At 37.8% G+C, this 64,823-nt stretch overlaps 2 protein-coding genes and 1 long non-coding RNA gene across 14 annotated transcripts; 2 read left to right on the top strand and 1 right to left on the bottom strand.

Moving 5' to 3' along the window:
- Positions 1 to 4,530: 4,530 nt before the first annotated feature.
- LOC110776159 (mediator of RNA polymerase II transcription subunit 30) lies at positions 4,531 to 33,019 on the bottom strand. 7 transcript variants are annotated; one of them, XM_021980712.2, is made up of 5 exons: positions 32,803 to 33,019; positions 32,039 to 32,129; positions 12,538 to 12,910; positions 11,799 to 11,885; positions 4,531 to 4,857 (listed from the first exon to the last, which is right to left on the bottom strand). In XM_021980712.2, the coding sequence occupies exons 3-5, from the start codon at positions 12,787 to 12,789 to the stop codon at positions 4,753 to 4,755; spliced, it is 444 nt and encodes a 147-aa protein (XP_021836404.2). In that variant the 5' UTR covers positions 12,790 to 12,910; positions 32,039 to 32,129; positions 32,803 to 33,019; the 3' UTR covers positions 4,531 to 4,752. The 7 variants fall into 7 exon arrangements, with proteins under 7 accessions (XP_021836404.2, XP_056696790.1, XP_056696791.1 ...); XM_056840812.1 differs by lacking the exon at positions 32,039 to 32,129 and adding an exon at positions 23,699 to 24,062; XM_021980709.2 differs by having other exon boundaries at positions 4,532 to 4,857; positions 12,538 to 12,996.
- Positions 15,736 to 16,590, top strand: LOC130470089 (uncharacterized). The gene is made up of 2 exons (XM_056839669.1): positions 15,736 to 15,898; positions 16,313 to 16,590. The coding sequence occupies exons 1-2, from the start codon at positions 15,736 to 15,738 to the stop codon at positions 16,588 to 16,590; spliced, it is 441 nt and encodes a 146-aa protein (XP_056695647.1).
- LOC130459086 (uncharacterized) lies at positions 17,052 to 23,128 on the top strand. Of its 6 annotated transcripts, XR_008931097.1 has the most exons (9): positions 17,058 to 17,397; positions 17,514 to 17,636; positions 18,888 to 19,243; positions 20,184 to 20,244; positions 20,332 to 20,447; positions 20,531 to 20,593; positions 20,770 to 20,980; positions 22,240 to 22,293; positions 22,610 to 23,128. It is a non-coding gene; the product is annotated as an uncharacterized lncRNA (long non-coding RNA). The 6 variants fall into 6 exon arrangements; XR_008931098.1 differs by having other exon boundaries at positions 17,052 to 17,397; positions 20,770 to 22,293; positions 22,381 to 23,128; XR_008931096.1 differs by having other exon boundaries at positions 17,053 to 17,397; positions 20,770 to 22,293.
- Positions 33,020 to 64,823: the final 31,804 nt, after the last annotated feature.

The following is a 64,823-nucleotide window of genomic DNA, read 5'->3' as shown; positions in this document are numbered from 1 at the left end:
TGGTTAAAGAATAATAAAATTCTCAAAGCTTGGCCGATTTAACAAAATATGGGCCATCACATAGTTTGTACATTGGAGAAAAGTTTTTTCTTAGCGTTTTTTGCGTTTTCTTCTGTTAGTTGTGACTTCATATCTGATATGTGTTTATGGGTGCATCTGCAGGGGATGGCTTTTATATGTTATTGCTTCACAACCTATATTTATAGCCATGTTTATGTTTCTGACACTATGGCTCAGTCAAGGTCGACATGTTGTAGAGGTGAAGGTCATAACCCACCACCAAAGAAGGCTATGTAGCAGCTTTTAGCTGTCCAGAACGCAATTTCTCAAGCTGAGAGTTCATCCAATTCAGAAATATTATTCTTCTCAAGCTGCATGCCTTGTTGTTATCCATTTCTCCTCAGGTGTTGATCTCTTCCCATTGTTTCTCAGTTCATTTAAGGTTATTTTTGTTGCCTGACGAGACTGCTTATATATATTCAGCTAGCCTTTGTCTCTCGCTCTCTTGCTGTATTTTACTCGCATACTTCTTTTGTTGTATAACTTTTGAGTTGTTCATCTCATGATGGCAATGGTAACGCAGATAGTAAGATGTTTCTTTTGTTCATTACTGCATCCAGTTTCAGGTGCATGTTGGTTACTTTTGCTACATAAATGTAGTTTCATACTTTCATGTACTCTTAGTGTATGAGTTTTGTCATACCATGGTTATTTGTTCAGAAATGTTGTTGAACCTCGATAAAGTTATGATATAATTTATGATCCATCATTTGGAAGATACAAAGAGTTGGTGTCTGTTACTTCTCTTCCTCATAGAAGAAACAATCTAAACTCTATAGTGTTGGCAGAATACATGATGGGAATAACTGACTCCAGGAGTCCAGGGTACATAGATATAGAAATGTGATGGACTAATGTCATGATCAGCTAGCTAGGCTATAAGAATTATGAAATTTCATTTTGCAGACATTCTTACTAAACGCAGTTTAATCTAGATGCCCATTTCTCAAAAGTCTATCCACATTATCCGATATGTTCTACTGCGTGCAACTAGGAGCAAAATAAGCCCTTTTTTATTATTATTATTATTATTATTATTATTATTATTATTATTATTATTATTATTATTATTATTATTATTATTATTATTATATGTTCTAGCTCCGGGTTATGAATGTATGGCGTATGTAAGATGTGCAAACTTGAACCCTGTAGATGTACTCTTTCGATGTGCATCTGCATGCGGTAGCACAAAATTGTTACTTCTGTTTGTTTGGTGGTACCTAGGATGAACATAAATAAATTTTTTGGACCTCTTTTACTGGATTGTGTAATGCAAGATTATATGAGTGTTGATGTTGTTTCTGTATCCCGAATTTCTCATGTTTTCACTAGTTTAAATTTGCAGACAACAATCCATTACCTCACTCTTTTCTGCTATTGATGATTTGGGGTGAAGTACAAATGCGACTTGCTGTAAAGGAATGTGGATTACTTTGAACCCATGTGTTCCCTTACTATATGATCTGCAGATATTTGATCATCAGAAGATACAAAGCTACGATAATAATGATAGTTGATAGCGCGTGTTTGAAGGATGTCTCTGATTTGGCAGCCATTACAAATACTTTCACTCCATTTTCAATGTGGTTACACATAAATAAGTCTAATTTGGATGATGCGTCCTTGTTGATCGACAAAATTGTGTGTATATTACTTAGATTATCAGTGGTTTGTACCATCTGTTAATCTGTTAGGAGCAAAGTTTTACTTTTTTATTTTTTCAAATGATTGTCATATTATCGAATTTTAGATTTACAATTATATACTATTTAATTTAATTATCTATATAATTGGATACTTTTTAGTGATATATAAAGGTTAACTAGTGTCGTGGTTGAATTGCATAATATATGTAGCAGGAAAATCATTTATATAACAAATTCCTAGATCAAGTGCGACTCATTTATATATTAAGTGCGGCTCATTTTTATGTTTGTGCTGCCATTTCTATGTCAAGTGCGGGCTCATTTCCAAAATTGGCAGCACCAAATTTGCCAAGTGCGGACTCATTTTTAAAATTGCCAGCACCAAATTTGTCAAGTGCGGGCTCATTTTCAAAATTGGCAGCACAAAATTTGTCAAGTGCGGGCTCATTTTCTAAATTGGCAGCACTTGAGAAACATCAAGTGCGGGCATGTCATGTGCTGTACATGTAAAAGCCCGCACTTAACCCCTTAAAATGAGTCCGCACTTGAGCCTTTTTCTTCTAGTGAATAAAGTAATAAAACAAGTGGGGTTGAGTAGATATTTTAATAAGTAAAACAAGTAGGTACCATGTGATTTTAGGGAGTGGGGGGTGGGGGTGGGGTGTAGATATAATTTTTAATTAGATGATGGGGTTGATAAGTTACTTAAAATGGCAAGTGTATCTCTTAAATAAATACGGCCGGTAAAGACAAGTATATCTCTTAAATAAATACAGAGGGAGTATATATGTTATTAGAAGCGTTTTTTCTAATATGTTACTCCTTCGGTTCCACAGAGTGTTTACCGTTGGAGTCTTGACACTACTCAAAATTAAAGAGAATTTTCTAAATTCTTTATAATATATAACAAAAACATAGTCATTGGATATTGTGTGATTCGTTCAATAAGTACTTTTAACAATTACTTACATGTAGTTAGAGATATTAACGATACAAAATATGCAATGAAAAATGTGCCTAAGAAAAATGGGAAAACTTTTAGGAACGAAAGGAGTAGTATAGGTTACTTGTATTCTCTTTGTTTCTTGTTGTTTCATTATTTGTCCCATTTACTTTTTTGTGCAGTTTTAACAACAGATATTAATAGCTTCTACCACTTATCATTAAAAGTTTTGGAATAATATTTTTAAACTATATATCGAGACGAATCTAACAAGATCCGACACAAATCAAACTAAGATACAAAGTGACCTAGCTATTAATCTACGAAACCGTACTATTTTGAAAGATAATCTTTGATGTCTCATACTCCGTGGCTCCGTGCAACAAGTTACCCAACTCCAACAAAATTTATACCCCCTGAGTCCCTGACAAATGAATTGACGCACGCCCGGACCTAACAATCTAACATCATTGACTTGAGCTATAGATGGGCTTTTCTCCAAAATGGGCTGGTATGTGGGCCTGTTCATCATTATTTTATTCCTGCGATGTAAATTATCACTTCCATTTTGTCTTGGTTGCATTATTAAGGGCTCTTTTGGTGTGTATCGGTTTTCAGTGTATGATTTTGTATGAAAGATTGGTCATAATACATGTAGTAATTTATTGATTTTGAAAACTAACCAAAAAAAAAAAAAACTGGAATGAAATCTACTTTTTGTCTCATATTTTAAAAGATCTTGTATGTACAAGGTGTACAATAAATTTATTGTGCACCAACATAACTTTTACCTAATTTTCTCTAACTTTTATATTATTAAAAAAAAGTTAATAAATAAACATTTTAAAGTGTTAAATGGTTAATTTTATACATTATTAGTGTTTCTGAAGATTTTTTTTACTAAAATAAAAATTTTAATTACTAAAAAGTAGATATTTTTTACATATATATTGGTAACTTTTAAACATTTCACGTCAACTTTAACTTCGTTGTACAATTTTTATCGTACATCCCATGTAAATAAGAATTTGTGTTCATATTTTAGTTTTTTATTTTGTAAAAAAAAAAAAAAAAAAATTATGTAAAAAAATACCGAACATTTTATTTCGTTTGCTTCTGCCAATTTGCATTTTATATCAACTACGGAGCTCTCCGTTTTTTCTTGGCTGTGTGACAACTTTCACTTTGATGAAGTGACAAGAGTTCAACGAGCAGGGTGAATTTAGTTTTACGGCAGAAGGTAATTTCCCTCAATTTCAACGGTATAGAATAACGTATCTTTGTGTACTAAATTTTATTTTATTGGAGTACTGCTGATTTAGCATTGAGGGTGATAACTCAAGATTATTAATACGGGGTGTTTTGCATGGTAAAACACAATATCCGAAAAATCCAGTTGGTAATGAATGATGTCTAGCATTTGCTGACTCGTTTTGAAAAACTTACATCTCACATGTGTATCGTAAAGCTAATCATACACAAACTCATCGAGATGTTAACCATTAGATAGTAAATTTTATTATTTCAGTTCTTTAGATAAGTTAGGAAATAGTCTTGGGTAAATACTATCCTATTTTTCATGTATATTTTCTTTCAAAAAAAAATAAAAATTACTTAGACTGGGTTTAACAGGTTAAGTTCCAGGCTAGTGTCAAATCACAAAATAATTAAAATGCAGTACGGAGTATAATGTAAGTTTTACTACTAGTACACTTTCTGATATAAGTAAGATGAAAAACCCTTCCGAGACGGAACACCTCTCCGATACCCCAAACCCGTTTTAGCGGGTCAGACACTTTAAAAGTGGGGGAGAATGGTAAGGAAAACCTCCAACATTTTGGTTGGAAATTGGAATCATTTCCAATAAGTCAAGAAATTGTTTGGTTTACTCCTAGTACATGACAAGGGGTTTCTTCAATCAAAATTATTGCTGACAAAACATAACAATATGAGTTGCAACATTCACAATTCCTGTCAATAAATGTTTCGAAGTTGACAGGAGTAGTCAATTTCCTCTAACTATTGCAAAGATTGTGATGGAAGCTCCCTTTTGACAAAAACAAGTACGGAACTTGCTGATGCATTTTGCTTCAAAACCAGCTATCTTGCAACAGAACAAGGACTTTGCCAAGTTGATATATCTGTAATAAGATCTCGTAACTGATCGATGAGATGCTTGAGGTGCTTGTTCTTATGTACAAGATCCTGCAATTACACACCAGAAAATTATATCAAAATCTTTTGTGTAAGACCGTCTTACGATTAGACCACTTTTTTGGTATTAACTAAACTAGTGTAAAACATAAGTAAAAGTAATAAAATCATAACTAATTGAATAACAAAATAGTTATTATTTTTTAACAAACTTATTATTAAATAATTGATCTCATTGCTTAACTAATTTATTTCATTGGTTAACTAATTGGTTCATTGCTTAACTAATCAATTATTGGAAAATTTGGTAATATTAATCCAACCTTTTGCCGATTTTCTTTTATTAAGCCCACCTATGGCATATTTCTTAATAATCCCACCTTTACTACCTAACGACTTTTATTACGCCTAACATGTCATAAACTTGTTGTAGACGGTAATATGTCTTTAAGTGGCAGTACTCTCTCTCGATATATTCAGTCATCATCATCACTTTATCACCACATTGTTGACTTTTTCACCTGTTATTGGTCAATTAAGCCCAATAAAAGTCGTCGGGTAGTAAAGATGGGATTATTAAAAAATATGTCGAATGTGGGATTAATAAAAGAAAATCGGCCAAAGGTTGGATTAATATTTCCAAATTTTCCTCAATTTTATTAGATGACAACAATTTTTTTTTTTTTTTGGTGCAATTGAGCCACAAGGGCGGAGATGAGAATCGATCCCAGGATTACCTGGAACCGGGATGGAAGCTCTAACTAAAATGATACAATCTTATACGGAGTTTCTTCAAACCAAATCGTTGGTAATAATGCAAAGCGTAGTATTTGGATTATTTATTGCGTGGAAAGTTCAGCTAAGCCCACAGCTGCACCGTGGCCAAAGATGCTTTGCCACGCATAAACCGCGGAGCTTGCTGGACAATTGTTGCTGCAAATTTCAATGGACTTATTAATTTCCAATTAATAAGGCACGTGACTCTTAACCAATTAGGAAGAAGATTTTGCAAGTATATCAAGTTATACATGCGGGTCCCACTTGGCTTATTTCCCTGTTTCAAGAATCTTTGTAGTCTCCTACTACTCTACGTATTATATGTAGAAGTATTTGATAATGATCAGCTACAAATAATATATACACGAGGTTACCCAGAATTCAATATATACAAAAAACCAAAAACACAAACCTTATTAGAGATCTGAGCAGTTCTTGAGCAGTTGCACCTTCTGAGTTCGGGTGCACGAATTTAGAGGAGGATTGTGTTAACCTTGGGGGGCGTTCGTCACTTGAGAGCATGTACCGGTAGTGGCGAAATTCTCTTCTAAGTCAGTGGCCTTCATACCACGGCGCAATCATTGTAATCCGGAGATTATCAATCACGTAAAGTTATTAAATTTCTCTTATTTATTTGATTTCAATAGCCTTTATTTCTTACAATTTAGAAGCGAAGTTTTACTATTGAAATCATGTCTGGATTACCGCAATCTCGTTTGATGTTGGATCTGTCAAAATTGGAACCGCTTAATGGAACTAATTAAAAGAGATGGTCTCAAAAATTGTTAATTTATTTTGAACAAGCTGATATTGATTATGTGTTGTTCAATGATCGTCCTATCCCTATAACCTCAACTGAAAAAACTATTACTGTTCTTGATACACCTGTTCAATCTGGAAAATCAACTAGTAGTACAACTGCTACGAGTAATGAGGAGTATGTTAAAAAGTATGACAAAGACAATAAGGTTGTTAGGGCTCACATGGTGTACCACATGACTATCCCAATTTTTGATCTTTGTATTAAAGAAAAATCGGCTAAGGCAATTTGGGAATCTCTTGAGAAGAAGTATGGTGCAGATGATGCTGGGAAGAAGAAGTATGTTACTGGAAATTGGCTTAATTTTAAGATGGTTGATACTAAGCCTGTCATGGAGCAAGTCCATGAATATGAGACCCTGGTTGCTGAAGTTCTTGCTGAAGGCATGAAGATGTGCGAAATTCTTCAGGCCAATGTATTGATTGAGAAATTGCCTGATTCCTGGTCTGACTACAGGAACCGTCTGAAACATAAGAAAAGGGATTTGACTCTTGTTGAGCTAGTGAGTCATATGAAGGTTGAAGAAGCAAACCGGCTCAAAGATACTCCACTGAAACCCAAGAATGAACTTGCTGTGAGAGCAAATCCTGTTGAAACTAATGTTAATTCTGATAAGAATGCAGGTTATGGTAACTTGAACAGGGGACAAAGTTCAGGAAATGCAAAGAAAGGCAAGTTTGTGCAGACAGGGAGAATTGAGAAGAAGTTCACAGGTGTGAGCTATGGCTGTGGAAAGGAGGGACATTACAAGTACCAATGTCGGAATAAGAAGAGCAACAACAAGGCTAAACCAAAGAGTGAGGCTCATATTGCAGAGACAGATGATGTGATAGCTGCTGTGATTTCTGAGGTGAACCTGGTGGAAAACATAACTAAGTGGATCGTTGACACAAGGGCTTCGAGGCACTTCTGTGCCAACAAAGACATGTTCGTGGAATTTGAGAAAGCTAAAGAGGGCAAACAAGTATACATGGGAAATTCAAGCAGCTCTGAGGTACTTGGCAAGGGCAAGGTGCTTCTCAAGCTCAATTCTGGCAAAACACTAGATTTACACAATGTACTGTATGTACCATCCCTTCGTAGGAATTTGATTTCTGGTGCTTTGTTAAACAAAGTAGGTGTTAAGTTAGTTTTTGAAGCTAACAAGCTTATTCTGACTCGCAATGGCGAATATTTAGGAAAGGGATACCTTAATGGGGGTTTGTTTGTTCTTGACTTTGTATTTGATTCTACATGAATAAGAATTCTTCTTCTGCTTATATTGTTGAGTCCATTGATCTGTGGTAGTAGACTGGGACATGTGGGGGTGAGCAAATTGAAACGTATGAAGAGCTTAAATCTTCTCCCCAATATGACAATTGATGAACACAATAAATGTGGTGTATGCATTGAGTCAAAGTTTGTGAAGAAATCGTATAAACCAGTCACAAAGAGAGAGACAACATTGTTAGAGTTAATTCACACTGACTTAGCAGATTTCAAGAACTTGGAAAGTAGAGGTGGAAAACGCTACTACATTACTTTCATTGATGATTTTTCAAGGTATAGCAAGGTTTACCTTTTAAGGTCTAAAGATGAAGCAGAATCCAAGTTCCTGGTGTATAAAGCAGAGGTAGAAAATCAGTTAGATCGAAAAATCAAAAGGGTACGGTCTGACAGAGGTGGAGAATATGGGTCTACATTCCTGAAGGAAGTGTGCGAGAAGGAAGGCATTATTCATGAGGTGACAGCTCCATACACCCCACAGCAGAATGGCATAGTAGAAAGAAATAATCGAACGTTGAAAGAAATGATGAATGCAATGCTTTTGAGTTCAAGTCTTCCTGATAACTTGTGGGGGGAAGCAGTGCTATCTGCAAACTTTGTATTGAGCAGGGTCACTCACAAAAAGCTGGACAAGACTCCGTATGAGTATTGGAAGGGTTATGCTCCTAACCTAAGCTACTTGAAGGTGTGGGGGTGTTTAGCAAAAGTAGGTTATCCATCTTTCAAACGGCCTACTGTAGGTTCGAGAACATTTGATACTGTGTTGGTAGTCTATGCGGAGAACAGTGCAGCATACAGGTTCATGAGACTTGATGATCACTCTATATGCTGAGTTCTTCGAGCAGGTATTTCCTTTGAAAGATAGCATTGCTGCTAATGATTCTTCCTTTGTTACCCCTCTTGCAGGACAGTCTTCTCAGGCTGGACCTTCTGCAGAACATATTAAAACTTTTCCTATGCCTGACAATCAAATGCAACCTAGGAGAAGTAAAAGGCAAAGGACAGAAACAAGTTTTGGACCTGACTTTCTCACAGCGTTCCTCGCGGAGATGGAAAGTATGGATAATTTGGATGAAATAATGGTGTGTCTACAAGTAGTAGATGATGACCTCAAAACCTATGAAGAAGTTATGAGGTCCGTTGATGCAAGTTTCTGGAAGGAAGCGATCAATAGTGAACTTGAATCTATCTTGACAAATCAAACCTGGGAGTTGGTGGAGCTCCCGAAAGGGAGTAGGGCCATAGGATGCAAGTGGATTTTCAAGAGGAAAAAGAAGATTGATGGTTCAGTTGAAAGGTTCAAGGCCAGGCTTGTGATTCGAGGATTCTCTCAGAAGTTTGGTGTTGACTATTTCTATACTTACTCTCCTGTGACAAAGATAGCTACTATTCGTATCTTATTTGCGTTAGCATCTGCGTTTAATTTGATTGTTCATCAGATGGATGTTAAAACAGCTTTCCTAAATGGAGATCTGGAGGAGGAAATCTACATGGAGCAACCCCCTGGCTTTGTAGTTCCTGGGATGGAGAATAAGGTATGCAGACTGAAAAAATCGTTATATGGTTTGAAGCAGGCACCGAAGCAATGGTATGAAAAATTTCATAACACTATTCTTAGTTTTGGCTTTGTGGTGAATGGCAGTGACGCGTGTGTCTACACAAAGATGTTTGGTACTGAATGTGTGATTATATGCTTATATGTTGATGATATGCTATTATTCAGTGCTATTTTAGATGCCATAAATGAAACTAAGAACTTCTTGTCCTCAAAATTTAAGATGAAAGACTTGGGTGAGGTTGATGTGATACTTGGTGTGAGATTCACTAAAATCGACAAGGGCTACATGTTGTCTCAAACACATTATGCGGAGAAGATCTTGAAGAAGTTTGATTGCTTTGATGTGGTGTCCGTGAGGACGCCGTGTGATCCGAACAAACATCTGTTCAAGAATAATGGAACTAGTGTTTCTCAGGAGGAATATGCCAAGGTGATTGGTAGTCTTATGTTCCTGATGAATTGCACAAGACCTGATATTGTTTTTGCAGTGAGTAGACTCAGTCGTTATACCCATGATCCAAGCGGGGAGCACTTGAGTGCCCTCAAACATCTATTGAGATACCTTAGAGGCACCATGGAATGGGGCTTAAACTTTACTGGTTTTCCATTGGTGCTCGAAGGGTATTGTGATGCGAACTGGGTGACAGACAGTGATGAGGTGAGCTCAACAAGTGGGTATGTTTTTACCTTGTGTGGAAGTGCAATTTCATGGAAGTCATCTAAGCAAACGTGCATAGCTCGGTCTACCATGGAGTCGGAGTTCATTGCTTTAGATCTTGCGACGCAGGAGGCCGATTGGTTGAGAAACTTGTTAGCAGACATTCCATTATGGGGTAAGCCAACTCCTTCTGTACCTATTCATTGTGATTCACAAGCTGCCATAGCTGTTGCGAAGAATAGTGCGTATAATGGCAAGAAGAGACACATTCGTGTCAGACATGAGTCTGTAAGACAGTTTATTGTGAATGGTGTGATTTCTCTGGAATATGTTAGAACGGAGAAGAACCTAGCGGATCCTTTTACAAAAGGGTTGGACAGAAGGAAGGTACTTGATTCATCAAGAGGTATGGGTTTGAGAGATACTAAAGCCGTGTGGTGAGCCATCCCGAAAGGGATGATGTATGTGAGTTAAAAGCTCTGGATGTATCTAGCCTCATAGACCGAGGTCACTTGTCTAAGTGGTGTCATGAGATGCTCTGTAGATACGGTACTTCTTTGCTTAGCCTCATAGACCGGGACCATTCGAGTTAATGGTGTCATGAGAAGATCTATATAACTAGCCTCACAGACATAGGCCACTCGAGCTAGTGGTGTCGTGAGATGACCGGTGAGTTGTATAGATGGAAGGTTGAACTTAAATGTTCTTAATGTTCGTGGAACACCTGCGGTGAATGTGAAGGGGTGGCCTCCTTCTATGAGTGATGGGATATCTCTCTAGAGCGTTCACTAAGAGTCCCAAGATGAGCGGCCGTGTTCTTATCGAGGAATTGCTCAAGCTTCTATGGCAAGGTATGTGTTGTCAGGTAACTTTAATAATCTAGGAGTTCAATCCTTTTGGATACTCTCTAGACCGTTAAACACCCCACTTCACTATGTGTTAGTTCAAACCTTTAGATACAAACATTTAAGTACTTAACCTACTTTTACTGCTCAGATTCTCTCAGTGTAATTTAGCTTTGTCTTAGTGGGGGATTGTTGGTAATAATGCAAAGCGTAGTATTTGGATTAGTTTTTGCGTGGAAAATTCAGCTAAGCCCACAGCTGCACCGTGGCCAAGGATGCTTTGCCACGCATAAACCGCGGAGCTTGCTGGACAATTGTTGCTGCAAATTGCAATGGACTTATTAATTTCCAATTAATAAGGCACGTGACTCTTAACCAATTAGGAAGAAGATTTTGCAAGTATATCAAGTTATACATGCGGGTCCCACTTAGCTTATTTTCCTGTTTCAAGAATCTTTGTAGTCTCCTACTACTCTACGTATTATATGTCGAAGTATTTGATAACGATCAGCTACAAATAATATATACACGAGGTTACCCAAAACTCAATATATACAAAAAACTAAAAACACAAACCCTATTAGAGATCTGAGTAGTTTTTGAGCAGTTCCACCTTCTGAGTTCGGGTGCACGAATTTAGAGGAGGATTGTGTTAACCTTGGGGGGCGTTCGTCACTTGAGAGCCTATACCGGTAGTGGCGAAATTCGCTTCTAAGTCAGTGGCCTTCATACCACGGCACAATCATTGTAATCCGGAGATTATCAATCAAGTAAAGTTATTAAATTTCTCTTATTTATTTGATTTCAATAGCCTTTATTTCTTACGCAAATAACTTAAAACATCCTTAAACAAATCCCATTCAATTAGTCACTAGCAATTAAACAACAATGACGAGGAAAATTTTGATCTTAAAGCTATTCTTTCCCGCACCATGATAAGCTCCGTGACCTCACAGAAGCACTCAACATCATGCTTCCATGAAATCAGAAATAGTTCACAGGAGCTGAACTTATGACGGTGAATTTTTCAGATAAAAATAACTAACAGTAATTAAGTTTTAACATTACCATATGCATCCTCAAACTAGATACTTGATCTTCTAACTTTTCGATTTCAGCTTCATCTTCCTTCGAGACAGAACCATCCACATCTTCCTGACCAAAAGGAAACAATTGCACAAGTCTGTCAGATGCCTGTAAACACAGCAGCAGCAACCCTAATGTTTGAAAATCTACTAATTGAATATTGTTGAAGGGGAAAACATAGAGAAAACAAGAAAACTATGATCATAGTCGACCCCTATGGCCAATGCACTACGGCCAATCGCCTATGGCCTATATTCTGGCTGTAAAGTAAATGCTGACAACAAAACCACTCCTTTAGGATGTATTTGGTTTAAGGGAGGAGAAAAGAAAGGTAAGGCACCCTTCTTCAAAGGAGGATTAGTCTTTTCCATCTTTGGAAACTGATTTTAACTTGCATTATTTCTGTGTTCAAAAACAAAAATGAGGGAAATTTGAGACTTGGTTTCCAAGGATTGTTTTTCCTTTCAACTAAAAATTAGCCATTTTCCTGTACAAAATAGAATGTTAATCTCGATGGAAATGATATGAGAAGCATGAGTTGGAATATCTTGAGGGATCCCTCTATAACTCTCATATCTTGAGAACACTTGATGTAAAATTTCTAAAGCCCTATGATTCTATTAAACAAATGTCATTCAATTTTAAGAAAGAACAATGTCAAAAAACTTCAATTATCTAGTTTACATTCTTGCAATAAAAAAAAGGAATTAGAGAAACTTACCTTGTGGTTCTGAAGCATGGCATTGAGAACAACACGAAGAGAAGCCACAGAAGATTTATAACGAAGACGAGCTTGTTCAAGAGTGCCACCACCCATATAAAATTGGTGGGTTGAATCTAATGAAACATCACCATTTGAACCCTCACTATGCCCATTACCGGTGATAGTAATGGGAGTACTAGTACCAGGAATGACAGAAGGATAAGAGGTAGTTGTAGACCACAAGGTTGGGCTGCAGAGCTCATCATTCATTGCATATAAGATCCGAAATGCGGCCTCAACTGTCTCTTCTAAATGCTTCTGACCTTCTGCTGCTAGCTCCTTTGTTCATTTTAGGGTTTCAATTGCCATTACCTTGTCCCCCAATGTTGTACTGCGGATGATTATGAAACAGAGTGTATCAAGATGTTCTGGGAATAAAAAAACCTAATACGACGTATGTAATATGCTATGGACTTCCTGTTAATTTACGAGGCAGTAAATTTTATTAGTCATTGATCAAAAGTCATAAGTCTCACAACCATATAGTTGTAAGTTGTAACTAGCAATCTCAAATGGGAGTAACATACTACCCATGAATTCAACAATAAATGTTTGTTCTGAGAACTATGCGCACAAGTGCAATCAAATAGAGTATGTATTATAAAAAACTTGTTGAGAGGGTTCGAAGAGGCGATCGGGCCTTCCTCGACACAATGGCAAGACCTCGAAAGCAAGCACAGAATTCAGGAAGAAGAAGAACACAAAACAAGTTCCTAAGAAGAAATCTAATACGCATGCACAAGCTAAATAACACACCACCCCAACAAGGGTGGAAATCGCCATTTCTGAAAAATTGAGTTCATACCTAGATGATGAATTTCTGATTGAGGACCAGATTCTCACCCCGAAATCTTCATTGAGGGAATTGCAACACCGAATGAATGTAGGAAATGACTTTAATGCCCGGATCAAAGGTCTCAGCCAGGGCAAGGATGTTCGAACCCACTTTCAATATTCTGGCGGGAGTTGTTTGAATGTTGATCACCCTTCGATTGCTAATATTGTGAATCATTTTGAAATGCATTATGTTCATCCTGATGTGAGAATTGCTAGTAATGTCATTAATAGTCCCCCCTGTCTAGATTGAACTAGACAACATTGTTGATGAGGTGAACAATTGGCAATCTTCTATCGTGTGTTATATCATTGGTGCAAACCCACCCCAACATGTTATTGATGGTTATGTTCATCGCATTTGGGGGAAGCTTGGGGTAGATAAGGTTTCTCTGATTGGGAAGGGGGTCTATTTGGTTCGTTTCTTGATAATGGAGAACAATGAGAAGGTTCTGCAGGGTAGTCCTCAATTTTTTCATTCAAGCACCTCATTATTAAACCCTGATCCCCTGATGTGAACTTTGCTAAAGAAGCTATCAAAACCCACCCCATTTGGATCAAACTCCCTAGTTTAGAGTATTGGGGGGAGAAGAGCCTCTACAAGATAGCAGGAAAGATTGGCAAACCAATCAACGTTGATCAAGCCACCTTGAAGAGGGATAAGTTGATGTGTGACAAGGTGTTGGTTGATGTGCATATGGATCAGCAATTTCCCACTACTATCCAGTTTTAGAATAAGAAGGGTGTGGTGGTGGATCAACAGGCTTCCCTTAACTTGCGTTGTGTCCAATGACACAATGTTGGTACCTGCACTCATAACAAAAAGAAAACTAGATACAAAAAGGCAAGGGTGATGAAACCATCTATTGTTGTTGTTGCTCCTGTTACTGGCCCACAGACTCATGCCCCCAACCCACCTGATGAAGAGGGGTTTGTGCTAGCTACTGGTTTCAGTAAGCAGAAGTGCCAGGAACTGAGGCAAATTCAAACAAGGAACAACTTCCAGATTCTAAATGAGGATGATGATATAGTGGCTTCCTTGTCACCAAAGGGTGATGGTTTTGATGATGTTGGTTCATTAGACAAGAGGTTGGAGTCCCCTGTGTCTAATGGATAATATAGCTTGCTGGAATGTGAGAGGACTGAACAAGAGAAACAAAAGAATAGGAAGTGAGGACAATTCTACTTTCTCACCGGATAAAATTGTTTAGTCTCGTTGAGAAAAAGGTAAAGGTTTCCAACATGGGAACACTTTTACCTTACGGTGTCCAGGTTGGTGCTTTACCACCAATCTTTGTCACAATACAAGTGGAAGAATTGTTCTAGGTTGGGATCAAGATGCTTTTGAGGTTGATATCAGATGTATGAGTTCCCAACTCATTCACTATCACATTGCTCCTTTGACCTAAAGTTCTTTGGGACATTCATATATGGCATGACTGATAAGAAGGAAAGATTGTTGTTGTGGGAAGATCTTGCTACTCTAGCTCGTAGAATCAATGGCCCTTGGTAAATAATGGGGGATTTTAATTCTATAATGGCTATGGAAGATAGAATTGAGGCCCCTGTTAGGTTCTCTGAAATCCAGCCTATGAGGAACGATATGACTGCGTCTAAGTTACGGAAGTTAAGACTGTTGGTAGACAGTTTATCTGGACTAAAAAACAAGGACAAGATGGTACAAACAGAGTGTTCTCAAGAATTGATAGGGTTTTAGCTAACTCTCTTTGGGAGGATGCTTTCCCAACTGCAGAAGCTACTTTTCTTCCCGAAGGTCACTATGATCATTGCCCCATGATTTTGAGCTGTTACAAGACCTCCCAACACAAGAAACCTTTTAGGTCTACAACATGTGGACCAATGCTGATGGGTTTCTACCACTGTCCAACACAATTGGGGCAAGTCCGTCCATGGTTGCCACATGTTTAAAGTCTTATAAAGGTATACGTGGATCGCGAACAACGGAACTGGTTTTACTTCAGTGGAGTCTACTAACTTCAAATACCACCATGATTTGTTATTGGCTCGAAAGAAGCTTCATGATGACCCTACTAATAGTGAACTAGCTACAGCTAAAAAGATTGCTAGTGAGAAATATAAAGAGGCTCATACCAACTATCTTTCCTTCCTAAACCAAACTGCTAAAATACAGTGGTTAGAGCTTGGTGATGAAATTCCAAACTGTTTCACATGAGTATGAAGCATAAAAGGAAGAAAAATAGAATTAATTCTATTCACAATGTTTCTGGTGAGTGGATTCAATCCACAAAAGGTGTGCAAGAGGCTTTCACTCAATTCTACTCTTCTCTTTTCTGTGAAACTATGGTGGGTAGATCTTCTGTAAAAACTGTCATTGTGGACCAAGGCCCTACGCTTACTGATGTCCACAGAGATATGCTTCAGTGCAATTTTCAAGAGAAAGATATTAAGAGTGTTTTGGATGCAATTCCAGTAACCAAAGCCCCTGAGCTTGATGGCTTTAATAGTATGTTCTTTAAAGCTTCTTGACCCATCATCAAAAAGGATTTCTGCTTAGCCATTGCTGATTTCTTTTTGACATGAAGGATTTTGAGAGAGATCAATGTTACATCTATATCTCTTGTTCCAAAAATCACTGTGCTAGCTTCTATCGGTGATTTTAGACCAATAGGATTTTAGACCAATAGCATGTTGTTCAGTTCACTACAAATGGATTTTGAGAGAGATCAATGTTACATCTATTTCTCTTGTTCCCAAAATCACTGTGCTAGCTTCTATCGGTGATTTTAGACCAATATCATGATTTTAGACCAATAGCATGTTGTTCAGTTCACTACAAATGTATCTCCAAACTCATGTGCAAGAAACTCTATCAACCCGACATTATCTCCCCTACTCAGGGGGCATTTTTTGCTGGCAGGTCTATTCTCCACATTACTCTGTCAAGACATCATTAAACAAGACATCATTAAACAGTATAATAGGGGGCAAGTCAGACCAAGTTGCATGATGAAACTAGATTTGAGGAAGGCATATGACACTGTAGATTGGAAATTTATTAAGAAAGTCATGCTTGAGTTAGGTTTTCCTGCTTCTTTTGTTCACTTAGTCATGACATGTCTTTCAACAACTCAATACTCAATTCTGATCAATGGACTTCCATCTCCTCTTATTCAACCTAGAAGAGGGGAGGGTTGAGACAGGGGGACCCTCTTTCTTCTCTCCTCTTTACCTTGTGTATGGAGCATTTTTCAAGATCCATGGAACTGGTGGCCACCCATACTCAGTTTAAGTTCATACTAGATGCAGATCTATGGCTCTTAATCTGTTGAGATATTACTTGGAATTGATTTCCTAATTAGTGCTTGGAATTGATTTCATACGTTAAGTGGTATTAGTGCTTCGAATTGAAGAATGCAAGTTAGTGGTAGTATTGATATATGACATTGATTTCTTACGTTACTTTACGTTAGCATCTTTGTATTGTTAACATCTTTGTATCTCTATTATATAAGGGAACAACTGAGGGTATTTTGGTAACTCAACTTTTCGTGTCCCCAAGCGAAAAGACGAAAATACCCCTCATTAGTTGTTTATCGGGGCTTGCTGAGCCTTCATTTCTAGGGCGAGGTTTCGTTTATCCCATCTCTCTCCTCTCACCTGCCTCTCTCCCCCTCTCACTTTTCTCGGTAATTTTGTTGAGGAGATCTGAGCCTCTCTCCCCGTCTCACTTTTCTCTCTCCTCTCACCTTCTTTTCTAGGTCTTCCTAGGTTACAATTCCTCGCCGTCGTCCCTCTTTAATGGCGACTATGAGGTCAATCGGAGGGAAATGCAGAGCTCTATTGGCGGCAGCAAATTCCTTCACCACCGCATCAACGACCGCAACTGGTGCTGCAAAAAGATCGAAGCCTCCTTTCTGCAAAAATAATAGAGGTATTTTGGTCTCTCTCGCTGCTCTCTCACCTTCAGCGACTTGGAACTACATCAAGCTTCACAATCTTCAGGTATTTTGATTAGATCTTTGGTTAAACTTATTTTTAGGGTTTTAGGTCATTTGCACTTGACGCATTTTGGTTAATTTGGTTAATTCTTCCTCTGATATGCACTTCAACATCACCAGGGAAGAAATGTACTACATTTACGGAAATTAGGGATCAATTCGCCAAATACGTGAAAAATACTCATAAGATCACCACCTGAAGAATAAGATCGAGCTCCTTAGCACACCGATGATGTCCTCAAGGTACCTTTCTCTCTCCTAGGGTTTTTATTTTTGTTTGGATTTTGTTGTTATTTTATGGAATTGTTTGCTTATCACTCCTAGAGTTTTTAATTTTGAATTTGATTTGAGGTTAATTTGTTTGATTTCAATGTAGATATGGTGGAACTTTCAATTTTTCCCAAAAAGTCGTAATTTTGAGGTTTCAAGTTCTTCTGGATTTTTCTTTTGAAAATTATGAACTTGGGTGTTCTAAATTTTTGGGGATTTGGATTTTTTTAGGGTTCAATTTAAGTTCTTTTATTTGAAATTGAAGGGTACTTAATTAATTTGTAATTTGCGCTTTGTGCATAATGAATGAAGGGTTACTGGGATAGGTGATTTTTTGCCATGATTTCTATGCTCCTGCTCTGTTTTCTGGTGCATCAGTGTAGGTTTTTGTTGATTTTTGTGTGTGTTCCCTTATTTTAGTCGAATTCCGATGGACTGAATCTCTTTTTATTTTGTAATTTAATTTTTTTGTTGATATAAGTGAACCTGATTCTTCCTTTCACGGGATAATTAAGTTGAGATTTCAATTGATAATTTGTTTTAAGTAAATTGGTGCATTGTGTTTTTGTAGTTACGACTTTCGACAAAGGTTTTTCTATTTGTTTAAAATATTTGATGTAATTTGCAACGCCAAGATTTGGTGCTAAATGAGATCATGTACCTAAAACTATTAGCTTTTGTTGCTATTTCTAGATAAATTCAAAATTTAAGAGTAACTGTTCTCATCAATTTTGCGGTTGAGGTTTCCGGATTGCGACGAGAAACTATTTTGACGAGTGAGTTGTTATTTTTGGTATAGAGGCATAGAGATCACCTACTTAGGTTTGTTGATAACATGGGTTTTGCTCTTCTGTTTTGATTAATTTTGGGAGTGTATGATTTGCTTAATGCTTCACATATTTCTCTCCGACTCCATAACTATATTGTTGTCATAAGTATAATTGTGCTTATGATGTGGTGACTTGGGTGACAGATCCATTAATTTATTTATTTTTGTAAAAGAAATTGGTTCACAAAAGTTTTCGCTTGACTAAAGCTTTCGCTTTGGCGGTCTGAGTTTTGTTGGTGATCCTCTTCACTATTTCATTTGGTAAAGAAAACACAATCCCTTCCCTATCAGAAGTGCATTGCTTATTCTTCTTCCCACTATTTACATAACTACACTACAATTAATAATTTAGCATTTATTAAAAGTATCTAATACATCATTGTGAGTCTTAGCAGGTTTAACACTTTCAAAAGAATCTGGAACTGAAACAAAGCCAGATCGGTGTAGCAGCCTCAATGACTGCAAATTAGAGGGTTGTCCACGTGTGAACGGAATCTGCCAGTGTCATTAAACCGGGGTGGCAGAAGAAGCTTATTCAAAGATACCAGCTCAACTAAATGACAATGCCAGACTTCAATGTTATGGAGACTGTAAATGCAAACAAACCGAAGTTGAAGTAGCCTATCAAACCCTAGATTTCCCGCCTCCAGTTGTTGTCTTCGCATCTTCTCCTTCCCGCTGCTCTTCTCCATCTCCGCGATCCCCTTTTCCCTCAATTGTCTGGATCTGACTTCGGAGACTCCTTATACAAGTATGAATTTATGCATCTTTTTTTGTTAATCTGATTTCAAAATCTCTATTATATAAAGGAACATCTGAGGGTAAATAAGTAAATACACTTTTCGTGTCCCCCTAGGAATAGACGATAATACCCTCACTAACCCATCTTTCCTTCCAAACCCTAGAGCTTCACTACCGGCACAATCTCTCCCTCCTCTCAACTCACGCCTTTTCTCTCTCCTCTCAACTCCATGGTAATTCAAACCTCCCTGTCTTCTTCCCCGATCACCATCGAAACCTTAGAAATTCAAACTCTGAAATGAAGAACCCTAACGAATTTCGAAGATCTGGATTCCTCATCGTGGAAAAACGATGTAGGCGCACAAAGTACGGATTGCAAATTAGGGTTCCAAATCAAGAGGACGCGATCAAGACAAAAGTTTGCAAGTAGAAAAATCTATCTACATTTCTCCACCTTCTCTCCGATCTTGGGCCACCCTCCCTCCAGGCCGCCACCCCTACGCCAACCCCCATCTTTCACACCTAAATTCCATGAAATTTCCCCCAATTATCTGAGCTTCTATACCAGTCTTTGATTTCTAGGGTTTCTCGCTCGATCTACTCATCTTCCTTCGCATCATTTTCTCTCATCACTTATGTCGCCTTAAACTTCAATTCCAAAAAATCGGAGGTAATTTTCGTGATTTTTGGTAATTATTTCCCAATATTCTGATATTTTTTTCTGGGTTAATAATGTTAATACCTCCGAGATATGAGTTTAGTGAGACACCCCCCTACCCTGCCTCTCAAATACCAAGCGATGAAGAAATCCTTGCTCTACCCTGCGGTTTTTTAACCTCTGTCACCCCCCTACCCTGCCTCTCAAATAATCCACCATTATTTCGGCATCATTTCGCATCTTCATTCACTTTGATGAATGTATTTCTTATACAATGGGAATTTTGCACCAGATCTGATTTTCGAAGCCAAATATGGAAGCCCAGCTTTATATAATTCTATGTTCATTTTCCGGTGAGTCAGGTTATGTGTTTCGTTGATTTTTGCTGGTAATTTGATATTTAGGTTAAAAATGACTAAAAATTCACTATTTTGTTGTAGAAATATGACAGAGATATTGTATTGATCGATATTAAGGTTCCCGGGTTGCCGTATGCTGTTGCTAAGTGTGTTGCATCATCTCTGTTGGTACATTGTCAATTACCGCGAAGCTTATGGTAATTTGTTAAATTTTGTTTATGGATTTTAAAATTATTGAGATTTTTGTTTGTTTGATTGATTGGCTTTTGTTTGTTCATAGGTCACATAGCAACAAGTGTGCTGCATCATCGTCGGTACACTGTCAATTACCGCGAAGCTTATGGTAATTTGTTAAATATTTTTTCTGGATTTTGAAAGTAATAATAATAACAATTCTCTTGATTTCAGTCATAAGATTATGTTGGATTGTAAGGGTCCTGATCCTGATATGGGTTTGTTACCAAAGATTTGGACTTTAGGATATGTAGCTAAGCCATTGATACATGTTTAAATCTACAGTTTGGTCCAAATTATCCTAATTGAAACAAAAACAAAATCAACCTGCCATGGAAGAACTGCAGATCTAGGGTTCCAGTGAATCAACTCTGCAACTTCAACTTCCTCTCTCCTAAAATCGCACTCTCTCTCCTCAACAATGGCACGAACGAAGAACACCGCTAAGAGTTCCACCGGATGAAAAGCCCCACCGTTTCCCTTTCTTTGAGATTATGTAAGTGTATTTTTCATAATCAATTTCACACTCAATTTGCAGATCTAGGGGTTCAGTTCCTTCGCATATACCGTAGGTCACGTTGTACTTTTGAAATTACTCATTTGATGCACGAAAAATTTGCATTTTAGTTATCTCTTGATAATTTTAGTTTGGATTTGTGGTACCTTAGTGTGTGGCATGCTTAGTTAAGAATTAAATTAGTTAAGGATTTCTCTTATTTAGTTATGTTTTTTTGTGTTTAGTTTTCACTATGAATTAGTGAATGCATTGTTACATTTAGTTATTATTTTTCTTTGTTTAGTTAAGCTTTGTGCCTGTCAATGTTCCATGGCTTCTTGCTCTTCATTACCTTGCCCTTGACTTCTTTTTTGCTTGATCTTTTGATTATCTGCTGGTAGAGAGACTGAGAAAAGTTACTGAGAGAATGCTAGGCCTTTTTTCGGCACATGATAGAGATATTATCTATAGTATTGTTTGGGATTTGCCTCATCAAAAACCCACAAAGATTCTATGGCTTTGCATAGTTGGATTCACAACCTATTTTTTTATGTGTTTTACTTATGACCTGTTTGAGCTTGATGAGACTATACAATTGAGAATAGAAAATGGCACAAAGCAAATGCCTTGAAAAAATAGTTTCCAATCATCTCTAATTTTCAAATATTGGCGTGAGTTCCTACAAGGAGGAAAGTGTTAATTATGTTCCAATCAACTCAACAAAATTAAACAATAAACAAAAGCAACATGGGTATTAATGTGGATATAGAAATATTAACGTACCCCTGCAGACTGGAACATGTTTTGTACAATAAGTCTTTCCCTCTTAGGATCCACAAGTGATTCCCTGAAAGCATGATTTCCTAAACATGACTTAAAAGACATGGTAGGCAAAGTACGAGAGAGTCAGGATTCAGACGTAGACTTGGGTAAAAGTGGGGTCAGAGCAAGTGGTTTACTGCCATTTTCAGAATACTTGCTTCTTTTAACATCTCATTTAAATTGACATCTATTTCCAAGCTTTGCATGCCTTCATTGACATCCTGGCATAACTTCTCCGAGGTAGAATAATTTATTTCTGGTTTCTAAAATTAATGGTTTGCTGGTTTTATGTAACCTGCTCTTTGTATGCAGCTTTTGGGATGCATGAAATCTACATAAACCCCTTTTGGGTTTGCTCTTTTCTGAATTGTATATGTTGGGTCGGATAATTTCAACACGGCATTGTTGTAAATTCTGCATTTACCCTTCCTCTTCAGGTTCCTGTGACAAACTTAGGTGACAGTGGTTTGGATACTCTCTCTAACTCAACGGTAAAGCATTTAAAGTCTTTTGAGTTTAGTACAAAGTTTCTGGATGTGACGAGTCTTATAGAGGAAGTATTATTTTGCAATTTGTAGGATCAGATTTGCCCTATTCACCAGTTATGCAGTACTCTGGAAAAGAAACTTGATAGTGTCATTGATGTTGAAACCTTTGTGAATCATGGATTATTAATTATGCTGCCTCTGATAGCAATTACAACTTGGTTGTCACGTTGAACATAAGATTCCTTATTGCGTATTATTCATTTTCATTTCTTTGCTTTCTATTCTCGAGTTTAATTTGTTCCTGTTGTTGTATGTTCAGCTGCCACACATGCTTTTCACAAGCAGCCAACAGCTCAACATATGCAGACTCGAGTAAAGCAGTTGCAGCTCAACAACTTTCTCAAATCCTCATACAAACAGCTGGGAAGTCAGCAGCTGAAAGGAAAGAGCCTAGAAGTTTCTGTAATGCAGTCGAAGATTGTTAGAAAGCTTTTCCTACTAATCAGAAGATTCATCTAGAGGCTGTTAGATCAAAATAACTGAAGTTTACAAGGGGATTTCACGAATTCACGCCGAGTACTATTTTGAACGGAATATGTTTTTTTGTTTTTCTTATACATTTTCGCATGTATAACGTGCATATAAGTTAAGTTTTTTGTGTAACAGATTAGGATTTTAAGGATTGTCAAATCCTAATTAGGACATATATTAAGTTTTGATATGGCAATAGATTTCCGTTATTACATGTTATGTTTTCTTGGGTTATATCAGCACGAAGTATTGCGTTATACATTTTTTAGTGATACAACAAATGTTTATTACAAATATGTTTCTTATATTCGCACGCATTCTCAATTGATTAGTGATACAAAAAGTCTTGCCTATTTATTTGTAGCGATTAGTTGCAATAACTCAATTTTACGATTTTTATATAATCCCGCACGCATCGCGTGCATATAAGACTAGTTATAAATATGAGAGGTCAATAATAATCTAAGGCAAGCTTTGAGTGTTCATATACTTTTTACATAATCACATTTGCTTTGCAGATGAACTATTAATGTTCTGCAATGGTGACACTCACTTGTTTCACCTTATGCTTGAAGGTTTCAGACTCGAGGCATAGAAGCTATTGTTTACCATGTGTGGAATGCCAGGAATGATGTTCTGTGGAACCAAAAACTTTTGACACAAGATAAATACTAATAAAGCACATCAAAGAGGACATTAAGTATAGGATTCTAAGTCTTATGACTCATAAACAAGCGGTTGAGATAGAGCTTGGTTTAAGTCTCTTTTTTGTAATTGGTCTTGCTGTAATTGTTTGTACATGTAAGAAAAGACATGTTTGGGTTTTGAATATATTTGCTACAGCTTAATTAAAAAACATTATAAAAACAAAACATACCTTCCCAAGGTCATGATAGGTAGTACCCACCGAATAAGGCACAGAACAATCAGGCAGAATACAACCATTGATCATTCGAAAGCCAACAGTACCACCAGGAATATCAGATGAAATTGACTCATCGGCACGAAAGTTCCACTTAGGCTCCAAGGGGTTGCTCACACTGAATTCAGAAAAATCTTTAAGGAGAGCAGGGGATCTTGACTGAGTCACTTTCGATACGTTTGCTTGAATGGTGAACACACTCAGAAGAATCCCCTTCCATGCGCTGAGAAACACCGAAGGTTCTATCTTTCAAATCCGGAGTAACATTGCCAGGAGAGCTAGAGGTATGCTGTTGCTGAACCTCTTTTTCCAGAGTGTGCTGAAATACAGGATGATCAGCAGAGTCAGAGCCATTACAACGGTTGTGTTTAGAAAACGGCTCCTCTTTGAACCGGAGGACGATGACCTAAAGTGTAAGACTTCGTAGCAATGGAAGGAGTAAGAATTCCACTATTAGTCCCACCGTGACTATTTTTTCCCCTATGTCGCTTAAAAATAGGTTTATCGACATTGTCACCATCCCTATCAGTGCAATTGTTAATCTCATAATTTCTCCCCGTGTTCTCACCGCTGAAAGCGCTATCACAAGTAACAAGATTTATGTTAGTCCCACCGTGACTATCTTTTTGCCTACATTGTTTAAAACGTTTAGCATCATTGTCACCATCCTCATTATTGTGATCGTTAATCTGAGAATTTCGGTTGGTGTTTTCAAAATGACAAAGCAATCACGAGTAACAGGATTCCTGCAATTCTCGAAATCAGCCCCACCCCTGCTTGCGGTGTTCTCACCGTTCCTTAAAAGCGTTATTAATATACTCATGTTCAGCATCATTGTCACCGACCCTATCATTGCTATCACTCATCTCGGGATTTATCATGTTGTCACCGTTGAAATCAACAGGATCCTTCCACCGTATCAGCATTATCCCCCTCGACATTCTCTTCATTTCTCTCCACAATATCATTGGCTATATGAACATCAGAATTACTCTTACTCGCAGTTCCAATAACCTCCCCTTGGACATTACTTTAGGTACCATTCTCACTACCCTTGTCACCTTTAGGAAACACTACTATTGGTACCACTCCCTCTACCAGTATTAACAACCTTATCATAGGCGGGTTTAGAAACACTTTGCTCCGTGTTTACATTATTATCTTTAGGTTCTGTTTCCCCCCAACATTAGAGTAGACAGTTAAAACTGTGTCTTCGTCTCTAGGTGATTCACTTTTAGAACTATTTTGCTCCATTTGTTCATTATTTATCTTTTTCCTGGAGCAGCAATTTTCTCATGGTAAGTACGTAAGTACGTTACACCTGGGAAGAGGTTCTTTCGGATTGATCGCTTTGAATTCCTTGTCAACACCCAAACATTTCAAGTCCAGCTTATCATAACCTGCCAGAAGAAAAAGGGGCATAGTTCAACAAAACATAAAAACACAAAAACAAAACTGAGAAATAAGGTGTAAACATATAGGGGAAGAACCATACCAGAACTATGAGTAGGGCACTAGCAGTGCCTATTCCCGAAAATATACGCAGGATTGGGGAGCCAATTACAAGGCTTCTTTTGATCATCTGCTGCAAACCATTGGAAAGCGACATCCTCTTTCTTAGCATCAACAACTCGAGTATGCACACCATCCATCCCACCGCCGCCGCGTTGCTTGCGGAAATTTCGAGGGATATTAAAGTCTTCTCCAACCTTCACCCAAAAGAAGTGTCCATTCCATTCCTTGACAGTTATAGGGATAAGAAGTTACAAGCTTATAACGGAAGCACAAATATAGCTCAACTTCACCCTGCTTCCGTTATAAGCTTGTAACTTATTATCCCAAGCTTGTAAATTTAAAGGAATGAATGAGCACTTCTTTTGGGTGAAGGTTCCAAAAGACTTTAATATCCCTAGAAATTTCCGCAAGGGTGGCGATGGGATGGATGGTGTGCATACCCGAATTGTTGATGTTGAGAAAGAGGAAGCCGCTTTCCAATGGTTTGCAACCATGGTATAACAACTCGTCCGAGTTAACTCGTATCGCCCGAGTTAACTCGTATTTTGAGCCTGCCGATATGAGATATGCCGATTTATCACGCCCTTTAATAAAACGGCGATATTTCGCCCGATTCGACCGATACGGTCTAAAATCGGCCGAGACAAGCGACCGTATCCTTGAGAATTAAATTGAAAAAAGGAAAAACAAAGAGAAGAAGAAACCGAATTACATATCGCCATCGAAGGAAGTAAAGAAGACGAAGAGGAAGGAGATTGCAGAAATCCAGAAGACGCAGATGAAGGAGATTGCAGAAATCCAGAAATCCAGAAGACGGAGAGGAAGGAAGGAGATTGCAGAAATCACGAAGAGGAAGGAAGGAGATTCATTAATTGAATATGGTATGGCCCACGTGGTGGGGGTGAGGTACAAAATCTGGTTTTGGCGATCTATACAGAGTCATTTGGGTTTATTAAAGATTATTTTGGCCTACATGGTGGGTGGAGAGTTTGTAGACTCATTAATTAAATGGAAGACAGCTGTAACACTGTAATCCACACTTTATTTTTTTACCCCTCTCACGTAGGAGAGTTTTGTAAAGAAATTAATGGTTGGCTTTTCAAACTTCATTTTAAAAAACAATATGCCTACTTAATTTCACATTTAAAAATAAAATTTGTCCGCGATCCGATTCGCGACAACCGTAACCGTTCCGTTACCGCATCACCGCAACGATACCGCAACCGCGACCGATACCGCATTTTCGATCTATGTTTGCAACTGATGATCAAAAGAATCCTCGTAATTGGCTCCCCAATCCTGCGTATATTTTGGGAAATAGGCACTGCTAGTGCCCTACTCATAGTTCTGGTATGGTTTTTCCCCTATATGTTTACACCTTATTGCTCTGTTTTGTTTTTGTGTTTTTATGTTTTGCTGAACTTTACCCCTTTTTCTTGGCAGGTTATGATAAGCTGGACTTGAAATGTTTGGGTGTTGACAAGGAATTCAAAGCTATCAATTCGAAGGAACCTCTTCCCAGGTGGAGGACTGGGCCAAAGGTCACCATGAGAAAATTGCTGCTCCAGGAAAAATCTGAAGATAATAATGAACAAATGGAGCAAAATGGTTCTAAAAGTGAATCACCTAGAGACGAAGACACAGTTTCAACTGTCTACTCTAATGTTGGAGAGAAACAAAACCTAAAGATAATAATGTAAACACGGAGCAAAGTGTTTCTAAACCCGCCAATGTTAAGTTTGTTGACACTGGTAGCGGGAGTGGTACCAATAGTAGTGTTCCTAAAGGTGACAATGGTAGTGGGAATGGTACCGAAAGAAGTGTCCAAGGGGAGGTTATTGGAACTTCTAGCAAGAGTAGTACTGATGTTCATATAGCCGGTGATATTGTGGAGAGAAATGAAGAGAATGTCGAGGGGGATAATGTTGATAAGGTGAATGACGATCTTGTTGATTACGCCGTCAGCGCTGACAACATGATGATAAATCCTGAGATGAATGGTAGCAATGATAGGGCCGGTGAAAATGATTTTGAGCATGAGGATATTAATACCGCTTTTAAGGAACGGTGAGAACACCAGGAGCAGGGGTGGGGACGATTTCGAGAATAGCATCAATCATGTTACTCGTGATTTCATTGTCATTGGTGAGACCACCAACAGAAATTCTGAGATTAACGATCACAATGATGAGGATGGTGACAATGATGCTAAACGTTTTAAGCAATGTAGGCAAAAAGATAGTCACGGTGGGACTAACAGAAATCCTGTTACTTGTGACAGCGCGGTCAGCGGTGAGAACACCGGGAGAAATTCTGAGATTAACGATTGCACTGACAGGGATGGTGATAATGTCGATAAACCTATTTTTAAGCAATGTAAGGAAAAAATAGTCACGGTGGGACTAATAGAGGACTTCTTACTCTTTCCATTGATACGAAGTCTTACATTTTAGGTCATAGTCCTCGGTTCAAGAGGAGTCGTCTTCTAAACGCATCTGTTGTAATGGCTTTGACTCTACTAATCATCCATCACACTCTGGAAAAAAAGGTTCAGCAGCAGCAAACCTCTAGCTCTCCTGGCAATGCTACTCCGAATTAGAAAGAGAGAACCTTCGGTGTTTCTGGGATTCTTATGAGTGTGTTCACCATTCAAGCAAACGTATCGAAAGTGACTAAGTGGGATTCGTCCTTAAAGATTTTTCTGAACTCAGTGTGAGAAACCCCTTAGAGCCTAAGTGGAACGTTCGTGCCGATGAGTCCATTTCATCCTCTGGAGGGTGGTACCGTTGGCTTTCGAATGATCAATGGTGCCTTATTCGGTGGGTACTACCTGTCATGACCTTGGGAAGGTATGTTTTGTTTTTATTATTTTTTACTTTTTATATAGCAAATATATTCAAAACTCAAACATGTCTTTTTCTTACATCCCAGGTTACAGCAAGACTAATTACAAAAAAGAGACTTAAACCAAGCTCTATCTCAACCGCTTGTTTCTGAATCATAAGACTTAGAATCCTATACTTAATGTCCACTTTGATGTGCTTCACAAGTATATCTTGTGTCAAAATTTTGTGGTTCCACAAAATATCATTCCAGGCATTCCACACATGGTAACAGTATCTACTTCTATTCCTTGTACCTCTTGCTGGGACATGTCAAGGATGAGCTTCATGGACTCATTCAGTATCTTCAAAGGTTCGTCTTTCTCTCTTTCGACCAACTTTAAACAAGTCTCGGTTACACCCAGTGGCATATCCAGGATTTTTACTTAGGGTATGAAATTATGAAGCCCGAAAATTAATGGTTGTTTTTAAGTTCACAAAAAGTACTACAGAGAGGAATAAAGAGTAAAAAGAAAATTAAAATCAATTTATGCTTATAGTTGTGTTCGAACACGGATCACTTGGGCCATAAGTATAGATTATCACCTTTAACCATCAAACCAAATCAATTCTATAATTCATAACTTCTTCAAAATGTGTTTAACCTGATGCAATCAGGGTATGCAGGTGCACACCCTTGGTGTATGCTAGTTCCGCCCCTGGTTACACCTATCTACTTTTTTCCCGCTTCTTGTAGCTTATCCATTACTCTCTTACAGACTTACAATAATAAATCACGCTCGGACTCAATAACAATTACCTAGCATGAAAGTAGACCGTAAGATACGTAATCTGCTAATCCGAAACCAAGCAGCTATTGGGAAACTGGCATGGGAAGTTGAACAAACAAGATAACCTATGGGTTAAGTGGGTTCAAATTCTATACATTAAGCCTAAGAACTGGCAGGAGTATATAACCCATCTCTGGCTGCCAGTTGGGCTGTCAAATACATGTGCAAGGTAAAGAAAATATGTTCTGAAAAGTTGCCAAATACTCTATCAAAGGGATGTACCATTCTCTCAAGAATCAAGCTGCTAAACTCCATGGGGCTAGATATGTTTGGAATGGGTTATCTCTTCTTAAACATAGATTCACTCTATCCTTGGCCTTATTTGATAGGCTAAACAAAATCCAGATTATTTCAATACGGAATTGGTGCCAATAACTTATGTGCAATCTGTGGTGGAGCTCCTGAAACTAGCTCACACTTGTTCTTTGAATGCACCTACAACAAAGAGTGTCTTACTGATATTCTAACTTGGTTGGGCATCATGATGAAAAGAACCCAATTCTTCATGTTCTCCACTAATTCATATATTATATTACTGCAGACTATCTTTCAAGAAGAAGGTTTACTATGCAGTTGTGCAGGTGTCCTTTATCAAGTATGGAAAAGCTATGAACTCTGCGGTGTCTTCTCTTATGCAAGCCCTCAAGTTTGATGTTAAGAACAAAATCTTAAAGCTTAGTAGCGAGAATGTTAGTGAAACCGATAGAGATTGGTTAATTGCGCTGTAATTAGCTTGTTTTGTTTTAGACTCTGGTGTGAGTCTAAGCTGTTTGGTCAGTATGGCCATGGTCTCTCCTTGATCATTCTGTTTAGTTCGTAATAGTTGTTGGTGATCTATATATTTTCTCTCTTACTTGTCAAAAAAAAAGTGTGAAATTAAAAGCTTTATAACATTCAAGTTAACCCCCCCCCCCCCCCCCCCCCGTTGGTGGGCTGTAAATGTAAATTTCCAAGGACCACAAAAGGTTTCTAACAACTTATAGATACTAGTAGAAAAAACGGCATTCACAATGGGCAAAAAAGGGCATGTTGTAACAGGGAACAAAGGAACAAGGAACAGGTGACCATTTTCTTAGGTCCTGGAAGAAAAGAGCAATTATATAGAATAAGTGGAAAATACGGTATTCCTACTTCTGTAGGAACGATAACGAAAATTTGTCCCTCCTGTTTCATAGGGTAACAATATAACTAATATCCTGCATATGCTGTAGGAAACTAGGAACTACCGAGATCCCACACTATAATCCAATGCAACGAGCAATAATAACAAAAACGACTAAATTAGCCACTTCAAAAGATACAGAAGCACTTAAAAAAAGGACCCACATCTGTCTGTGTATTCAAACAAACCAATTGCAATTCTGGAAAGAAGAGTTATATATAGGTGCTCCAATAACGACTTTTGGCCACATTCAGATGTAAAATAGGGTTTCATAAAACTCCCATATTAAAGGATAAAAAGAAGAGCTATCTGCCAACCTAGGTCCCCTATCAAGACACACTCTGTAATCTGTATAAGTTCAGGTTTTCAGACTCTAGAGCCTACCTAAAGAAGTCAAGCTCAATCATCCAGCTCCTTCCATGTTTTCCTAAAGTGGTAAGATCAAGATACAGAACAACCAAGACAGAAATAGAAGGGGAAGATAGGAGCACCATGAAGGTAAGATGAACGATATAAGCTGCAAAATACGAATTTCTGATTTAGCATTCCATCTATTCAGCATGCATTTTGGCTCGGTCCCGTGATGAGAAATAATTTATATCAAAAAGACTTTAGTTCTAAGGAAAGATAAAATGCTACAACCACACCCCCTTTAAGGTCCATGTTAGACGCTGCTTTACAGAGATACAGGACACTAGGATAGACTTTCTCTACTCTTGTTTTCAGTTTCTTCTTTGTTTATTTAGCAGGTCTTTTTGGAACTCATACTCCATATTGAACTTGAAACTTTGAAGTTTTAACAGTTCAAACAAACTGAACTTTAGCAGTAGAAGCTGTAAAATGATAATTTTGCAAAGTAACTTTGAAGTTTTAACAGTTTTTCTTTTTCCCTGCAAATCTGCAAAAATGAGATTTTTACCTGTGTTTGCCACCAAAGCTACCACATTGACTACAACAGAACTAAAAAGAAAATTAAAGTTCAAGATGGCCAACAAAAATGAGATATGACTAATGACTCCGTAGTACAAAAGCACGGAAGAAAATAGTTTGGATTAAAGAACCAACATTAAGAAATTACTTAAATAATTAAATCAAAACTCCCTTCCTAAAGAAAGACCAAGACATACAACAATTTAAACAAACTTCCCACCTAAACTAAAGTAAAAAAATAATTTATTAGTTCACGAGACTAATATCAGTTTATACATTTATCAGTTAAAATCAAACTGCATTTAAACGAAAAATAAAGTGGGATTTGTTCCAAAATTGAGAAATTTACTATGATAATTATCAAAACAACAAGTCGCTTCTAGGTCAAATTGATTTGCAGGTTACAACTCCCATGATTTTGACACAAATTGAAGTGTTCAAATGTCCATATCCCTATTGAAGTTTCAAGGACTCTACAAGGGTATTTGAGGCGAAATTACAAGTCCAGATAATATAAGACATGACAACAATACCATTGAAAAGGCAAGAATCCCTACTGACCCCTAACTCTATTACTGCCTACAACCATAGAAGCAAGGAACTGGTCCCAGGTCTCAGGTCCCAGCACTACAACTGTGCAAGTCTACAACATCTATCTCCCAACTTCACCCCCCCCCCCCCCCCCCCCCCCTCACAAAAAAGGCTTTCCTCTTACTTATGTCCTTCAAGCTGCAAACCTCTTTGTAATATATACTGAGAAAATAAAGGCAGCTAAAAACTGTAAGTTCTTGTTAAGTTATAAGCTGAAGGGTGGTTTTCCATCTATAACATATAATTTCAACCCTAGAACATTGAACATAGGAGCCATGAACAAGACATATCAATCATTGTCATCTACTCTTATTTATGTCAAAGCCTGGACAACTCATAAAAACCCAGAACAAGATAAACCACAAAACAAAACATACATAATTTCCTAATGTACTGGACAATCGATTATAGAATTACAACTTACTATTAGATATCATCATATCAGGATTATCAACCTATCCATCAGGGTTACCCGTTTCCGTTTAGTGGTTCTCATTACTACATGCTAGAAGACCCTGGAAACGCAAAGAAATGGGAACCTTAGACAAAACTTTAAGTAATTAGTCGTAGATTCAAGATTTTCCAAATATGACTTCATAACCACCAGCAAAGCTCATCGATTACAGGGACACAATTCATATTAGTAATTTCATAACTTAAAAGAACAAGTGAGAATTTCTAAAAGCTGATCGAAAATGACGGAACCCGGATTTTTTGTTCCTAACTGGATGTACTGTAGACATTTTTTAATAAAATGCACATAAACTGAGGTGTATCATTACTCATTAGCCATTTTCTGCACAGTAACCTTAATCTAATTCTAGTGGGGGAATCACAATTCCAAAGACATCCCACAATAATTTAATTTTATTCTATGGAAAAAAACAATTTACAACCTCCAATTACTGGTATGAAATTAACATCAAATCATCATAATATTCCAAATTACAATGAACCCACAACTAACTAACATATTTCAATCACGAATTCATCACGAGATAAAGCTACAATTACAACACAGTAAATTGACAATTACAGCAAGCCCTAATTTTTCATTTCCATTAACGAACAGTAAATAATCAACCTCATAAGGCCATATTCGAAACAAATTACACACACAAATCAACAACTAAACAAATAACTGGTAAAAAATTGCGAATTTTCCGAAATTATGATAAAAGATTGTACCGGTATTGCTTATATAGCGTAGGCTAGCGTTGCAGAAGACAGCTGGTGCGTGGGGGATGAAGAGTTCCGATGGTGGTGGACGTGTTTCTCCGGTGAGTTGTACCAGTGGTGCGGTAATCGAGTAGATTATAAAGGGAAGATGGTAGTAGTTCGAGTGAGGCAGTGCGCTGCTGTTGTGCGTGTGTTTGGGAGCTCTGGTTTAACCACAGGTAAAAGTAAAGGAAATTTTACCAGGAATGACCTTTTTTAAAAAATAATTCGTTTTTTTTTTTTTGTGAATAAGGACCAAAAACTATTTTTCGGTGGTCAATGCCAATTTTTCGGCATTGACTGGAACGTGTTCAGAACGTGTTCATCTATATAATATACTAAAAGAGAGGAAATCAATGTGGTGATGACAAATGTCACTCATTGATTGGTCTCTCTTTTAATATTAAAAAAATAAACCAAAATAATATCTTTGACTTTATTACTAAATATACTAAGCACATACTAATTCGAATGTAGGAAAAAAAAATTATTGTAACAATAATTACCATATTAAACTATTTCCTGCGTAAAATTTTCACATTACCATATTGACAAAAAAATATTGTAACGATAATATTTCATATTAAAACATTTCATACTAATCAGAGTAGTTGATTCATTTCACATATAAGAGGAAAATGACTAAATGGCTATGCATTAAGGACAGTTACACGCTTACACGTATAAATGTATAATAATACGAAGTATGATTCATACCATACACACTTAATATTGATTCATTGCAATCTTTCCATGAAAATGTCCCAGCCAATAGTTACACATATATGAACATTGACGTGCACTCTCTCCGTCTCTAAGAGATTGCGTAATATTTTATTTTGGACGTCCTTATTTGTTTGCCCATATTTTATTTAGTATAAAAAAACCACGTGTTTTATCTCTATCTCTTTTTTCAAGTGCCTACTTGTATTGTACATATAGTACTCCTGATTTATTCTTTTTTAATTAGTGTAATGAAATATAGAACACAGATTTCAAAACTCTAAAGCCTACAACGTAAAAAAATTAAGACAAACTTTGTAAAAATGTTGTCAATATTAGAAAAATATAATCATGTGAAATGTATGGCTACCATCAACCCGGTTGACAACTAATATCACATGTCATATATTTGCATTTATTAAAAATATATATTTATATCACCAAGTACACAATAAAAAATATCATTACACAATTTTGAAAAGTATTATCACAATAAGATAAATAATGGGCCGGACACATAAACCGGGTATTAATTAAGTAGGTATGGGTCTTAAGTGATGGATGATAATGATCAATATATAAAGAATTTATATATTTTTTTCCTAATATTTTATTAAGTCTAACTCTATAAGCCATAGACTTTATAATGGTTAAGTGTTATATTATAAAGGTTTATTTTATGGAATAGTATCTTGTATTTTAACAAAATTGCTATTAATATGTTTGCAACAACAAAAATATTTTTTTGGAAGCTGTTTATGCAATTTGGATTCAAAGAAATGCTAATATTTTTAGAAATCAACTTGATCCTGTTTCAGTTGTAGCAAACAGAATTTGTTTTGTGTGTTTGGTAGAGCTAAGTAAGTTGTCCTTAGTTTTGTTGTAGTGTCTTTGTGACACTGGTGTTAGGGTGTATGGTTGACAATTTGTAATGCTGATTTGGTAAATAAAATTCTATCTATTTGCCAAAAAAAAAAAAACTCTATAAGCCATAGACTTTATAATGGTTAAGTATTATATTATAAAGGTTTATTTTATGGAATAGTATCTTGTATTTTAACAAAATTGTTATTAATATATTTGCAACAACAATTTTTTTTTTTTTTTTTATGTTAATGTAAAGGATTACAATTACTTATATAAAAAAATTCGTGCCAATTTAAATTTTATTAAAACCGTGCATCACACTTGATGATGGGGCGAATTTGGATTTTAGTTTGTGTTGACGACGCAGATAAACTTAGATGATTGACTAATAAATAGATATTTGGTGTTGGTGAGTAGGTATAAGGATAACATGTACTCACCTTGAGATGGGCCGAGTTTTGATGTATTGCATATGAGAATATTCATCCAATCCTTATTATACATGTCATTCTTTAAAATATTTTAATCAATATTATGTCTAATTCTTCAATTTCAATAATAAACTTATATCAATATGTTCACAAGTTACCTGAAAGACGAAGTGAATTATTTACAGAATATCAAAATGTGATTAGATTGTCAATGAGCGGGTCTTTTGGGAAATCCCCAGCACATCCACCCCAATTGGGTGGGGAATGAGGAAAGTTCGGTGGGTGATGGGTTAAAAGTGTATTTATCATGGATGGCGGGGTGATGATGGATTTTAGATTGCACTCACCCACATTGTTTATCCTTCATCATGTTATACCAAATTTTTTCCTACGAACTACATATTATAATGTTTGTTTATTTACCCAATTACTTTAGTGAGACAATGATTTTGTCAAGACCCTATAATGGAGTTTAAAGTTCAAAACTCTCTTACCAAAAAATGTTGTGTCTAAGAGTGGGTTTGAGGTAGTGTAGATACACGGGTGGGTGATGGAGCGGGATGATTTTATTTTTAACCCTTGAGATGTGGATGGGAAGGGTTGGGTACCCGTTCTTGAGTGGCGGGGATGATGATGAGAGTTTTAAAAGGCGGGTACAGTCATATGGGTATGGATCTTCGCCCCGCCTCAAAGTCATCTCTAACTGAATAAAGTAAATGTTGGGGTTAGATGTTAAGTTATCGGGTAATGAGGTTGATGAGGCAGTATTAAGGAGTTATGATTATCCAAATGAAGGGAGGATGTGAATAGCTTTACATTTGACATAGGTGAAAAGTGGGTATAAAAATAATTTGTCAAACAACATTTTTTTAATAAAGAAACCGAATGGGCAAATAACAAATTCATCTATAATTAATTTTAATTAGAAGAATAATTATAAGCTTTATTTTGCTGATAATTATCTGAAGGAAATAATGCCCTTGGTCCAAGTATGCATTCTATGATAAGTCTAATAAATGCGGTTCAGTATTAATTAACAAGTTAATAATTCAGTGAGATCAAGTGAGCTGAATGCCTAGCTAGAGGCCGCTTCAGTTCAAGTGGAATTAATGATATTAATCCACAGCTTACTCTTGACTGAACCCGTAGGGTCACACAAATAGTACGTAAACGGATCAAGTATTTAATGGCATTAAATACTCTATCTATGGATATTCGGAATCGACGGATCTTGGTTTCAGTGGGAGCTGAGATCGTCACAGGCAAGAAATGAATACTCCGGAAACGATGATATTACCGGAAACGGAAATATGGATCGTATCGGAAATATAAATATTATCCAAGTCGTAGATGTTGCCGGAAACGGAAACATGGTACGTATCGGAAAATATTATCGGAAATGGAAATATTACCAGAATCGGAAATATTGCCGGAAACGGAAATATTGTCAGAATCGGAAATATTACCGGAATCGGAAAATAATTCCGGAAACGGAAATATTAAATATTTGTTCGAAACGGAAATTAATTCCGGAATCGGAAATGTTAAATATTGTTCGTATCGGAAATGAATTCCGGAATCGGAAATTTAATCGGAAGCGTATCGTACGAATAAGCATCGGACGAGGCCTGCCGGACGAGGGCCCAGCACGAAGCCAGGCCATCGCCCAGCAAGCCAAGCGCGCCACACAAACAGCCACGCCAGGCCCAGCAGGCCGTGGCAGCGCGCACAGCGCGCGCAGCGCGCGCGGGTGCTTGCGTGGGCTTGTGGCTCGCGCAGGCCTCGCTGCGTGGGCTGCTGCTCGCACGCACGCATGGGCGGCCCATCGAGGCTGCCGTGTGTGTGTGCGTAAGTGTTTGTGTTCGTGCACGTTTCCTAAAACGTGCAGAGTTCGGTTAATGATTAAATTCCTAATTCTATTTGATAAAATAATTAAATTAGAGTTCTTGTAGGATTCTAGGTTTAATTAATTTGTATCTGAATAGGATTCCAATTCCCTTTCCATAACCCTATAAATATGTGGCCTGGGTTCACAATTTATAACGAGTTTTAAAAGTATTCAAAGTGAGTTTTTGAGAGAAAAATTCAGCCACACATCTTGCTCAAAAGTGCCGAAAATTCTAGTACCTTAAGGGCGATTCTAGTTGGTCAATCTTAAGGCGGATCCGGACGTGCTGTGGACTATCTACGGAGGGACGACACTTGGAGTCCTAAAGACTTGTTCTTGTTCGGTTCGGGCGCAGCTAGGGAAGGCACGCAACAAAGAGTATGCATCTAATCTATGCTAAATGATTATGTGTAAATAATATGTTTTCCTGGGTTTATGGTTTTTCCGCATGATTTATGAATTGTCATATGTATCATAACCTAACAGTGGTATCACGAGCCCCTTATTATTTTCATAATCTAAATTGCATAAACATGGTTAAATATTACAAATTTGCAAGAATTAAAAGGGGTGATTAATTTTCGTAATTGTTAATTAATTGCAAATTGCGTTTATTTAATTATACGTACGCAGTTTTTCGGCAGTTTCTTCGTTACTCATCCAAATCGAGTGATTTTTGTGTCAATTCCGCATGTAAAAGGCATTCTAAAATTTTGACAAAAAGAGTATTTTTTTGCCGAACCCAGAATTCTCAAATTCGAAGCCTAACTATGACTTTTCGAAGGTTTTAGTTTTTCGAATGCAAAATTTCGTAAATTTAAGATGTTAAATTAAATATTTGCGATTCTTGTTGATAAATCTTGAATTTTTGATTGACCTACTGCATATGTTTAACAAGTTTGAATGCCTAGTCTTGTTAATTATGCAATCTAATTTGTAATTATGATTAATTTGTTGAAAATTAGAATAATTTAGAATTAATTTGATTTTCATAATTAATTGTAATTTAATTAGAAACCTATGATTAAAAACCACCATAAAAATTGTAAATTTATGATAAATTTTAAATTTTTATGACCTAGACTTGAATCCATAACAATCGGAAATCAATTGGATAATAAATTTTCGATTTTTCGCCCTAAAATTATGAAATTAATAATATTTATTAATTTGTCATTAATTTTATAAATTTTAAATTTTTTTTTATGCGATTCGTTCATATAACTTGCACGCACAAAGCAATGGACGCTTCGTGTTACCCTTAAGGGGTGTTGTATAATGCGGGCATGCGACGACGAGTAAGGGAGCTCGTCGCCCGTGCGGCACGAATGCAATGAGCAAGGGCGTAGTGCACGAGCACAAGGCAGCAGCCCTGCCTTGTGTCGTGGGCCACAAGCAATGGACGAATGGGCATGGGCGAAGGGCGAGCCAAGGCAGTCGCGTGTGGGCAGCAAGCGAGCTACGCCACAACGCGCACTGCCTCGCGCAAGAGCGCGCAGCCTCGCGCGCAGCGAGCGCAAGCTCGCGTGCCACGAGCGCTGCGCCCAGCGATGGCTCGCGCGCACAACGAGCGATGTCGCGCGCACAGCGAGCGATGTCGCGCGCCCAGCGAGCGATGGCTCGCGCGCACAGCGAGCGATGTCGCGCGCACAGCGAGCGATGTCGCGCGCCCAGCGAGCGATGGCTCGCGCGCACAGCGAGCGATGTCGCGCGCACAGCGAGCGATGTCGCGCGCCCAGCGAGCGATGGCTCGCGCGCACTGCGAGCGATGGCTCGCGTGCGACGAGCGCTGGCGCGCGCGCAGCTAGCACCACAGCGTGCGATGGCTTGCGATGGAGATGCACCAGCTATGCGACGAGCGCATGGGCTGCGCGCACATGGCCAGCGATGGCTGTGTGCGTGCGGCCCATGGGCGTGCAATGCGTAGGGTGTTTGCGTTACGATTAGATCGTTTTGAATGTTTAATTTGAAAATTTCAGTTCACGTAATTTTAATTAATTTTTAAAATTAATAATTTAAATTATTTTCTTGGATTTTAATTTTGAATATTGTAATTATAATAAATGTTATTTATTCTAATTATTTTACTAAAATTAAAATCATGAATTAATTTAAATACGACTGAAATTAAATTAAACTTTTTGGATTCAATTATAAATTTATATGAGCTTTAAATTTTAATTAAATTTGTATGTTTCCGGTTAGACTAGAAATACATTTTTATGTTTAAAATTAGTAAAGCATATGAATTTATTGGTTTAAGTGGGAGCGCTTTTTAGTCATAAACTCTTGATTAGGTCTACAAATCCTTAAGGTTAAAACAACTTGATTAGAATTAATAAGGACTGAATAATTGGTAGATTATTGGTGCCCTTGATTAATTGCTGCAAATATTTACGTGATGCATAATGTGTTTTACTAACCAGCTAAGTGGGCCATTCATGATAATGAATGGGTGAATGGTATATATTGTATATGTACTGTTTTGCAGGTTATGAAGTGACTAGTATGGCCCAAATAGGATAGAAAATATGGTCTGCGTACCATTAATTTGAATGTAATTGGTCTAAAGTACCAAAGTTATTTTTCAATTCAAATATGGTCTGCGTACCATCAAATAGTTGTAATTAGTTATAGCTTATCCTATTTGAAGAAAATGGTGCCTCCCACGGAGATTTTCAAGACGGACTTTGAAGTTAAAGCTTCAAGATGAAGTCGGGCCATACTAGATCACAAATATCTTATGCATGTTTTAAGTTATTTATTGCTTTTAAATATGTCTTAAAATGCATGAGATCAAAAGCTTGATTATGTTGCATGATTAAGGATTTTAGTTCACTTAAAATCTAACCAACATAGTAAGAGCCTTAAGTTCCAAACTTAAAAATTGAGTTAAAAGGTGCCATGCCAAAATATACACTTGCTTGGATATCCTTTACATCAATCTAGTAATAGTTTTCGCTCAGCGAGGTGTTACTTATTGGTCCTAAAGGGGCAAGGTACACAAATAATTGTGAGTACATGTTAGTTTTGGTGAAACTCAACGATATAAGTAAGGAGTCCTTTTATGTCGTGGCAAAATCGATAGGTTTACCTAACAAGTTCTTAGACGTACCTATCAACCAAGAGTAGTTTCTAGACTATTAGCAAAAGGCTTTTGCTTACCTAAGATGTTTTAGGATTAAGTCGACAAACTGTGCTTAGTTCTTCAATGATTTTAGGGTCTTGGAATCATTTTATTCACACCTGCCGGAACAATAAAATCGAATAAAATGCTAATAACTTGTTTGAATTGCATGGTTGCTTTAATTTCAAGTTATTATTCATGATAAATGTTTAGACTTTGCATGCTTCAATGTATGTTTTAATTATTGTTTATAATTAAATATCTTGCACTGCAATAAATCCTTTTAGAAAGGTAACAGTAAATTTCCTCGATTGGTAGTGAATCCAAGAACGATTCACGGAAATGAGAGAAAATGAGCAATTTAAAATGTACGTTTCTTATATCGACTTTTATGGTTGTTTTCGAGAATCAAAATCGAATGGCAAACCGATTGGTGATTGTGAATTCAAAATGCAATGTAGTTTTGAGATCATAAAGCATTGAGTTTAATACGCTCAGCTTTACCAATGGTTAACAACCTAATATCTTTGTCCATTTAATTCTCGAATGAGTCTAGTCCCTAGACATTCGAATAGATCGATGCTTAGAGAACTTTAGAAGCTTCTGGTAAGATCATCTAGTTGAAACAAAATATTCAACATAAATTAAAATGGTAAAGAACCTTGTTGGTGACATTGGACATGTCTAACAAAGTATAAAAGTCAACACTAAAGAATTCAATTCTTAAGACTATAAGAAAGGGTACAAGAAATAGGAAAACAAAGGAACACATGAAAGGAATTTACGATTCCGTTTCTACCTATAAGTTTATGTTTAAAGAGAAGTAACCTAGCAATCAAACTTCCTTGGTATCATATACCGCTTGAGGTTCTTACTTCGATAATAACTCAAACAATGGAAGCTAGGATACACTAATGACCTACAAGTGGGAAATGAAGCATGGCAATGCTACATTAGTTGTAGGGTCATCTAGTTTGTTTTAAGTCCTTTCAAAGGCTGGAACTTAATGGCTATTTTGTTCCATAATCAGCATACCTAAATTTCTGCTTCAAACACACAAAGACTCACATTCAGAAGAACAAAAACAATGCTTGATTGTTTGTTCATTTGAATGAAATGGTCATTTACAGAATGAGTCAAAATGCTTGATTAAAACAAACAACTCTTTAAAGAACTTTACTAGGTTCAAATCAACCCCTTGATTTGAGTTCCACTAATCTTTGGCATTGTTGCTTAGACCATATCAACAAGTTAACATTCAAAAGCTCTATTTTAACGGACTTTTGAAAGTTGGTTGATTTCTAGATCAACTTAAGACAAGCAAGTCTTACTTGTTGAAAGTAACAAAAGATATGAACTATTGTTAGAACGCCTAGACGATAGAGTTCAAAGCTAAAGAAAGATTTTATGACTTTATTATTTCACATGGATTTGAGTGAATATAGGTTTATTTACTCAAATGTGATATAAGTTGAATTTGTTTGGCTAGTTCAAAGATTCAGAAGTATAAAATCCACTTGGCAAGAAATCATAAAGATCTAGGTTAGATCATGTTGATGATTACTTGAGACCAAATATGATCATCAATGATTGTGTGTTGTAATTTCACAATCTAGCTCCATAAGATATGGCATATCTAAGTTGGAATGATCGAAGTCGATTAGTACTTGATTCAATCAATGATGGATCATAAAGACTTTTCCTATAATTTCTAAAACAAAATGCTCAACTACCACCAAACTAAACCAAATTCGTCAAAGCTATTGAAAAGTAATTTCAGAATATCTTTTCATAATATATCTAAAGAGTTCTTAAACTCAGTGGGAGCTTAGTGTTTGTTATTCAACAAACTAAGGTCCAAGTATAGATATATGTTTCATTGTGATTTATTCAAATGAGACACAAGGGTATTGTTTCTACCACGAATTTTTGAGAACATAATGTTTGTTTGCTCGAAATAATGTCCTTTTGGAGATTCGTTTCCAAAATGACAAGTGGGAGAAAATAGACCTCGAAAGTTTTCGAGGCGAACAACAAACATAAACGGACATTCCGGAGGCTTTTCGAAGTGCTTCAGAAAATCCGAACTTATTCTTTAAGGACTTTAGAAGTGGCTTTAAAGAATAGATATCTCTTAGAAGACTTTACAAGTGCTTCAAGGAGAACAGAATATTCAAAGGACTTTCAAGTGGCTATTGATATTCTATTGTTTGATGTTCTATACCCAAGTAGGCATAGAATTCAAGTCACTGAAACTATGAGATTCTTCTATTAGATAGTGAAGAAACATAGAGATCAGGTCAATGAAACTATGAGATTCTTCTATTAAATAGTGAAGAAACCTACAACTTGCAGTCAAACTATTATCATGTAGATTAATGAGTTTGTGACTTGTAAGAAAGCTATGACGAAACCCAGATTCCCTAAAATGGTTAGAGGCCATATATAGACTCAAATGTTTTAAATGGTTAGAGGCCATAAAACATACTCAATGTTTTGATGACAAAATTGAAATTTTGTTGATTTGCAAGAATAGTTTCACACCTATTGGTTGCAAGTTTGTTTTAAGGATAAAAACCATCAAACATGGAATTGTGTTCACACACAAAGCTAGATTAGTTGCTAAAGGTTACAAGCAAATTCATGGCATCGATTGTGTTGAAACCTCATGCAAAATCGTAATGCTTAAGTCTATAATTCAAGCAATGATTGCATATTGGTACATATGGCAATTGGATGACAAAACGTATTCCTCAATCAAATGATGGAATACAATATGTACATGTTATGTCATAGAGTTTGTGGATCCAAATAAATGCTTGAAAAGGAAAGCTAGCTTATAAAATCTAAGTACAGATTTAAGCAAGCAATTGGGAATTGGAACTGTATTTTAGTGAAACTAATAAGTATTTTAGTTTCATAAAATATACATGATTCTTATAGATATATAAGAAGTTTAGTGGGAGTACTTAAAACTTAATTGGTCCTATGTGTATCACACACATATCTCTCTATTGTGAAATAACATTCAAATGCTAATGACTTAGATTTGAAATTATTCATCAATAATGGACCATGGCGAAACTTAGTACATACAGGGTATTAAGATCTATTTACAAAGATCTTATGATATTATTTTGGATTAAGTAATGGCATTTACTAAATCAAACACGAAAGTCTCCATTGGAGATATTCGACCCATGTGAATAAATCTAAGTAAAGGATGTTTGAACTATGTATAAGCATTTACTAAGTTAACATCAAAGAATCTAATGAGATTCTTCACCTATATTATATGTCAAAGAATTTAGCTGGATTCAGTATCTACTGAAATTGAATGAGCTAAAGTTACATGAATAGAATTCAATTGGGAATTATTCTACAAAAGAATTTATCATGTATGATATAATATGAGGATCGCCAAAAACGTATCGTATGACTTTAGGCATGACGAACATATACCAATCTCTATTGATCTAAGTGAAGACCAATTAGATTGAGATCAAGAAAAACTTATGGTACCTGAAAAGGTACATAGGATTACTTCTTGATTCAAGGAAATAAAGATATGCTAAATATTGATGCTACACGCATAAACACTGGCAAAGGATCAAGCAAGACCCTTTGGAGTTAACCATTGACAAGGACGAGCTAAAGAGCATCGTGTTTTGAAATGGCAACATGGATTGAAGACCATGAGTTGTTGCGTGGGAAATTAAATATGTTCTAAGATATAGCTGGAAAGTCTTCCACATATCTGTGAACTGCTTGGATAAGCAAATCCAAACAAAGCATCACTAGCAACCTAAACAGTTGAAGTAAAAGTACTTATTGCCTAAGAAGCAATAAAACAGAGTTGTTTATATTAATGAGTTCTTCATTGAACTTGGGTGGATCACATGTCTGCTAACTTGATGATTCTTCATTGCAAAATGCGTAGAACCACTATCGAAGTAAGAAAGACTAGATCACATAATAAACAAACTCAAAAGATCTTATCATCATATCTCGAAGAACATTCGATGAAAAGGATATTAAGATTGGCAAAGCATGATAACTAAACCTATGCAACAAGTGAGAAGCAACACTCACGTTGTAGCACTGGAAATCAAACATAGCTTTGAATTCCATGAAATGTTTTAAAGATGGGTTAGAGGCCCATGGTTGTAAAACATTGGGGTTGAACATTTATCATATATGAAATGTGTTTTCATATTCCATTTAATCTTGGTTTAGTATTAAATGATGAGTCCCTTCAATTTGACAATATATTCAAGATAGACTGTCAGGACCAGTCCTGTGACTAAGAAATGTCTATCAAGTGAACTTGAATGTCAAAAGTTGAAAATGGTCCCTAGTCGGAGTTTTCTATAAAATTGGACGCATAGAAAACGTTAGACGACTAGAATGCAAGATGACTAGTAGTTCTGTTTCTTGAACTATGTGGACATGGCAATGTCATAATCATTTGCATAGATACTTACTTTGGGAAGACTAGTATCGGACAAGACCTATGAAACTTTACTGTAAGAGATGAAAATCTGTCATAAGTAAATTTCATTAAAATTATTAGACACTAAATCCTCAATACCTGAGTGATTTGAGATTACTTGTTTGAGAACTGGTTGCTTTGACGTTGACCAACCGTCGCACCGTAAAAGGAGGCTATAAAGGCAACGCTCAGGTAATCACCTATCAAACGAAGTCTAATCTCAAGATCGCAAGATTGGGATTGTCCTCCCATAAATCGGGATGAGATGCTTAAAAGTTGTACAAGGCCACTCGGAGAGCTAGAAACTGTGAAATGCATGGCCGTGCTCGGATGAATCATAGGCTATGATTATCTGTTTATTTGATCAGTTGAACTCTGAAACCGAGGAACACCTCTGGACATAATAAGGATGACAACTCTTACCTTATGTTCAAGAGCAAGCATCGAGCGACAAAGGAATTAGGAAATGCACACTTGTCCCTAAGGACAAGTGGGAGACTGAAGGAAATAATGCCCTTGGTCCAAGTATGCATTCTATGATAAGTCTAATAAATGCGGTTCAGTATTAATTAACAAGTTAATAATTCAGTGAGATCAAGTGAGCTGAATGCCTAGCTAGAGGCCGCTTCAGTTCAAGTGGAATTAATGATATTAATCCACAGCTTACTCTTGACTGAACCCGTAGGGTCACACAAATAGTACGTAAACGGATCAAGTATTTAATGGCATTAAATATTCTATCTATGGATATTCGGAATCGACGGATCTTGGTTTCAGTGGGAGCTGAGATCGTCACAGGCAAGAAATGAATACTCCGGAAACGATGATATTACCGGAAACGGAAATATGGATCGTATCGGAAATATAAATATTATCCAAGTCGTAGATGTTGCCGGAAACGGAAACATGGTACGTATCGGAAAATATTATCGGAAATGGAAATATTACCAGAATCGGAAATATTGCCGGAAACGGAAATATTGTCAGAATCGGAAATATTACCGGAATCGGAAAATAATTCCGGAAACGGAAATATTAAATATTTGTTCGAAACGGAAATTAATTCCGGAATCGGAAATGTTAAATATTGTTCGTATCGGAAATGAATTCCGGAATCGGAAATTTAATCGGAAGCGTATCGTACGAATAAGCATCGGACGAGGCCTGCCGGACGAGGGCCCAGCACGAAGCCAGGCCATCGCCCAGCAAGCCAAGCGCGCCACACAAACAGCCACGCCAGGCCCAGCGCAAGGCCAGGCCCAGCAGGCCGTGGCAGCGCGCACAGCGCGCGCAGCGCGCGCGGGTGCTTGCGTGGGCTTGTGGCTCGCGCAGGCCTCGCTGCGTGGGCTGCTGCTCGCACGCACGCATGGGCGGCCCATCGAGGCTGCCGTGTGTGTGTGCGTAAGTGTTTGTGTTCGTGCACGTTTCCTAAAACGTGCAGAGTTCGGTTAATGATTAAATTCCTAATTCTATTTGATAAAATAATTAAATTAGAGTTCTTGTAGGATTCTAGGTTTAATTAATTTGTATCTGAATAGGATTCCAATTCCCTTTCCATAACCCTATAAATATGTGGCCTGGGTTCACAATTTATAACGAGTTTTAAAAGTATTCAAAGTGAGTTTTTGAGAGAAAAATTCAGCCACACATCTTGCTCAAAAGTGCCGAAAATTCTAGTACCTTAAGGGCGATTCTAGTTGGTCAATCTTAAGGCGGATCCGGACGTGCTGTGGACTATCTACGGAGGGACGACACTTGGAGTCCTAAAGACTTGTTCTTGTTCGGTTCGGGCGCAGCTAGGGAAGGCACGCAACAAAGAGTATGCATCTAATCTATGCTAAATGATTATGTGTAAATAATATGTTTTCCTGGGTTTATGGTTTTTCCGCATGATTTATGAATTGTCATATGTATCATAACCTAACATTATCTACCACTATATTTTAGATTTCATATAAATTTATATTTAGATTATAATCTGTGCGAGGTACTATACTAGATTGATGGATTTAGATTGAACCTTCCCACCTCGCATATCCTTCATCTAATTGATTATGAATAACATTTTTGCAACTAACCTACATATTATAACACTTTTTTATTTATTCAATTACTATATTAAGAAAACCAAATTGACAAATACTTGAAAACTACCAGAAAAAGGGGCATATGGTGGGTTTGGGGTAAGTTGGATAAAAGGGAGAATGATGGAGCAGACATGAATTTTATTTTGTAGATGGGTAATGTACATATCGTGGGTGGTACTGGTGGGGATAAGGGTGAGAGTTTTAGGTGGGTACGATTGTGGAAAGCCAATCCTCCGCACCCGCCGCGCCTTAATTAAAAGTCATCTCTAACTAAATAAAGGACATGTTGTGTGTAAGTGTTAAGTGATCAGGTAACAAGGTAAATGGTGGGCGCGAGAATTAAGTGGGTATAACTATAGAAATAAAGGGTATACGAGGATAACTTTATATTTGACACGAGTAATAAATTGAATGTGAAAGAAAGTAACTTTACCTACGTACCCTTATTTGTTTTATTTTTATTTTTTAATAAATACTCCATCCGTCCCTTAATACTCTCCCTACTTTCCTTATAAAAATGTCATTTAATACTCGTCCCGTTTCTATAAGTGACATACCTTTACTAATATTATATCATTTTTCACTTAACCATGGACCCACATATATTTCTTTCTCCCTAAAAAAACATAAAAAAATTCAATTCCCACCCACCCTACCCCATCCCAACCCCTTTATTTTTCACATTTTCCACTAATTATATTAAAAAAAATACCCCACCATTAACTACTCCAACTCACAATAAATTAATAAGTTAATTAAATTTCCTAAAACTATGCGCTGGTCAAACTGGAGCGAGTATTAAGGGACAAAGTGAGTAAGATACAAATGGGTCAATAACAAATCTATCCATGATTAATTTTAATTAGAAAAATATCTACAAGCTCTATTTTGATTAATTATCTATAAATATAGTTTAAATATCATGCAAGTTTAATATTTTGCATACTAGATTATAAATCGTGCATCGCACGGGTATTATACTAGTTTTTTAACTAATCAATACCTAGTATTTAAAAACCCAAATCACTCATGACATGGTGACATTTGGCATTTCCTCAATTGGTTCCTCTTTTTATTTTTAAAATCCACTTATGACACGTGGCATCCTCCTTTCCTTTTTTATATAAAAAAATAATAAAAACTTTATGATGTTACAAAGATTTATGGAAAATGTTTCACCTTCATTGTCTCTCTAACTTCCTTCAACCTTCAAAATCAATGACAAAGTTCGGCAATGACAAAGATTTCTGGAAGGTGATTCTTGGGATGTAAATTTCACGATTTCTCGACTAGGAAGGTTCGGTGTAATGCGTTCGATTGGGTGGATAAAGAAATTGTGGAGTGGCAGAAAGATGTGACAAATGTCCTCATTGCTAAGAAACAGAGATTGATTGGTGAAGTTAAAGTCCTCGAGGCAAGGATTGATTGTATTCAACGTGATAATAAGAGGGTGCTCGAGACGCATGAGAAGATGAAGATTAAGTATGAGAAGATGAAGAAGATGACAAAATGTGGTGTGAAGGCAGGGATCAGGAGTGATCACGTTTTAATTCTTCTGTGTCTTTGTGCTATCGTTTCAGTTGTAGTTAGTGCAATGTACGTTAAGGTTGTTGGTTAAGCGTTGATTAAGAAGCTTGAAGTTCGTAGTTGTTTTAGTTTGTTGGTTAAGCATAAATTAAGAAGCTTATGTAAGTGTTTGTGGTTTGATGAATAAAAGGTTGATTTTTTGAGTAACTTATTTGTTAATCACGTTGCTATAAATCCCAATGAGGAGACGATTGGACTTAGCAGGTTGAATTTAAAATTCCGCTCGAATAAGTATGAAATAAACTACAAATCCCGAGGTTGAGACTTGAAGGATTGTGTTTTTCTTCTCTTTTAAAATGTTGATCTTGTATTAATACGAGATTGGAATTTAGAACAATATGAAATGGAAAAGTTGTGCCTAAGTTTGATCAAGTCAAGATTTAGTAACCAAAGTTGAGTTACAAAGTCACCACAAAATAAACAAATGTCTAACCATAGTCGATTGTTTAAAACTAACCAAAATACCAAAATATTAGACAAATGTTGACTTTTACCAACTAACCAAAGTTGAATTTTTACAACCCTTGACCATATGCAGAAGAAATGTAATAATCAGGTGTTGTTTCCAGAGATGCAACTCTTCTGAGAAGGTTGTGAGCCTTGTATGTCATTTACAGAGGTGGTTTTCCTCTTTTTTGGAACATATGATCTTTTTCCTCTATTTTGAGATGTGGTTGCTGGTGCTTTGCCTTTTGTTGTTGTTGTGGCCTTCTTTTTGCCTGCTACACATGCTTCGGCTTTAGTGTCTTATGTGGTGGTGTTGCTGCAACAGGGGGTGTCTTAATAGGCAACAGAGTTATTATTATTATTATTATTATTATTATTATTATTATTATTATTATTATTATTATTATTATTATTATTATTAGCACGATATTGACTTAATAGGAATAAAACGACTTATGTGTAAAATAAATGTTACACAAATTTATAATATTGTTATTATTTATTTGGCTTTGCTCATGATTTAACTATGCCTTATATTAGATAGGCCTAGACACGATCTAGATAGAGGGGTTATGATCTGTACATATCAATTCTGATCTGGATATGATCTGTACAGATCGATTCTGATTTGGGGATGATATGTACAAATTTGGTTCTGATCTGGATATGATCTGGACAGATCATTTCTAATATGCACATGATCAATACAGATCTTGACATGATCTATACAGAGAAGTTTTGATCTGGACATGATTTGTACAGACAAGTTCTGATTTGGACATGATCTGGACACATCGGTTTCGATCGAAATAGATCGATTCAAATTTGGACATGATCTGCACATATGTGTTTTGATATAGACTTGATCTTGACAACTCAGTACAGATTTAGACATGATCTAGATAGATCGATCCGAATACATGGGTTCTGATCTACACGTATGGGTTCTGATCTAGACAGATCGATTCTGATCTGGACATGATCTTTGTATATCAATTCTGATGTGGACATGATCTATACAGATCAATTTTGATCTTGACATGATTTGTACAAATCAGTTCTGATCTGGACATGATCTGATACAAAGCAGTTTTGATCTGGTCATGACCTTTACACACCAGTTCTGATCTGGACATGATCTATACAAATCAATTCTGATATGGACATGATCTCTTCGGATCAATTCTGATCTGAACATAATCTGTACAGTGTTGATATCTACACTAGTTCTAATCTGGATATATTAATCCTGATCTGGACATGATCTGTACATATACGTTATGATCTGAACATATTAGTTCTGTAAGGAACGGACATGATTTGTAAGGATCAGTTATGATCCAGACAAGATCTTAGATCTGGACATGAACTGGACAGATCATTTATGATCTGGATATTATGTGATCATACCGGTTCTAGTCTGGATATATAATGGTTCTAATCTGTAAAAATCAGTTCTGATATGGACATGATCTGATCATATCGTTCCTGATCTAGACTTAATGGTTTTAATTTGGACATGATGAATTTGAATGTTTTGTTAATGTTTTTTATGCCTTAAATAATAGATTTTAATTGCACCGACAACAACATTATTTTTTTATTAAAACAATAATAGTAATAAAATAATAGTAACAATAACAATGATGATAATAATAATAATAATAATAATAATAATAATAATAATAATAATAATAATAATAATAATAATAACTCTGGATCTTCTGCCTCCCAAGTTTCAAAAACCCTGGCAAAGTGTTACTTTGGTGTCATTGAGAAAAACCTCGTTGCTAGTTTCATGCTTAGCTCAAGGCAGGTTGTTGCACGCACAAGATTTTCTATTTACCATCCCTATAGATGGCTTGGGGAAGACAATGAACCATCGTCAATTTCGTTCTATGTTTTATTATAGGCTCATGATACCTTTGTTCTCTGAAGGTAGTCTATGCCCGAGTTGCAATGCTCCTAGGATGGACCAATGGGGAGATCATGTTGTCCACTGTTCTGGTGAAGTGGGTGTAAAGTTCAAACATAATTTGGGGCGTGATATTCTATTGGATATTTGCTCCAAGGTTGGGATCGTGGTGCGTAAGGAGACACCCATGGGATTCCTTTCAGAGGATGGGAAGGATCTTAGGCCTGCAGACCTTTTACTATTTAATTGGTACCGAGGTAAGGATGAATGTTTGGATGTGACTGGCATCTCTCCCTTTGCTAGTATGGGTATGGGTTCTTGGGCTCCTGGGATGGCCTTGCACAATTTTGTGGAGAAGAAAAAGAAGAAGTATGCGTCCAAATGTAAGAGAACGGTTACAAATTCATCCCATTTGTCTTTTCTACGTTCGGAAAATTCGATAAGGAGGCTTTGGACAGACTTTCACGTATCAAGTCTCTCTCTGTTAGTCACTCTAACAATGTTAAGAGTGAAGAATTTATCTTTCATAGATTGAGTTTTTGCATTCAGAAAGGGGTGGGAGCACAACTTGTTTCTAGACTCACATCCAACTTTATGTAATATGTTTGTCCCGATAAATAATAATAATAATAATAATAATAATAATAATAATAATAATAATAATAATAATAATAATAATAATAATAATAATGATAATAATAATAATAATATGTTTGCCAGGAGTTGATGCTTTTGCTCCTGGGGTTGCTGTCGCTAATGCTGTTGCCAGGAAGAAGAAGAAGTATGAAGCGAAGTGCATAGGCAACGGATATGGTTTTATCGCTTTTGCTTTCTCCACCTTCGGAGAACTAGGGAGTGATGCCCTCGAGTTCATGTCTAGGGTCTCACGGGTTGCTCAGAGTAACACCACTGCTGCTAACATTCGTTCTTTTCTTTTTCATCGTTTGTGTTTTGCTTTGAATAAGGGTGTCGGAGCCCAATTAGTGGCTAGGCTCCCATCCAACTTTGTGTAATCGCTTCTTTGATATCAAAAAAAATTAAAAATAAATAATAATAATAAAAATAAATAATAATAATAATAATAATAACAATAATAATAATAATAATAATAATAATAATAATTGATGTGGGCCTAATTTCTTCCACCACAAGGCCCAAAGAAGTCCTAATTTCCAATCAAGCCAGCTTAACTGACCCATGGCTCAAGCCCAGGAAGTAGGCTTAGACCTTGGTGTTCAAGCAACATAAAGGCATGACCCTAATTGGGAAAGCCCATGATCTCTGGCCCAGTTTATAAAAGGCCCAAGATTGACGGCCAAAGGACACGTGTCCCAAATCCCCAGGGGGGCACGCATCCCACAGATAGGGTTGAGGGATCACTTCCCGAGAAACCCTAGCCCTATAAAGGCTCAGATCCCAAGGTAAGGGCAATCAATTCATTCCCACCAACCTCAAACTATTTTTACTCTGCCTTCTCTCTACAAATTACTTCTCTCTCTAGCTTATACTTAATTAAGCATCGGAGGAAATATTCCTACGGGAATATTCTTGTTTTGCAGGTTGCCAGAAGTTCGTGCCAGCTCATACTTGATACCTCCGAGGAACGCGTGACACGTCATCACCGTAAAAGATCCCACAACATTTGGCGCCGTCTGTGAGGAGGTACAGTGTCATGGCTGAACTGCAATCTGGGCGCGAAAAGCACAAAGACGGATCAGGGGAAAGAATAGGATTTCCTACCAATGAAGGGATGCTTAAAAATAAGACCAACAATCACTGTGACGTAGCAACTAGCCGGCCGGCCTCTGCGAGGTCCCTGCAGTACTTTTTGAACGATCTCCATCAGAATATTTCGGACGAATGGCAAGAAAGGTCTCAGCACGTCCTCCAAAAAGAAATCACCAGGTCTTCCCACAATCCAACCCTGAGCAGGATAACGGCAGAATGATGGAACCTTTATCAGACGATCTGGATCCACCCCTGGAAGGACGCACCATGGAAAAAGAAAGTCAGCATGTAAGAGAAGAGCGTCCGGGGAGGCGGACGAGTCTAGCCTCACGGCAGAAAAATTATGAATCTCAAGGTCATCACTCTGTCAGGATTTCTGGAAGGCGGCATGAGAACATCACTATGAGAAAAAGAGGCCGCGACACTGAAGTAAAAAGAAAACGAAGGAAGTCAACGGCAGGAAGCTCCCTTATATTTAACACGACTCTTGAAGACATTCTCTTGGCTGATGGACAGAATCTAGGAATAGAGCAACAGTCCCCCCGACGACCGGCTACCTCAAACCAACAGGCCCTATTCTGTGCTTTTCACAAAGAAGAGGGACACGACACTCAAAACTGTAGGATGTTAAGGAAGAAACTGAGCGACCACGCGGCTAAAGGACGCCTACGACAGTACATCCGTTTAACAGGCGCAGGCGAATATGCGAGTCTCCCCACCAATAGCAAAAACTATTCAGACAAAGGAGTCGTTACGGTGATATCAGGGGGGATAGCTGCGGGAGAACCATGTAAGGAAGGACGGCAAGCAGGTCCATCTTATCGCCGGCCCGCACAAATGAATTTACCTTATGTGGAAATTTCCAAAGACGATTACAGAAAGGCGGCAGCACCATATGATGATGACCCTTTGGTCTTAGAAATTAAGGTGGCTAACCTCAGGGTGAAGAGAGTACTGGTGGACACGGGGAGCTCGTCCGACATAATCAGTCTCCATTGTCTGCAAAAATTGAAGCACGATGCCGGAGCCATCGAGAAAGTATTTAGGCCCTTAGTAGGATTTGGAGGAAGCATCGTCCGCCCAATTGGCTCCATCTTGCTCCCAGTCTCCATTGGTGACCCTCCGGTGAATAAGGAAGGTGTCATCCGATTTACAATTGTAGCAAGCCTCACCGATTCAATATCATACTTGGCCGCCCAGCCCTCAATGATCTAAAAGCGGTGATTTTTCCCCATTTACTACTGGTTAAGTTCGTAGGAAGCAATGGACGCATCGGGTCCCTGTATGGAAACCAACAGCTGGCCAGAGATTGTTACCTATCAACGCTGGAACCGCCGGCATGGGGAGCCTCTCCAAAGAAAAACGAACAAGCTAAATCACTGACAAACCAACGTAAACTCCGAGAGACATCAACGGCACATAGTGCAGATAGACGCCCTGAGCCAGTGGGAGCACATTATGCTATAATTCTGGACCTAGCGGATCCATCTCGAACAGTCCCCATTCGAGTCCCTCCTGACGACCCAATGGCAGCGGCATTGGTGCAACTGCTTCGAGAATACAAAGAAATATTTTCTTTCACGGTAGAGGAGATGCCAGGCATTGATCCGGCAGTAGCCGTGCACAAGCTGAATGTAGATAGCGCCATAAAACCAGTACGTTAGAAGAAAAGGAATCATGGGGAAGCAAGAAATTTAGCCGCCACGGCTGAAGTTCAGAAGCTAATGGACGCAAACTTCATACTGAAGGAAATAATGCCCTTGGTCCAAGTATGCATTCTATGTTAAGTCTAATAAATGCGGTTCAGTATTAATTAACAAGTTAATAATTCAGTGAGATCAAGTGAGCTGAATGCCTAGCTAGAGGCCGCTTCAGTTCAAGTGGAATTAATGATATTAATCCACAGCTTACTCTTGACTGAACCCGTAGGGTCACACAAATAGTACGTAAACGGATCAAGTATTTAATAGCATTAAATACTCCATCTATGAATATTCGGAACCGACGGATCTTGGTTTCAGTGGGAGCTAAGATCGTCACAGGCAAGGAATGAATACTCCGGAAACGATGATATTGCCGGAAACGGAAATATGGATCGTATCGGAAATATAAATATTATCCAAGTCGTAGATGTTGCCGGAAACGGAAACATGGTACGTGTCGGAAAATATTATCGGAAATGGAAATATTGCCAGAATCGGAAATATTGCCGGAAACGGAAATATTGTCAGAATCGGAAATATTACCGGAATCGGAAAATAATTCCGGAAACGGAAATATTAATTATTTGTTCGAAACGGAAATTAATTCCGGAATCGGAAATATTAAATATTGTTCGGAATCGGAAAATTTAATCGGAAGCGCATCGTACGAATAAGCATCGGACGAGGCCTGCCGGACGAGGCCCAACACGAAGCCAGGCCATCGCCCAGCAAGCCAAGCGCGCCGCACAAACAGCAACGCTAGGCCCAGCGCAAGGCCAGGCCCAGCAGGCTGCGCACAGCGCGCAGCGCGCACAGCGCGCACAGCACGCGCAGCGCGCAGCGCGCACAGCGCGCACAGCACACGCAGCGCGCACAGCACGCGCAGCGCGCAGCGCGCGCGGGCGCTGAGTGGGCTGCTGCTCGCGCGCACGCATGGGGCCCATCGTGGCTGCCGTGCGTGTGTGTGCAAGTGTTTGTGTTCGTGCACGTTTCCTAAAACATGCAGAGTTCGGTTAATGATTAAATTCCTAATTCTATTTGATAAATTAATTAAATTAGAGTTCTTGTAGGATTCTAGGTTTAATTAATTTGTATCTGAATAGGATTTCGATTCCTTTTCCATACCGCTATAAATATGAGGCTAGGGCTCACAATTTATAACACAAGTTTCAAAGTATTCAAAGTGAGTTTTTGAGAGAAAAATTCAGTCACACATTTGCCTATAAAGTGCCGAAAATAATAGTACCTTAAGGGCGATTCTAGTTGGTCAATCTTAAGGCGGATCCGGACGTGCTGTGGACTATCTACGGAGGGACGACACTTGGAGTCCTAAAGACTTGTTCTTGTTCGGTTCGGGCGCAGCTAGGGAAGGCACGCAACAAAGAGTATGCATCTAATCTATGCTAAATGATTATGTGTAAATAATATGTTTTCCTGGGTTTATGGTTTTTCCGCATGATTTATGAATTGTCATATGTATCATAACCTAACAGTGGTATCACGAGCCCCTTATTATTTTCATAATCTAAATTGCATGAACATGGTTAAATATTACAAATTTGCAAGAATTAAAAGGGGTGATTAATTTTCGTAATTGTTAATTAATTGCAAATTGCGTTTATTTAATTATACGTACGCAGTTTTTCGGCAGTTTCTTCGTTACTCATCCGAATTGAGTGATTTTTGTGTCAATTCCGCATGTAAAAGGCATTCTAAAATTTTGACAAAAATAGTTTTTTTCTGCCGAACCCAGAATTCTCAAATTCGAAGCCTAACTATGACTTTTCGAAGGTTTTAGTTTTTCGAATGCAAAATTTCGTAAATTTAAGATGTTAAATTAAATATTTGCGATTCTTGTTGATAAATCTTGAATTTTTGATTGACCTACTGCATATGTTTAACAAGTTTGAATGCCTAGTCTTGTTAATTATGCAATCTAATTTGTAATTATGATTAATTTGTTGAAAATTAGAATAATTTAGAATTAATTTGATTTTCATAATTAATTGTAATTTAATTAGAAACCTATGATTAAAAACCACCATAAAAATTGTAAATTTACGATAAATTTTAAATTTTTATGACCTAGACTTGAATCCATAACAATCGGAAATCAATTGGATAATAAATTTTCGATTTTTCGCCCTAAAATTATGAAATTAATATTATTTATTAATTTGTCATTAATTTTAAATATAAATTTTAAATTTTTATGCGATTCGTTCATATAACTTGCACGCACGAAGCAATGGAAGCTTCGTGTTACCCTTAAGGGGTGTTGTATAATGCGGGCATGCGACGACGAGCAAGGGAGCTCGTCGCCCATGCGGCACGAATGCAATGAGCAAGGGCGTAGTGCACGAGCACAAGGCAGCAGCCCTGCCTTGTGTCGTGTGCCACGACCAATGGACGAATGGGCATGGGCGTAGGGCGAGCCAAGGCAGTCGCGTGTGGGCAGCAAGCGAGCTGCGCCACAACGCGCGCTGCCTCGCACAAGAGCGCGCAGCCTCGCGCGCAGCGAGCGCAAGCTCGCGTGCCACGAGCGCTGCGCCTAGCATTGCTCGCGCGCACAGCGAGCGATGTCGCCCGCCCAGCGAGCGATGTCGCCCGCCCAGCGAGCGATGTCGCGCGCCCAGCGAGCGATGGCTCGCGCGCCCAGCGAGCGATGTCGCGCGCGCACTGCGAGCGATAGCCCGCGTGCGATGAGCGCTGGCGCGCGCAGCGAGCACCAATGCGTGCGGAGGCTTGCGATAGGGATGCAGCAGCTATGCGACGAGCGCATGGGCTGCGCGCACATGGCCAGCAATGGCTGTGTGCGTGCGGCCCATGGGCGTGCAACGCGTAGGGTGTTTGCGTTACGATTAGATCGTTTTGAATGTTTAATTTGAAAATTTCAGTTCACGTAATTTTAATTAATTTTAAAATTAATAATTTAAATTATTTTCTTGGATTTTAATTTTGAATATTATAATTATAATAAATGTTATTTATTCTAATTATTTTACTAAAATTAAAATCATGAATTAATTTAAATGCGACTGAAATTAAATTAAACTTTTTGGATTCAATTATAAATTTATATGAGCTTTAAATTTTAATTAAATTTGTATGTTTCCGGTTAGACTAGAAATACATTTTTATGTTTAAAATTGGTAAAGCATATGAATTTATTGGTTTAAGTGGGAGCGCTTTTTAGTCATAAACTCTTGATTAGGTCTACAAATCCTTAAGGTTAAAACAACTTGATTAGAATTAATAAGGACTGAATAATTGGTAGATTATTGGTGCCCTTGATTAATTGCTGCAAATGTTTACGTGATGCATAATGTGTTTTACTAACCAGCTATGTGGGCCATTCATGATAATGAATGGGTGAATGGTATATATTGTATATGTACTGTTTTGCAGGTTATGAAGTGACTAGTATGGCCCAAATAGGATAGAAAATATGGTCTGCGTACCATTAATTTGAATGTAATTGGTCTAAAGTACCAAAGTTATTTTTCAATTCAAATATGGTCTGCGAACCATCAAATAGTTGTAATTAGTTATAGCTTATCCTATTTGAAGAAAATGGTGCCTCCCACGGAGATTTTCAAGACGGACTTTGAAGTCAAAGCTTCAAGATGAAGTCGGGCCATACTAGATCACAAATATCTTATGCATGTTTTAAGTTATTTATTGTTTTAAATATGTCTTAAAATGCATGAGATCAAAAGCTTGATTATGTTGCATGATTAAGGATTTTAGTTCACTTAAAATCTAACCAACATAGTAAGAGCCTTAAGTTCCAAACTTAAAAATTGAGTTAAAAGGTGCCATGCCAAAATATACACTTGCTTGGATATCCTTTACATCAATCTAGTAATAGTTTTCGCTCAGCGAGGTGTTACTTATTGGTCCTAAAGGGGCAAGGTACACAAATAATTGTGAGTACATGTTAGTTTTGGTGAAACTCAACGATATAAGTAAGGAGTCCTTTTATGTCGTGGCAAATTCGATAGGTTTACCTAATAAGTTCTTAGACGTACCTATCAACCAAGAATAGTTTCTAGACTATTAGCAAAAGGCTTTTGCTTACCTAAGATGTTCTAGGATTAAGTCGACAAACTGTGCTTAGTTCTTCAATGATTTTAGGATCTTGGAATCATTTTATTCACACCTGCCGGAACACATAATTTGAATAAAATGCTTAATAAACATTGAATTATGCATGTATGCTAGAATTTAAGTTTATTAAGAGAAACTGTGAATGGTTATTTATTTGTTTATTCTTTTCAATTGTAGTTTTAATATGGCAAACAACAATCAAAACATCATCATGGGTTCTGAGCTTATGGTCAAGCTGAACCTGACAAATTTTCTTGAATGGGAAGCTAAGCTAGTTGAAATAGTCAAACTCAATGGACTTGAGTATGTACTGTCACATCCCATGCCAAGCTACTATGCCAGAGACATAACCCCTGAGAGATTTTACGCCTGGGATGCGGATCTCAAAAAGGTTATGAGTCTCATGCTGAACAATATCCCTGATGATTGGGCTAGAAGGTTTGTAGCCTATGAACCTTTTACGCTCATCAAGAATCTGAGGGATATCTGTCGTGGAAGTACGGAGGACAGGGACCTGAACGTCCATGAGTTGATTGAATCAATGTCTGGTCTAAAGGTTAGTTCTCCCAACAGGTGTTATAGGATGGAGGTCCAAGAAACACATGTTCAGCTCCTTCGCACTAAACAAAGGGTAGGCGTCCCACTGAGGTTCCATGTGGATCTGATGTGTTCATATTTTGATCGCCTAAGTCTACTAGGAACACCAATAAGCGAAAGGATGGCAGTCTCTGTCTTGCTCAATTCACTACACAGTGGGTTTGGTCGCTTCAAGCAACTATACCTAAGTGAACCAAGAGAAGAAACAGTTGCAGAATTTATTCACCTTGTCAGAAAGGCTGAAATAGTACTGGACTGTGAAGCCAAATATTTACTCAAGGCTAGAAAGAGACCATTCAAGAAAGGTGGAAAGTCCAAGGGCAATGCTAAATCAAAGCAGGACAAGTCCACATCAAGCTGTCTTTATTGTGATGGAATAGGCCATTACAAAAGAGAATGTCCAAAGCTAAAGGAAGATCAGAAGAACGGAACAGTCGTTCCATCTTCAGGTATTTTCGTTATAGACTGTATACTTGCTAATTCAACTTCTTGGGTATTAGATACAGGTTGTGGCTCACACTTATGTTCCAATCCACAAGGACTAAGAAGAAGTAGAAAGTTAAGCAAGGGTGAAGTCGACCTACGAGTGGGAAATGGAGCACGGATTGCTGCATTAGCTGTAGGAACTTACTATTTGTCGTTGCCCTCCGGGCTAGTTTTGGAACTGGAAGAATGTTTCCATGTTCCAAGTCTTACTAAAAACATCATTTCAGTTTCTTGCTTAGATGCTAAGGGATTTTCCTTTATAATAAAAGACAATAGTTGTTCGTTTTATTTTAAAGAGATGTTTTATGGATCTGCTAGATTAGTCAATGGACTTTATTTATTAGATCACGACAAACAAGTATATAACATAAACACCAAAAAGGCCAAAAAGGATGATTCAGATCTCACCTATCTGTGGCATTGTCGATTAGGCCATATAAACTTGAAACGCTTAGAAAGACTTCAAAGGGAAGGAATTCTAGAACCATTTGACTTAGAGGATTATGGTAAATGCGAATCATGTTTACTTGGCAAAATGACGAAGCAACCTTTCTCTAAAGTTGGAGAAAGAGCAAATGAACTATTGGGTTTAATCCATACAGATGTATGTGGACCAATGAGTACAAATGCTAGAGGTGGTTTCAGCTACTTTATCACTTTCACTGATGACTTCAGTAGGTATGGTTATGTCTACCTAATGAAGCATAAGTCTGAATCCTTTGACAAATTCAAGGAATTTCAGAGTGAAGTAGAGAATCAATTAGGCAAGAAGATTAAGGCACTGCGGTCTGATAGAGGCGGTGAATATCTGAGCTATGAATTTGATGACCATCTGAAAGAATGTGGAATTCTATCAGAATTGACTCCTCCTGGAACACCACAATGGAACGGTGTGTCAGAACGGAGGAACAGAACCTTGCTAGACATGGTCAGGTCAATGATGGGTCAGGCCGAACTTCCATTAGAATTTTGGGGACATGCACTAAATACAGCTGCACTCACTATAAATAGAGCTCCGTCTAAAGCTGTCGAAAAGACTCCATACGAATTATGGTTTGGAAAGCCTCCAAATGTGTCTTTTCTTAAGATTTGGGGATGTGAAGTATACGTCAAACGATTAATTTCAGACAAACTTCATCCAAAATCTGACAAATGTATCCTTGTGGGCTATCCAAAGGAAACAAAGGGGTATTACTTCTACAATACATCTGAGAACAAAGTGTTTGTTGCTCGAGATGGTGTCCTTTTGGAGAAGGATCACATTTCCAAAATGACAAGTGGGAGAAAAGTAGACCTCGAAGAAATTCGAGTCGAACAACAAACTCTAGAGAATGCTCAAGATGACATTCAGGATGAAACTCAGAGATCTTTAGAAGAATCTGGTGAGAATCATGGTCAATCTAGAAATGTTACCCCGCGTAGATCGCAAAGATATAGATCTCAACCGGAAAGGTACTTAGGTATTTTGACGAACGAGAGCTATGACGTTCTATTACTTGAAAGTGATGAACCTGCGACTTACAAGCAAGCTATGACGAGCCCTAGCTCCAAGCAGTGGCAAGAAGCCATGCAATCTGAATTAGACTCCATGTCTGAAAACCAAGTATGGGATTTGGTCGATTTGCCAGATGGCTACCAAGCCATTGGAAGCAAATGGGTTTTCAAACTGAAAAAGGACAAGGATGGGAAACTTGAAGTTTTCAAAGCTAGATTGGTTGCAAAAGGTTACAGGCAAGTCCACGGTGTGGATTACGATGAAACCTTTTCACCAGTTGCAATGCTAAAGTCTATTCGAATAATGTTAGCAATCGCTGCATATTACGATTACGAAATATGGCAGATGGATGTCAAAACTGCTTTCTTAAACGACGTTTTAACAGAAACTGTGTTTATGACACAGCCTGAAGGTTTTGAGGATCCAAAGAATGCTAAAAAGGTATGCAAGCTAAAGAAGTCAATCTACGGATTGAAGCAGGCATCCAGGAGCTGGAATATACGTTTTGATGAAGCAGTCAGTGACTTTGGTTTCATCAAGAACGCGGACGAATCTTGTGTATACAAGAAGGTCAGTGGGAGCAAAATTGCTTTCCTAGTATTATATGTCGACGACATATTGCTTATCGGAAATGACATTCCTATGTTGAACTCTGTCAAGATTTGGCTTGGGAAATGTTTTTCGATGAAGGATCTAGGAGAAGCACAGTACATATTGGGCATCAAGATTTACAGAGATAGATCTAAAAAGATGATTGGACTTAGTCAAAGCACTTATATCAATAAGGTGCTTGTTAGGTTCAAGATGGCGGACTCCAAGCGAGGCTACCTACCCATGTCTCATGGAATGACTCTAAGCAAGACTCAGTGCCCAAAAACACTTGATGAGCGTAGACGAATGAATGGGATTCCATCATTGATTGGTTCAATAATGTATGCTATGATATGTACACGCCCGGATGTTGCGTACGCACTCAGTGCTACGAGCAGATACCAGTCAGACCCAGGAGAGGCGCATTGGACTGCTGCCAAGAACATTCTGAAGTACCTGAAAAGGCACAAAGATGACTTCCTGGTCTATGGTGGAGATGATGAATTAATTGTTAAAGGCTATACGGACGCAAGTTTCCAAACCGACAAAGATGATTTCAGATCACAGTCTGGGTTTGTCTTCTGCCTCAACGGAGGAGCAGTAAGCTGGAAAAGTGCTAAGCAAAGCACCATTGCGGATTCTACAACTGAAGCGGAGTACATTGCTGCACATGAAGCAGCAAAGGAAGCTATATGGCTAAGGAAGTTCATAGGAGAACTTGGTGTAGTCCCCTCCATTAAAGGACCAATAGCCCTGTATTGTGATAATAACGGAGCTATTGCACAGGCAAAAGAGCCTAGACACCATCAGAGAGTCAAGCATGTACTTCGTAGATTTCACCTTCTACGAGAGTTCGTTGAAAGAAAAGAAGTCGAGATAAGCAAAATTGGAACTGATGACAACATATCAGATCCATTAACTAAACCTCTGCCGCAGGCGAAGCACAACTCGCACACTGCAGCTATGGGAATCAAGCATATTGGAGAATGGCTTTGATGTCTCTGTTTAATGTTTTAAAGTTTTAGAGTTTAAATCTTTGTAAAACATTATTGGTTAATCATTCACAATAAATGAAAAGAATTCATTTATCCATTTAATTTGTGGTTTATTAAATGATGAGTCCCTTCAATTTGACGATATATTCAAGATAGACTGTCAGGACCAGTCCTGTGACTAAGAAATGTCTATCAAGTGAACTTGAATGTCAAAGGTTGAAAATGGTCCCTAATCGGAGTTTTCTATAAAATTGGACGCATAGAAAACGTTAGACGATTAGAATGCAAGATGACTAGTAGTTCTGTTTCTTGAACTATGTGGACATGGCAATGTCATAATCATTTGCATAGATACTTACTTTGGGAAGACTAGTATCGGACGAGACCTATGAAACTTTACTGTAAGAGATGAAAGTCTGTCATAAGTAAATTTCATTAAATTATTAGACACTAAATCCTCAATACCTGAGTGATTTGAAGATTACTTGTTTGAGAACTGGTTGCTTTGACGTTGACCAACCGTCGCACCGTAAAAGGAGGCTATAAAGGCAACGCTCTGGTAATCACCTATCAAACGAAGTCTAATCTCAAGATCGCAAGATTGGGATTGTCTTCCCATAAATCGGGATGAGATGCTTAAAAGTTGTACAAGGCCACTCGGAGAGCTAGAAACTGTGAAATGCATGGCCGTGCTCGGATGAATCATAGGCTATAATTATCTGTTTATTTGATCAGTTGAACTCTGAAACCGAGGAACACCTCTGGACATAATAAGGATGACAACTCTTACCTTATGTTCAAGAGTAAGCATCGAGCGACAAAGGAATTAGGAAATGCACACTTGTCCCTAAGGACAAGTGGGAGACTGAAGGAAATAATGCCCTTGGTCCAAGTATGCATTCTATGTTAAGTCTAATAAATGCGGTTCAGTATTAATTAACAAGTTAATAATTCAGTGAGATCAAGTGAGCTGAATGCCTAGCTAGAGGCCGCTTCAGTTCAAGTGGAATTAATGATATTAATCCACAGCTTACTCTTGACTGAACCCGTAGGGTCACACAAATAGTACGTAAACGGATCAAGTATTTAATAGCATTAAATACTCCATCTATGAATATTCGGAACCGACGGATCTTGGTTTCAGTGGGAGCTAAGATCGTCACAGGCAAGGAATGAATACTCCGGAAACGATGATATTGCCGGAAACGGAAATATGGATCGTATCGGAAATATAAATATTATCCAAGTCGTAGATGTTGCCGGAAACGGAAACATGGTACGTGTCGGAAAATATTATCGGAAATGGAAATATTGCCAGAATCGGAAATATTGCCGGAAACGGAAATATTGTCAGAATCGGAAATATTACCGGAATCGGAAAATAATTCCGGAAACGGAAATATTAAATATTTGTTCGAAACGGAAATTAATTCCGGAATCGGAAATATTAAATATTGTTCGGAATCGGAAAATTTAATCGGAAGCGCATCGTACGAATAAGCATCGGACGAGGCCTGCCGGACGAGGCCCAGCACGAAGCCAGGCCATCGCCCAGCAAGCCAAGCGCGCCGCACAAACAGCAACGCCAGGCCCAGCAGGCTGCGCACAGCGCGCAGCGCGCACAGCGCGCACAGCACGCGCAGCGCGCAGCGCGCACAGCGCGCACAGCACGCGCAGCGCGCAGCGCGCAGCGCGCACAGCGCGCACAGCACGCGCAGCGCGCGCGGGCGCTGAGTGGGCTGCTGCTCGCGCGCACGCATGGGGCCCATCGTGGCTGCCGTGCGTGTGTGTGCAAGTGTTTGTGTTCGTGCACGTTTCCTAAAACATGCAGAGTTCGGTTAATGATTAAATTCCTAATTCTATTTGATAAATTAATTAAATTAGAGTTCTTGTAGGATTCTAGGTTTAATTAATTTGTATCTGAATAGGATTTCGATTCCCTTTCCATACCGCTATAAATATGAGGCTAGGGCTCACAATTTATAACACAAGTTTCAAAGTATTCAAAGTGAGTTTTTGAGAGAAAAATTCAGTCACACATTTGCCTATAAAGTGCCGAAAATAATAGTACCTTAAGGGCGATTCTAGTTGGTCAATCTTAAGGCGGATCCGGACGTGCTGTGGACTATCTACGGAGGGACGACACTTGGAGTCCTAAAGACTTGTTCTTGTTCGGTTCGGGCGCAGCTAGGGAAGGCACGCAACAAAGAGTATGCATCTAATCTATGCTAAATGATTATGTGTAAATAATATGTTTTCCTGGGTTTATGGTTTTTCCGCATGATTTATGAATTGTCATATGTATCATAACCTAACACATACGTCCATGTCAGTACCCAGACTAGGTAGCCAATATAGTACTAGTACCTAAGCCCAATGGGACGTGGAGGATGTGTGTCGATTACATTGATCTAAATAAAGCCTGCCCCAAGGACAGTTTCCCGCTGCCAAAGATAGACCGACTCGTCGACTCAACGGCAGGGCATGCCATGATGAGCTTCATGAACGCTTACTCTGGATTTCATCAGATCCCTTTGTGGCCTGAAGACCAGGAGAAGACATCATTTGTCACAGAACAAGGATTGTACTGCTATAAAGTAATGTCGTTCGGTCTAAAAAATTCCCCAGCCACTTTCCAATGATTGGTGAACAAGATTTTTGCAAAGCAACTAGGGAGTAATATAGAAGCCTATATTGATGATATGATTGTAAAAAGCAAGCA

The sequence above is a fragment of the Spinacia oleracea genome, chromosome 3 (assembly GCF_020520425.1).
Source record: "Spinacia oleracea cultivar Varoflay chromosome 3, BTI_SOV_V1, whole genome shotgun sequence".
Classification (NCBI taxonomy): domain Eukaryota; kingdom Viridiplantae; phylum Streptophyta; class Magnoliopsida; order Caryophyllales; family Amaranthaceae; genus Spinacia; species Spinacia oleracea.
The sequence above is the reverse complement of the archived record's forward strand: the minus strand, read 5'-3'. Positions and strand labels throughout refer to the sequence as shown.

Coding starts and splice junctions, on each gene's coding strand:
- LOC110776159 (XM_021980712.2), bottom strand. CDS start 12,789: ATGAATGATGAGCTCTGCAGCCCAACCTTGTGGTCTACAACTACCTCT. Junction 11,886..12,537: donor CCATGCTTCAGAACCACAAG/GTAAGTTTCTCT, acceptor CCTTTTGGTCAG/GAAGATGTGGATGGTTCTGT. Junction 4,858..11,798: donor CTAGTTTGAGGATGCATATG/GTAATGTTAAAA, acceptor GTGTAATTGCAG/GATCTTGTACATAAGAACAA.
- LOC130470089 (XM_056839669.1), top strand. CDS start 15,736: ATGGTGGGTAGATCTTCTGTAAAAACTGTCATTGTGGACCAAGGCCCT. Junction 15,899..16,312: donor TGAGCTTGATGGCTTTAATA/GTATGTTCTTTA, acceptor TTTTGCTGGCAG/GTCTATTCTCCACATTACTC.